General features: G+C 35.3%; 2 protein-coding genes across 2 annotated transcripts; both read right to left on the bottom strand.

The window, feature by feature from the left end:
- Nucleotides 1–22,360: 22,360 nt before the first annotated feature.
- On the bottom strand, nucleotides 22,361–26,951 carry LOC140833946 (E3 SUMO-protein ligase MMS21). The gene is made up of 7 exons (XM_073198485.1): nucleotides 26,810–26,951; nucleotides 26,651–26,722; nucleotides 26,285–26,395; nucleotides 26,080–26,190; nucleotides 23,403–23,542; nucleotides 22,899–22,984; nucleotides 22,361–22,809 (listed from the first exon to the last, which is right to left on the bottom strand). The coding sequence occupies exons 1-7, from the start codon at nucleotides 26,903–26,905 to the stop codon at nucleotides 22,667–22,669; spliced, it is 759 nt and encodes a 252-aa protein (XP_073054586.1). The 5' UTR covers nucleotides 26,906–26,951; the 3' UTR covers nucleotides 22,361–22,666.
- A 37,144-nt stretch (nucleotides 26,952–64,095) lies between these two features.
- Nucleotides 64,096–68,108, bottom strand: LOC140835411 (uncharacterized). Its single transcript, XM_073200903.1, has 4 exons — nucleotides 67,655–68,108; nucleotides 65,075–65,509; nucleotides 64,584–64,738; nucleotides 64,096–64,482 (listed from the first exon to the last, which is right to left on the bottom strand). The coding sequence occupies exons 1-4, from the start codon at nucleotides 68,106–68,108 to the stop codon at nucleotides 64,096–64,098; spliced, it is 1,431 nt and encodes a 476-aa protein (XP_073057004.1).
- Nucleotides 68,109–72,089: the final 3,981 nt, after the last annotated feature.

Here is a 72,089-nt window from a genome sequence, read left to right as displayed (position 1 = left end):
CTAGAAAGAAGTTTAATTCTCCCATCGTGCTCATTTCAAACTGATCCTGCATTAACTTGGTGAATCTCTCACACAATTTAAGATCAGTTGATCCAATTATAATATCATCAACATAGATTTGAACAAAATGAATGATCATATTTTGAAAATCTAAACAGTGCTTGATCAATCGTTCCAATCTAGAAGTCATGATCTAGTAAGAACTTGTTTAACGTATCATGCCATGCCCTTGGTGCTTGTTTTAGTCCACATAATGCTTTATCTAATTTATATACATGATCATTATGAGTGTGACTAACGAAGCCAGATGGTTGTTTTACGTATACTTCCTCATTAAGAAAACCATTTAAGAATGCTGACTTAACATCCTTTTGATATACCTTAAAATCTTTGAATGCCGCAAATAAAATAAATATTCTAATTGCTTCTACTCTGGCAACATGGGCAAATGATTCATCAAAGTCAATACCTTCCTCATGTCTATAACCTTGAACGACTATTCTGGCTTTGTTTCTAACTATTGAACCGTTCTCGTCGATCTTATTTCTAAACACCCACCTAGTACCAATTACATGCAAATTAGCAGGTCGAGGAACTATTTGCCAAACTTTACTTCTTTTGAATTTATTAAGTTCTTCCTGCATGGCTTCTATCTAATTGGTGTCTTTCAATGCATCACCGATTTTCTTAGGTTCTAACCGAGAAACGAAAGAAACACGCATAAATTCATCAATCTTTTGTTTTCTGGTTCTAAGAGGAGCGGTTGGGTTACCGATGACCAGCTCGAGTAGATGATCCTTTTTCCACCAGAGACATGGTCCATATGGATTGGGCTATGTTGGTTGAGCAGTTGCATCTTCTTGTTCTACCATTTCCTCTTCCATCTAATTAGTTTCTTGCGGGTGATTGTTCACCGGTTGATCTGCCTGATGAAGTTGTTCTTGGACGGTTGGGCTTTGTTCAGAAATGTTCTCAACTGTTCTTCTTAAATCTATCTCATTATTACTGCTAAATTCAAGGTTAATATCATCTATTTTATTAATTAAATCATGAATGTTGTTACTATTTTTGTCGTGACAGATGAATGATTCATCAAATACGATATGTATGGATTCTTCAACAGTGAGAGTTCTTTGATTGTATACTCTATATGCTTTACTCACTACTGAATATCCTAAGAAGACACCATTATCAGATTTAATGTCAAATTCAGTTAAATGTGTCTTGCCATTATTATGAATAAAACACTTACAACAGAATATGCAGAAGTATCCAATTTCGGGTTGCTTGCCAATCCATATCTCATATGGAGTCTTTTCATGATTCTTGTTGATCATGGACCGGTTCTGAGTATAACAAGAAGTGTTGACAGCCTCTGCCCAAAATCGCTGAGAGATTCCGATTCTGCTAGCATAGTCCTAGCTGCTTCCTTGAAAGTGCGTTTTTTCTTTTAGCAACTCCATTCTATTGTGGTGATCTGGCAGCTGAGAGCTCATGCTTGATGTCATGATTTTCAAGATAGGATGACTGGAATTGGTTCAGAAATTCAGTTCCTCTATCACTCCTGATCCTTTCCACATCTTCAGTTTTCTCATTCTGAAATCTCTTGAGGAGTTTGATGAGCTGAGCAGCGGTTCGATCTTTGGAACTCAAGAATATTATCCACTTGAATCGGGAGAAGTCATCAATTACCACTAGGGTATATTTATTTCCCCCTAAGCTCATTACTGATATGGGTCCAAATAGATCCATGTGAAGTAGTTCCAGGCACCGAGCTTGTAGGACCGAGCGTTTGTCGCTTTACCAAAAGTTATAGCTAGTGGTAATGGTACAATTCAAATCTTTTAAACCGTACAACATCTCAAGCATCACGATTCGATCACTCTGCCAAGCAATGACAATTATTGCACCCAATAATCTCCCTCCAAACAACTGCACTCATTGCAATCAATGTTATTCGAACCCGTTATCTTGGCTTTGATACCAATTGTAGGACCGAACGCTTGCAGCTTTACCAAAAGTTATAGCTAGTGGTAATGGTGCAACTCAAATCTTTTAAACTGCACATCAACTCAAGCACAACGATTTGATCGCTCTGCCAAGCGAGGACAATTATTGCACCCAACAAAGCTTATGAGTTCCTTCATTTGTTTTCAAATGTTAAGCAAACATGTTTACCTAGTTGACAAACATTGCAAATTCTATATTTTTCAAAATCAATGTTAGGTAACCTAGATACCAACTTAAGCTTGCTAATAGTGGCAATGGATTTGAAATTAAGGTGATTGAGCTGTTTGCGCTATAGCCAATTTTTATTACCATTTAGGGCGATGAAACAAGTAGGTGCATTTAAACTATCATCATTCCGTTTCACCTTCTATGAGTTTTGTTCTCTAAGACTAGTCAATATAGTATTGTCTGCAACAGATTTAAAAATGTACGTGTGCTTGTGAAACTCAACGATATATCCGTTGTCACAAATTTGACTTATGCTAATCAAGTTATAATATAAATTTTCTGAAGCGTCCACTACTCGTTTTGCTTAAAAAGTATTAGATGTTTTTTTAAAACACTTACTATTAAATTGGCAGAATATACACATGCGCATAAAAATATTTTGACACCATTTTAAAATAAAACCAACCAACTAATATTTGAAAAATCAAAGGAATAGTTCAAACCGTAAAATCGTCAAACGTTTTACCAAACACAAAAAACAATAATTTGAAAAGTATAGCCCATACTAAACCTCACAAAAACCTCTCAAAGCATAAATAAAAAGTCATAAAATCTTTAACATAAATCATAAGTGCGGAAAAATAGAAGCGCTGGTCCTCGGGTTATGTGCACCTCCAGTCTAGCTAGATCAAGCATCAATACCTCCACTACCCTTAACATCACACTCACATGTATCGATCACACCTAGTGCGTCTAAATACTCAACACAATATATTCTTGATAACAAATAATACGTATAAAATCACATACAATAGTGAAAATACTTTTACGTAAAATAACGTTTTCATGATATGCATAAACTTAAATATAATCATTTTCATATCAACATATTCATGTTCGTATTCATCATAAACATATTCATGTTCATATTTTTTGAATTCAAATCACTGATTGTGATTTTCGTATTAGTATTGGGGCGATGGATCCATCTCATGTAACCACAGTACTGGGCGGCGAGGACATCATCGAAGCTCTCATCCGTCAACTGAGCCTTGGCCTTACGTATTAACATATCATATTATCACGTGTTCGTATTAGTCACAATCTCTTCCCATCCTTCAACATTTCGTGTTTCCATCACTTTATAAAAACATGCATAATAATATCATTTTTCTTTTAAACCAAGCATGCAACATATCTTTTAAATGGTCATGTTAAATCATAAAAATCCATAAATATTTAAAATAAACATTTTAACATATAAAACAGCATTCATAGCACTGACACGACGTTTACTAATTTTCAGGTGTAAAATTACCGTTTTACCCCTGACGTAAAAATCCTCGAATTTGACTTTTTCTTAATTCCATTGACTATAACATATCCCAAATAATTATTTAAGATTAAAATAATTTTTCCATAATTTTATTTAGCTTAAATACTAGACTTTTTAATAAATCTTTAATTTTTTTAAGGCGTTTTAATCCCGAAAAATTTCAAACTTTAATATAAAATTTCTAAATTAAAAACTTAGACTTTTTATATTAATTTAGCCTTCTTGAACCATGACTCGACCCCCGTGAACCATGTTTCAATTTGTTTTCCAAAAAGAAAACCCTAAACCCTCGTACAACCTACCCTCGAGCCACCTTCATGTTTTCACGAGCCACGCTCGAGCCGTCCTGAGCCATCATCGAGCCAGCCCTTCCCTAGACCCTAATGGACCCTAAGAAAAAAAGGAACCTGAACCTAGCCTCAACTACAAGCCACGGCCGAGACCCCTTCCTAGACAAGGACTCCTCGATCAAGCGCCTAGGACCTAGCCATCGACCCAGACCCTTGTGCATCCTCTAAGGACCCTAGTGAGTCACCCTAGACATGCCCAAACCCCCCTGGCCTAGCTCCATACCCCTGCGCGCTGCTGCAACCCTGCGCACTCCTTGATGGCTCTCGGGTTGCTAGGACTCTTTCCCAGCCCTCGACTCGAGTCCTAGCTACCGAGCCCCTTTGATCACCATGACAAAAGTGGTTCCATCTTGTGTTCTATTCATTTACAGCGTGTTTCGTGTGTTTCTAGGACTCCTTAAGGCGTGTAAACAACCCTTGAACATCTCCTAAACATGGCAGCCCCTTCATGCACATATAAATCATCTTTTGATGCAATAATTCATGAGTTTTGACATATAGATGAATAAAAACGAAAATTATAAGAAGTGTAACTTTTTTTCATGCAAAACAAATTGAAAAATGTATTATGGTGTGATGGATGAGTTAAAGAAAGAACATGGCGTGTCGTTGCGTATTTAACGCACGAATATACGTTGACGATTGCGAAGAATGATGACGAATGACCTTGGCTTGAATTTTCCTAGCAATATCGATGCTTTTCCTTGTTTTTTTCCTTGGTGTCGTGAGTTTTTGGAGAGAAAATAAGAGTTTGTATGAATTAGGGGAGCGAGGCGTGAAAATTGTAGGTTATAGGGGTGAAATTTGTATTTTAAAAACTTAATTAAACCACTAACAAGGCTTAGTCCCACCAAGGTGGTTAATTAGGTCCATTAGTTCTTAATTAAAATATTAAAAATCATTTTGAGTAGAAACGTTTGTGAATTTATTAGCCGGGTTGCCAAAACGTTCGTATTTTTGTTGAAAAACCAACACCGATAAACTTACGTCTCGACGTATAAAATCACCTCAAAACCCCTTATTTAAAAAAAAAATAAGAAAAACATCAATCATATTTTAAATAATTAAAAACAATTATTTAATATATTTTTTTTCATTTTCATCCATCGGTCTCTGTTCCCCGATCGCAACTCGAATAACCCTTAAAAATACATTTTAATGCATGTAAGTAGAAAAACAACTAAAACATCATATAAACATGTCACATAATCAATTTAGCAATTAACATAAATTAAATTAATCATTTTTCATATTTCATAGATTTTCATGCAGTTGAATTACGTCATCTTAATTTTGGACCTAACATTTTCAACTAAGAGTACATCTTTGATAATAATTTTGACGTGGGTAATCTTACTTTTACCCACTGCTTTACCTTTAGGATTATCACCAAATGTGATTTTTGGTCCTTTGTATTCGACGACTTCTGATAGGAAATTTTTATTGCATGTCATATGTCGTGAGCAACCGTTGTCCAAAAACCAGATGGATATTTCCAAGTTCTTCTTTTTCATTACCTGCAATCATTGAAATAAGAAATTGGTACTCATATCTTATTGAATCCTGAACTGATTAGACCCTTAGGGACCCACACTTGGATTATCTTGAGGGTTTTTTCGTTGTGTGTCCCCCGACAAATGCAGTTATATGAAAAACTGATGGTGTGTGCAGTGTTGTTTCTTTTACAGTATATTTTCTTTATCTCTTTTGAACCGGTCGGCTGTTACAGTGTCGGTTAGATCTAATTTTCGAGTAATATCTGGTTGAACTTGGCTTTCTGCGAGACCGATATGAACCGTTGTGAACATTGGATTTGGCATGCGTCTGACCCATGGTCAGTTGGATTTCGCTTTCAAATTGGACATACCCTAGTCCATGTTGCCTTCCATTGTTCTCAAAACGTACATTCTGATTAATTTGAACTTTAGACTCGTTATGTTCATGTATCGTACTAGATCTGACAAATTTAATCTATTTTAAACTGTCTTTCTCTAGTAGCAGTTGAGTTTTTGCTTCAGATGTGCTGCATTCATTGATGTTGTAACCTAGCCCCGTTCGATCTCCAGCCGGTTTTTGCATCTCATGCATTCTTTCAAGAGAAGCAGATGACTTATTCCATGAGTTGACTATGTTCATCAACAGTTTATTTTCTTTTAACTTGGCATGAAATATTCTTCTCAAATCATTATTCTCAGCCATTAGCAGACTTAACTTCACTTTCAAACCATCAACCTCCTTTTGCGGCGAGCAGCTGGAGAGGGTTAACTTGTTTTTCAAGTCTTGTTTTTCTGCATTAGCCTTATCAAATTGCTGCGATAATCCCTTAAACTCATTCACCATGTCATGCAGTGCCGTGACAAGGTCTTCCCCTGTAAATTCCAGAGAGTCAAAGTCAAATAACATTTCTTCGGTGGATTCTGATGCTTCATCATCCATGGATCTTTCTGAATCTGAATCGGCCCACTTGATTTTTCCTTCTTGTCGCGTGTTTTCTTAATTGCTTGCAAGCGCACGACGTCAAGTTATAGTAAAATGTATTTTTGAGCATAAATGTCGATCCCACGAAGAGTGCGTATAAAATATATATCAGTTCTTGTAATTAAAATAGTCAAGACTTTATCTAGAAAAATCAATAACCGGATTGGTTTGTTTGAACGAACTAATTGATGACAAATAATTAATCTAATCACCGAGTTGAAGAAAGAACAATGAGAGAAAATATCTAGAGAAATGATTTCACCAAGTTTCCACGACAATTATTCCCAGTTAAAATTATATTCCTGAATTCCTATTATTTAATGGACAAGAACACTTAATTAATTTATTTTCCCTTTCCCAAGTGACGAATAACTGTATCAATCAAACTTTGATTCAATTATTCTTAATAAAAATCTACGTTTAATTGATAAATGCAAACAATGTTCTTACCTAATCTATAATCCTAGTCCCTCTCGCGAGTTCTAGAATAAATCAGACAACATACAATTTATAGCCAGTAAATTGCAGTGAAATAAACATAGAGAAACACAATTAAATATGAAATGGAATTCAATCATATAAAATAACCACGTCAAATCATCGTGTCCACAAAGCTACATCATTCTCTAGAATGGGAAATTAGTTCATCACGAAATCCAAGCGAAAACAAGACATATCCGTAGTTCTAGACATTGCTACACAGTAGAATATAAAAAACGAAGGAAAAGATAACAAATCCGAAGTGTCGTCTCCGTCATCGGATCCGTTGTTCTTCGTATTTGTGATTGTTCTTCGCACTCTGAATCTTAGTCTCGTGTATGCGCTCCGATTTCTTGTGCTTTACTCCAATGATGGCTGCCTACCCTTTCTGACCTAAGAATCGCGCTTTTATAATAATCTGGATGCACCACGCACGCGGTGGCGCGAGAACTGGCGCGGTGGCGCGTATCATTCTGGCCGTTGGTTCTTTTCTGCGTGCGCGCGGGTGCGCAAGATCTCGCGCGGTCGTGCGTGCCTCTCGGGTTTTCTGCTGCTTCCGGGAGCGGGTGCGCGAGATGTCGCGCGCAGGCTTCTAGTCTCTCGCCTATGTACATGTGCGCGCGGCCGCGCGTGCACTTCTGTCCAATACCTGCTCTTAGCTATTCTTTATGGTGCACGGCTCTGTTTTCTTGCATCTACTTGGCTTCGTTTCCACTATTTTCTCCACTCCTGGAATGACAACAAAAACAAACCAAAAATGCATAATTCTGTTCGAAACAAGCATAATTCAAAATGGATTTTCATGTGCATTAAGTGTAAATGTAACGTCTCACTCAGTTTTAAAATTCTACTGGATATTTTTTTAAAAAAATAAAAGCTCGCATTTTCGAAATAACATTTAAAATGATCTTAAATATTCGACCATAAAAATAGCGTCGTTTAAAAATAATCAAACTCATCTTTTAAAATAATCATATTTATTTTAACATAAAAATAGGCATGCTGTCATACTGAAAATATCATTTAAAAATACTTATAAGCATTTGCTCTTAAAAATTATAATGGGAAATAAGCGAGTAAAAATCCTAACATCCAAATCATAAACGTGGAAAATTTTCATCTCCTCTCAATATCATAAAATCATAAATGCGGTGACATGACCCGAGGGGCCGAAGAGGGCGGGGGGTGAACGCCGGTGCCATCAGTTGCACGGACAATGAGCGGCTCTTGGCAGGCTTCTAGGTGAAGGGAACATGAATGAACCGACCCACACGGGAATGAGAGGGATTCCGAGACTTGGCAATGTAATGGACTGAACAGTTGAAGAGGGCTTAAAAGATTTGATTGGTACTACTCATATGACGAAGGTGCATCTTCTTTTCGGTAGCTCATCACATAAGAACTCCAAAGTTAAGCGTGCTTGACTTGGGGCAATTTTGGGATGGGTGACCTCCTGGGAAGTTTCCTAGGGTGCGTGTGAGTGAGGACATAAGCACGCTGGAAAGACACGTCTTGGTACAGTGAGGACAGTCGTCAAATCTGGGGCGTTACAGTAAATCTTGCACTTATCACTTCTTCTGCAATTAAAACTCGTTCTTTCTTTTTGGTGAACTTTTTATCATCTTTGGACCGTCTCATATCAACCGATCTATTTTCGTCTTTCTTCGGCATGTTGCACTCTGCAATAAAATGCCCTTTTTCCCACAGTTAAAACAAGCTTGACCGTCATCTGTATGGTCCCTTTTGGGATATAGTTTAGCAAACTGAGATTGATTTTTATGCATAAATTTACCAGCTTTATTGACAAATATGGACAATATAGCTTCATTTCTCAGTTGCTCGGCTGATTTATTACTTTTGGTCTCTTCAAATGGAAGAGTCATTGGGGTAATTGTCAGGGCCTTGGTTTGTTGAGAAGTGGATGGTTCTTCTTCAGTTTGTATTCCGAGCTCGAACTTGTACGATTTAAGATCGGCAAAGAGATCGTGAAGATCCAGCTTATTCAGATCTTTTGATTCTCGCATTGCTACTGTCGTGACGTCACATTCTCTGGGCAGAGCCCTCATTAACTTCAAAGCAATTTCATGTTTAGAATATTCTTTACCTAGAGAAATAAGTTCAATAATAATACCACTAAACCGTTCATAAATTTGGAGAGAGTTTCTCCAGGCTTCATCTTTGCATTGTCAAACGATTGCAACTGTTAGTTTATTTTCTTCGGTCTGGTCATTGCCTTCACACAGTTGTGTGAGCTTTTCCCATATCTTCTTTGCTGTGGAGCAAGTTTTAATCTTGGCAAACATATTCTTCTTCAGAGTTTTATAAAATATATCTTTGGTGACATTGTCAAGGTTCGCCTTCTTCTTTTCCTCAGCCGTCCATTCGGATCGATGTTTTTCCACCATTTGGGGAGAACCTTCAGTTATAGCCACAGTTAGATTGAATTTCAAGATCTTCATAGGCCCGTCAGTGAAGACATACCACATGTCATCGTCTTGGGCTGCTAAATGTGCCTGGATACGAATTTTCCATTCATCATAATCATCTTTAGAGAACATAGGAATCTTGTTAAATAATGTCATATTATTGTAGATATCAATGTTCAAGAAAACCCACTCTGATACCTCTTGTTAGGATTGTGAAAGAGTTTAGAGGGGGATGAATAAACTCTTTAAAAATATTTGTTTTCATCTTTAAAAATATTTGTTTTCAAATTTGTTTTCAATCGTTTTTATGCGTTTGAAAGTTTTTCGTGAACAATTATAAATATGAACCACTTGGAAAGTGCAAAAAACGGTTCACGATATCTAATGATAACTTCAACTGGTTGGCTGACTTGTTAACAAGAAACGGTTCGAAATGTAAGTGTTCACGAAAAGTAAAGACACGTGATTTTTATGGATCACTACAAGAAAAACGCCATACAACAACACACATACGACAACAGTTGTGTGAGCTTTTCCCATATCTTCTTTGCTGTGGAGCAAGTTCTTGGCAAACATATTCTTCTTCAGAGTTTTATAAAATATATCTTTGGTGACATTGTCAAGGTTCGCCTTCTTCTTTTCCTCAGCCGTCCATTCGGATCGATGTTTTTCCACCATCTGGGGAGAACCTTCAGTTATAGCCACAGCTAGATTGAATTTCAAGATCTTCATAGGCCCGTCAGTGAAGATTGAGTTGGCGACGGTTTGTTGGCCAAAACCGTTGTCTTTTGGGGATCAAAGACAATGGTTTTTTAAAACCGTTGTCTTTGAGGGGCCAAAGACAACGGTTTTAAACAACTGTTGTCTTTGGAGGGTCAAAGACAACGGTTTTAGGGTCAATGACAACGGTTTATGAACCGTTGTCTATTAGCGTGTTTTTTTGGAAAATAGACAACGGTTTTAAGAAACCGTTGTCAAATAGCGTGGTTTTTGGACAAATAACAACGGTAGGGGAAGACGTTGTCAAATTTAGCGACGGACTTTCAAACTACTGTCGCTAAAATTAGCGACGGTTTGACATTAACCGTCGCTCAATTAAGATCAGCGACGGGTTTGAATAAACAGTCGCTAATTTATATCGACTGTTTTAAATCAAACCGTCGCATGTTTAAAATTAGCAACGGTTTAATGTTATCCGTTGCTAAATTAAGCAACGGTTTTTAAAATACTGTCGCAATATTTCGCGACGATGTGAATTGCAACCGTCGCCAAATTAAAACATGCGACAGTATTTCAAAACCTGTCGCTAAATTTCGCGACGCTAAAATCCAAACCGTCGCTAATTTAAATTTTGGCGACGGTTTAACAACAAACCGTCGCCAACTCACTATAAATACCGCGTTCCACTCCATTTTCTTTCACAACACTTAAACTTTTTCTCACTACTTCACAACACTTAAAAATTTCAACACTTAAAATTTTTCTCACTACTTCACAACACTTAAACTTTTTCTCTCATATACAATTTTATCACTTCACACAACACTTAAATTTTTTTTCTCATACACATTTTTATCAATTCACACAACACTTAAAATTTTTCTCTCATACACATTTTTATCACTTCACACAACACTTAAAATTTTTCTCTCATACACAATTTTATCACTTCACACAACACTTAAAATTTTTCTCACACAATTTTATCCCTTCACAACACTTAAAATTTTTTTCTCTTACATTTAAAACACTTAAAATTTTTCTTTTTTACACGATTATAGTTTTGATTGTTAGTTTCTTTTAGATTTATTAAATTATTAAAAGAATTTTTTTTTTCGAAACAAATTAGCGACGGAATGCATGATTAAAGACCGTCGCTAAATGTTACGAAGACGACGGTTTTTATATGCTGACCATCGCTAAATTTAGCGACGGTTGTTATATGTAGGCCGTCGCTAAATTTAGCGACGGTTATGATTAAAACCGTCGCGAATGGATTTAGCGACGTTTTTATATACCGTCGCAAATGCTACCTACCACAACGGGTAAAAACCGTTGTCGTTGAACGGACTTTTCAACAAAACTCTCAGTTACAACAGTTTTTAAAAGGCTACGACAACGGATAAATTCCGTTGTCGTAGCCCGTTTTTCTTGTAGTGGATGTTCGGAGATAAAAATCTTACATCACGCCTTCTTCCTCTTTAGGAAAGATTCTACTAAAAAAACTTTGGCTTTACAAACTTATTGCAACAACCCACTCCAATCAGGACTTATCACACTGCCTGTTTTGGAACTCTTAGTGATCACTTTAAACTTATGAATTTTAAGAACTATCGGTTCACCAAATAACACTATTAATAAAATAACAAAATGTTACTGATGTAAATAAAACAATATGTTTTTAGTAGCACGAAGATGATCCTTGAATGATTAGATATTTTTCTGTTGAGTGCGTGCTTGGTGATTAATGAAGTATATGATCTTTAGGTGCACTCAAATCTTCACATATGCAAGCTTTAGTAGTGCAGTAATCTGGCGGTTGAAAAACTTAGAATGATCGAATTGTTTGCCTGCATACTTCAACTCTTCTTATATAAGCTATCATCCCAACTGTCGGAAAAGATGTGTAACATAAACATGTCGTGTTGGAATGATATGTCACCATCAGCTGCAATATCGTTAAATGTTCTTCAGCAAAACATTTAATGTTTTCTTTGCTTGTGCAGCTTTGAATCTCGTTCCTTGAAGAATTGTTGTTGAGCATCCTTTTGTGGCAAATGTTATTAACATCAGAACTTGTAGGATGTATAAACAATATTTCTATTATGAGATAGTGACATTAATGAAGATATTTATCGGGACTGGTACATGACATAGTTGACTTGTAGTAGTGCAAAACCATTGATTTTCCTGAGCCGGTTAGAGAATGTCTTTCATCAAGTGAGCAATTGATAGCTCTTTCATGAAGCAGTCAAAATCTTGTCTTGGAGCAACCGGTTGGGGATCTTCTAGCATTTGGAGCTCCTATATTTGCGAGCGGTTGAAATTCACGAGGTTGAATAGTTCCTGTTATACAAGATAAACATCAACAGTTATATGATATATTGATTTTGTCAATTACCACAACTTTAAGTTAATAATAATTTCTTAACAATTTTATTTTTTAAGAAAGATTTTACCTGTGTCTTATCAACTTTTAAGGTAAATTTCTTTTCAAGTAAAAATAACGGTCATTTTTTAAAATCATTTTATACTGCATAAAATTCTTTTTCATTGATATGTCATCGTATGGCTCCTGTATCTGAGAATAGTCTACTGCAATACCTATATGGTTGTTTTTCATCTGGTTTGAGCTTTGTAAGAACCGTTCCACACCAATGATCACTGACATATGTATAATACCAGTTCATCAACCATTTTGGAAGATTTTTGCAAATCTTTTTTAGTTGGCTGTATTTTTGTATATTCTTCTGTCCATATAATTATCTTGCATCTTTTTCAGTAATGGACTAAACATTTTTCTGTGTTTTGCTAAATTCTTAATGAACATTCCAGGAATAACTGATAAGAAACTTTGAAGATGTTTTTTTATAGTTCATCTGGAAAATTTTGCATTTTGCCACTCTGTGTTCAAGCAGAATTATCTATTTCTATTCCAAGAAATTCAACCTCCCTTGTAGCAATGTTTGTCTACTTTTCGGATAGAACTAGTCCTTTTTTACAAAGTTACAGAAAATTTATAAATGTTTATTATGTTTGTCTATATTTTCCGATGCTCTTAAAACATAATCAGTATAAACAAACATAAAATAAAAAAAATCTTTATATGTATTATCAATTTTATTTGAAATATATCGGTTTTATTAGCCAAATTCACTGATAATACTTACCAAATATAATGACCTTGCGGTGTAGAGAAAGCTGTGCATTTCTTGATGCCTTCCTTCATCTGAATCCTATAAATTTCATACTTACAATCAAATTTAGATAATTTTTTTACATTATTTATACAATTGATTAAATTATCTCTACTAGGTATGAAATACCCATTAAACTCTAGATTTTTATTAATCTCTTGAAATTAATAATAATATGGTTTTTTTTAAAAAAAAATCATCATGATTTCTTATGAGAAATCATGCACTTGTATATGGTGATATTTCGGCTTTAAATGTTCTTTGATGATAATTTGCATATCTTTTTAATCATTCATGTTCATCGGGATATGCTTACATATGAAGAACTCATATTCCTTGTCTTTCTTAATTATAATGTTGGTTTGGAATTGGTTTCTGTCCCACTTGTCAAGAGGTCTTCATTGTAATTTCTTTGATAATTTTTTGACATCTTATAGGGATACGTTTTTCGAACACTACATCCTTATGGTATAAAGCTATTTTGAGAAATTCTATTTCTTCTGGTTTGAAGTTTTATTGAAGTATTGTTTCTCCAAATCATCTAAAATCCTTCACTTTTGAGTTCATAAGTTTTCTTTCATCACTACGATTTCCGAGAAATTGGATTGACAATTTTTTGTAAAATGTCTGTCTTAGTCTAGGGACTATGACTTTGTACCAACATGGTTTTGTGAACATTAATCTTCTAGTCTCATTTTCTTGTGTATAAGATCTAAAAATTTGCAAAAAATTATTTCTTAGCAGTATGTTTGCTCTTGTATCATGAAAATAAATCGTTGATGTTTTCACTTTGTACCAAGGTGTTTGTCCGACACCTTCAATTAATATTTTCTTCAACTTAATCCTTTTATATAAAATTAAGATCCTCTGGGAGAATTCTTGTCCAACAATCTGAGGTACTTATTCTTCCAATTTTTTTTGAAACACTTTTTTTTGTATAGATCTCGCTCCGCAATCAATATAAAAAGCAAAATATTATGTTTTATATTGTTCATATAACATTCCTACTGGAATATATATTGATAATGAGCACGTGGTCATTGGATTTTCCAAATTCTATTATCCGTCATGAATTCCATTCAATTACTTAGACATTTATAAGATTTTGTGTTCCTAAAGAAACTCTAGCCCAAGAACCAATTGATCAAGTTCTTTTCCTGGGCTTCCTTGATATGAACTTCCAATTCACCAATATTGATAATTCATTGGTTAGTTCATATAATAAGTTGTTCGGAATAGTATATATATTACAAGGAAATTGATTTCTTTGTCTTGTACTTTAAGGTCCAGGAAATTTAAGTTACGTAACTTGAATGCATGCAATCTAGGATTTTATTTAAATTATGTGTTTATTTATTTTTATGAATTTAATGCGTAATTATTGCATGATAAGGTTCATTTTACAATTATTTTAAAATTTCATGCATTAGGGTTTCTAGATGCATTTCGCGCTCGATCGAGGAACGAAGACTGGGGAATTATCGGAAAAATTATTTTTATTACATGTTTAATTTATTTATTATTAGAAGATGTTTTAAGTGTAATTTTCAAGAAATGGGCTTTGCTGTGTATTTTTATCCGCCAAAGCATATTTTTAATCGGTACCAAATTTTAACGATTCGGGGGACTTTTTGAGGGCTCGGGCGATATTTTCTAGAACTTACCAATACAAAATATATTTCGGGAGTGTGTTTGGGCTTGATGTGCCTATTTTTAAGCTAAATGGGTACAAAACCCTTTTAATCCTTTATAAATCAAAGTTAAGGCTCATTAGTATTTTAATTATCTATTTAACTACTACCCTAAACACTCCCTAAACCTAAACCTATTCATATCAGCCGCCCACCCCTCTTCAGCAGCACATCTCCATGCAAGTTGCAGCTGAAGGTCTCGGTTCTCCCATTAGCTTCAAGATAAATTCGTTCCCCACTCCTCCACCGCTTCCCCAACATGTTCTTCTTCAAATATTCTAGCATAATTCATCAAGGCACGCATGTTCTTCCTTTGTGCATCATACACGCTCATATTATGCTTTAGGTTTGTGTGAAAGCATGTAAAAAGTTTTATCTATGCATGTGTGCATTTCGTTGAAGTTTTACATGAACATTATTGCATCTTTTGTTAGTGGCTCACGTTTTTCTCGACTGTTGTTGCAATGGGGCTGTCGAGTGGTGTTGCGGAAGGTTCTATGGTCAAGAGTAATGCTGTCACTAGGCTGGAATCGATGGAGGGCAAGTATAGGGTGAGGGCCGAGAGTGGTTGTCCTAGGAGGCTAGGGTTTTGAGGAGATCGCGTGCAAGGAGTTGAGGCTGGCAGTTCAAGAACCGATTCAAGTCTTAGACCAGACCCTGATCGGTCTGAGACATGGTTGAGGACGGCTTGAACGCTGCTGGAGCCACCCCTGTAGGCGATCGATCACGGAGTAGAGGGTTGGTCGCGGGTTATGTTTTCTTGGGGACTAGCGATCAAAGGCGAGTTGCGGCTTGCATGGGAGTGTAGGTTTGGGTTCAGAATATCCAGAGGGAGCCTAGGATGGTCTAAGCGATGTTGGTTAGTGGCTGGTCTGCTTGGTTGTGAGCTAGGTGCGAAATTATGGAGCTTACTTGCGTTAGGGTTCAGTCATGGCACTTGCTGGAAATTACAGCAGCCCATGGCCTCGTTTTTGTGGGTTTTGGTGGGCTGGAAAATGTGGTTTAGAGGCTGGTAGGATGTATTTTAGGCATGGTTTGAGTTTGGGAAAATTTGATTATGTTTCGGGTCGATTCGGGTTAAAACCGGGACCCCAGTCCAAGTTTTAAAACGAATCGTTTAAGTTTTGAAACAGGCTCGAGTTTACATCTAAAAACGCTTTTAATATGTTTTGGGATGTTTTAAGGAGTTTGGTAAGCTTCGGGTAAAAATTTAGAGGTCCAGGAGTAAAATAGTCGTTTGGCACTTGCTGGAAATTACAGCAGCCCATGGCCTCGTTTTTGTGGGTTTTGGTGGGCTGGAAAATGTGGTTTAGACGCTGGTATGATGTATTTTAGGCATGGTTTGAGTTTGGGAAAATTTGATTATGTTTCGGGTCAATTCGGGTTAAAACCGGGACCCCAGTCCAAGTTTTAAAACGAATCGTTTAAGTTTTGAAACAGGCTCGAGTTTACATCTAAAAACACTTTTAATATGTTTTGGGATGTTTTAAGGAGTTTGGTAAGCTTCGGGTAAAAATTTAGAGGTCCAGGAGTAAAATAGTCATTTTGGGTTTCCAGGGGCAAAATGGTCATTTTGCACCCGGGGTGAGTTTTTATTCCTGGAACCGCCCTGAGCAAAAATTTATCATGTTTTTAAATGTTTATGCATCATGTATATGATTTTTATGTAATTATGAAATACGGTGCATGCTTGGTTTTAAGAAAATTTATGTATATGCATGTTTTTATTAAGTGATGAATATGATGACACGTTTTGAAGGATGAAAGTTGGTTGTGACTAATACGATTATATGAGATATTATGAGCTGAGGCCAAGACTCAGTGGACGGGTAATGCTATCGCTGATGTCCCCGCCGCAAGTACCTCAGTTTTATAGATGGAACAATCGAATAGAGCTGATACGAAGTCACAATTAATGAACTGAATTCAGTCAAAACAAAATGTTTACATATATGATGATATGATGAGACATGTTTTGACATGTTATGATTTAAACGACACGTTTACGTTCATGTTTTAAATTTCATGAAATGTATGTTGAATACGATATTTTTCACTGCTGTGTGTTATGTATATGTACTTGCTATTAACGGTACAGGTGTGTTGAGTCTTTAGACTCACTAGGCCTGTTTGATGTAGGTGAGTATTTAGATGAGGAGATTGGAGGTGCCGAACTCTGAGTAGGCAGGGCTGGATATGCGAGCACGACCCGAGGACAACACTTTTCCGCACATCACGTTTTTATTAGTTTTGAGCAGACATGATCAGTTTTACACGTTTTTCTTTGTGATACGCTGTTGACTTTCAGGATTTTACTTGTTTTTTTATGCATGATTGAAGGCCGAGTAGGTAATTTTTACATTAAAGTATTTTCTTTGTCGTCGTTTACGATTAATTTTTAAATGGCATATTTCTCAGCAGGGTTGCATGCATGCAAAATAGTTAAAAGTTTATTTTTTGAAAATGTGAGCTTTAAATAAAAAAATATATTCGCATTTTAAATTAGTAGGTGTTTCATGTACTATCAAATATTATTTCGATTTCTCTCCACCCTTTTGGACATCTAAGCTTTAATATTGTTGTAAAAAAAATTTAGTACATGGGTTTCTTGTACATGAGTTTTTCCCCACCAGTGACTTATTTTTTTATCTACCTAAAATATAGTCTTCTTGATTCCAGTTAAGACTTTGAATTTGTTGGAACATTTCATGTTCGCAGTCTTGAATTTTTTGTTACCAAAACTTGCTATTTTGTTTTTAATAATTTACATTAGTGCGCAGGAAGCTGGAACTGATCAGGCTTCGAACTGATCAGTTAAACGAGGTAAAACTGAAGCTATCGAGACGTTAACTGAAAACACCAATTGATCGACCTAACTGAATCAGTTCAACTGACATATTAAAGAACAGTTCAACTGTTTGTCCAGCGGATAGATGGTTCAGTAGAAGACCTTCAGAAGCTCGGCCAGCTGATGAAGAGTTCAAATAATGAAGAACTCAGCTGACCAGTTCAATTGAAAGAGTGAAATCAGTTCAACTGACGAATCAACTGAAAATCAGTTCAGATGACCGGTTAGGAACATCAGTTAGGAATCAATCAGTTGCAGATCTAGACAAGCTTATCTAAGTGGATTCCAGCTACGCACAAAGATACAAAACCATATGTACGATCAAAGGTACAATGATGGACGTTACAGCAAAGATTAAAGCCGAGAGATTCCTAGAGGCATGTCAGAAAAGTCAAGACACGTACACCAAGGAAATCATTCAAGCTGCAACGATCACATATGATGAGTCTTGAAGTACGGTCTCAATCCCTCTATAATACAAGCTCAATACCATCAGCAAGTAGATGAACATATAAGAGTGTGTCAAGATAGAAAGAAAGGGAACGCTTATTTACTTATAAGCTTTCAAGAAGCAATTAGCCCAGAGAGAATACTCAGTCATATCAGCTTAGTTTGGAAGCTTACTTCCCTCAGTGTGTGAGAACAACTTCGTGGTTCATTCCTTGTTCAGCTCTCACACACACGCACACGACCCACCACTCAAATACAGTCTTGGACAAATACAATGCACTTGTGTATGTAGTCTTTGAAACACAGACGTTAAACAAGTGTTGACTGGAAGGTGTTATCTTCAGTCTAGTCTAGGAGTTCAGTTAGGCAGTGGGTAAGTCTTAAGCTGTGTAGGTTATTACACTTGCTGTAATTAATCAAAGTCTTCTAGTAGATCTTATCCGATTTGGTAGAAGGGGTGACGTAGGAGCAGTTAAAGTCTCCGAACATCCATAAAGATATTTTGTGTATTTAATTATTTAACTATTGTTTTAAAACTGATATAATCAGTAATAGCATCCATCGGTTCAGTTCTTCACCATAACTAAACTGATATATGTCACAACTTATTCTTGTTATTTTCAGTTATTCAATTACACATGATATAAAATATATCAGTGTTTCTTAACGAATGATTATTTTCAGTTTTCTCCGATTGGTTTAATATCAAACTCGATCTAATTCATCGGTGTATACATTTCTTAGAATACAAGCTATTGCAGTTGTTGGAGAATATTTTGTTTGAAGCACCTCTAGTTGCTCAGCAAACAATCCTTCAGAATTATTTGTAGAATCAATTTGTCTTAAATCTGAATATTTGTTTCTTGTACTAAAAGAAACTCAATTCTTTCTGGATAAACTGTCTTAGCAATTTTTCCAATATTTCTAGTATTTCAATAAAATCACTTCTAATAAACAATTCCAAGTGATGTGCATTAGATAGAGCATAAGAAATTTGATAGGGAATAAAATATGGTCTATTACCATATTTCTTTATCCTATTTTCTTTGAAGTTTTGATGTAATGTTAAAGCTCGGCGAAATATCGATATGCTAGGTTGTAGGAAATTTTTGGGTAAATTACTCCAACAATTGCGCATAGATTCCCGGAGATTGTTCCAAGTATAGAATATTGAAGATTACTCATTCGTTTATCTCATATAACAATGTCAATATGTGAATCTGTTTCTTTTTTAATAGTAGCTTTTATCATAATCTGGTTTGTTCCGATATGAATCCAGGATACGGTTCGTGCAACTTATATCTTGGGTTTTTGCAATTTATCAATTTATTCAGAAGGAATTAATTGCATCTCCATCTTGTTTCCCTTAAGTTCGATTGAAATTGTCATTTTCCTTCTGTAAATTTTATAGATTAGATGATACTTTCTGTTTCTTAGGCCAAGATTTCTTAAGAACTTTTATACATATTCTGCAGAGAATCCTTGATATCTCTGTAGGCTATGATTTTCTCTCATGATCTTTAGCACCATGTTATGATATATTGTTTTCTGGTTAAAGAAACCAAACGAGTCTTCATGTGTTTCGTGTCGAAACACCTCATCTTCAGTCAGATTCTGATTATGTTCCATAAAATTCTTCATGACTCAAGATTTCTTGTTGTTCGTATATACTCTCGTCTTAAGGAATATCTGCAAACGGGTATACTTGAACCAGATCTTGGTAATAAACCACTTCTTCAATATCCAGAGTTAGATCGAAGTGTTTTATCCATTTTCTGTCATTTTCTGGATAGTTGTTCAAAATATGACCTATTGGTATACATGTCAAGCAATTACAATCTTTAAAACTTTCACTATCTCGGGTTTGAGCTCTTCTGAAAGTTTTCTGTGTTGGTGTACGCCCCGTGCTTCGAGATGAGTTCAATGCTTGGGATGACATCCTATTTTTTGACAGTCCATTTCTTTGTCCAGATTTGTAAGAGCTGACTTTTTTTCTAGACCATACTATTTTTTGTTTCCAAGAACTGCTTTCATTCATTCTGGCATAAGAATGAGATCTAAAACCATTCTTTTTTTGCCTTTGTGGCTTACTTCCAATGATTGTGGAAAATCATTTTTTTACAACAAAAAGGAGTATGTTTATTAATACCCCTCAATCATTTGTTATTCTTTTGTAATGTTGTCATATGATATCATTCTGCCAATTTCTCTTTAAGAAAAGAGGCCCTTTGTGCCAAAGTATCTGGATTACAAGAAATATATTTCCTAATTAGCATTTCTCTCTATGGACTGACATTTTGCGAAGAAAGATTGCATTGATATATTTTTTCGACTCCTGAATTTTATCTATATTTAATGAATAAAATAATATCTCCAGCCATCAAATAGATATCATGTAATTCAAAACTATACAGAGCTTGAATATATTTCTTCTATGTGCCTTGTTTGTTAAACTAGTCTACCCCTATAAATTGTTCTTTAAATAGGATAGGCATTGTCCCAACTATCTCACTAAGAGATTCTCTTTCTAGAACTGACTCTTTGACTTCTGCTGAAGTCATGTTCCAAGAGAGTTTAACTGATCTCATCAGACTCGTTTCTAAAAGTTTAATGAATCTTTTTTTGTTGAGATCAAGTGTGTCGCCTGCGATTCTCATAAGAGATGTCCAGTCATCTATGAGACTTCTATATTTTTGAAATCTAGTATATCAATGTTAAGCATAACTCCATAATGATTTATTGGTTCTAAACATACTTCCCATTAGGTGTTTGCTGCAATGGAATTTGATTTCTCCTTGACTTTGTTCCTACCGAGTTTGCTTCTCCACCTACTTGAAAATCTGTTTGGGGTCATCTAATATTTGTATTATGAGATCCCACACTTTCTCTTAGCGGTTCATGAAAATATGACCAAGTTTTTGAGAGAGGTTCGCTCCCTGTTGGATTCATATCAGATCTACAACCTTGAGATTCACAAAAGTTTCTGCAAGATCTTCAAGATTTTCTAGATAAATCATTTTTATAGTTGTCATCAACTTAATTTTATTTCCAAGACAATTTTTATCAGCTTGATCATTTGTTCTCCGTCAGTTAAAGGTTTTGGCATTACCTCGACCTTCCCTCTTTTATGTAATAAGGGTTCAATACCAAATAATAGTGGTATCCTTCATTCCGAAATCCTTTTACTAGAATTTGGTTGTTGTTCTAGAGTTTGGATTTTTGTTTGAATATTCTTTAACATTCCTAGAATTTCTTATTATTTTTCAAGGATTTTTTCTATTTTATATGGTACATAATGTAGCTTACTGTCATAGTTCTGTACCGTCTTTTGTATCTAACATCTCCGGATAGTTTAGAAGAATCCGAGACAATTTCTAGGAACTTATTATTTGACTCATAAGTTTATGTTCGGATCCATAATTTTTTAGAACATCTCCTCCTCAAGCATTTAATTCCACAATAATAATAACATTGTATGTTTGAAATAATTTACCTCGGCTCTGATATAATTTCAGATCCATTTATAACATCAAGGATATTTTTGATCATTGTATCAAAATTGACGAGCTCAAAGTAAGATTTTAAGTCTTAGAGGGTAAATCCTAAGTTGAAATTTGAAAGGATGATTTTTTTCCCTAATTTACCGTTATTATTATAAATAGGTTTTTTAAATTTTAATTTTAAAAAGAAAAATAATATAATTGTTTTGAACTTTGAAAAATATGTATTCGATTTTGGAGACAAAAATCTTAACAATACGGTGAAAATTAGTATAGATAAATATATCTATTATAAGATTAAAATTATTTGTCAAATGAGTAAATAAGGCAAAAACTTGTGTGAGACGATCTCACGGAACGTAGTTATGAGACTAATCTCTTATTTGGGTCATCCATGAAAAGTAAATTTTTTTATGCTAAGAATATTACTTTTTATTGTGAAGATGATTAAAGTTGACCCGTCTCACAGATTAAGATCCGTGAGACGATCTCACATGAAACCTACTCATTAAACAATTATCAATGATTCATTTAATAATTTGATAATTACCAATAATTTATGAACTAAATCGGTTTTATTTCAATTTAAATAAATATGTATATATCGAATATTTCCAGTACTCGAAGACCGAGCTTATACTGCTATACATAAAACATTATTGCTCGCGACGAATATGTTTTGTTGTACTATTGAAGAGTGTCAAGATGAACAAACTACGCAAAACCATGAGAAATTCTCACAATAAGAGCACCATACACATCAACATTTTTGTGTTCTTTAATCATACATCACCGAATGACGATTTTTCCTGAGAAACTGCGTTTCAGATTTGCCAATAACATTTGACATTAGGGTAAGAGATGAGCACCGTTTCACATTCTTGAATTCAGTCATTAGCCGAAAAATGGGAGTTCCACACTTGCAGCAGCTTACAATGGACTAAAATCTTGATTGACACAGTTAAAATGTTCTCTAGTGATCAGATAATGTAGTCGGAACACCGTCCACGGGCTAATCTTCATCATCAAGGTGAGTAAAATCTTCTATCATATCAGCCCTCATAGATTGTTCGTTCATTGAGCGTAATTCTTCAATTTCTATCAGAAGAAGTGGGTCACATAACACTCTATTCTCCCGCAATGGTTTTGGGCAACCTGAAACAAGAAATCACATTGCACGATACAAACTCGATGAGTTCTCTTTCGCCACAGTTTTACTTTATAAGTAATGATGCACTAAATACCTGTCGCAGGACATCGACCCTGTGCATCATTGGATCTTATATGGCGCAGGATAGCCTCCTTTTCATATATGTGCTTGCAGTCCATGCTGCCGACAAAGCAAAAAATTAAATCAAACAAGTTGGTGTGTATTTTTTCTTAACAAGAAGTAAATTCAGTGTATATAGACTAAGTTTTCAGGTCCCACTGGATGATAAACCAACAATCTAATGGGCCAGTGCGGCAGCATTATAACCAACACAAAAACAGCATGTTTTTTCACATCTTTAAAATAAAAATAGGTAAGCATAAGTGGCACTTTAACTTCTTGTTTGTCAACAAGTAGGTATAGGGTGAACAAAAGTCATACGTCATTTGAGAAGTGTTTCAAAAACCTGATGCAGCTGGATAAAAGCACTTTTTTTCCCAAAAAACATTGTTACTGCTGATGACTAGTCTTTATTCTCTGCTAAAGATTTCCTAAATGGAGAAAACTAATTCATCACAAAGCTAGAGAAAAAGAACACCTTCGAACAGGATTTTTTAGTTCAATGACAGGCTTTCCAGTCAATGGGCAAGTAACATTCAAAAGATTGCACTCTGTGCTTGTCATTACAATGTCCTCCAGTTCGTCACCTGGTAGAGGCTGTCCTGTGTGATGAACATTCTGCATAAAACCACGAAAATCACAAGTAATTTAGAGAGCTATTTTATATTTGACAAAAACTTAAATTATTTACAGTGCAGCCGATGAAATTTTCATGTCTTTTGGAAGCAAGAGAAATTTTGTTGAAGTTGTCATGAATTCAGTTAAAAGATAGCACTAGAGAGAGAGGACACAGTGTGAAGACCGCAAACACCATGACCTCGACTTGGGTTTTGGTGCTTTTACCGACTGCATCTGGCAATAGAGAAATAACAGGATGTATGGAAACAACAAGCACTTTATTATCTTCTCATGTTGATTTCTGAATCCACTGGATGAAAATTGGGATTGTTTGGTAAATCACACCCTTATGTTAAAAATGCATGGGCTACCGTTTGATATTGCCCACAACAAAATACGGTTTTTGGGGGGGCATCTAATGCAGCCTTTTATCATTGGTTACTATGAAACTTCATACGTTGTTTCTTTCTACTAGGTGTCTATGAGTATCAAAATTTCAACTATTAATGGTTTTTATGTTCAAGCTTCTACAACTCATAAAATATTAACCATCTTTCTTTGGGATAACAAGAATTTAAACATGTCTCTCAAAAAACATTTGATTCCACATTGGATAGACCATCATATTATCTTTTGAGCTTCATGTGACCATAATTCAAAATTTATCAAGTGGAGAAGGCCATCATGTAATGACCCGAATATTTGTTTTGAATGAAGTATTAATTAAGAGATAATTAATGAGTTGTTAATTAAGTATTATTAAGGAATTGATAAATCGGGATCAAGCTATTGGTATCCACCGGATTTTAAATGGATAACCCGACCTACTTCGGATTGCATTATCTCGAGAAATCCAACTAGACCAATGAAATTCTGACACGTGGCAGATAAGATTGGTTCGAATTTTCTGAAATAGTCCGGATGCTGCCTATAAATGGAAGCCGATTCTTTTGTTTCCTTCACCGCATTTTCAGAGAGAGCTCTAGTTGTACCTTAGGTTTTCTAGCCAGTTTCTAGGGCACTTGGGTGTCGGGAAGTTTCGGAGCTAGTGTCGACTCGAGGAGGGTCGGTGAACTGAGATCAAGACATCATCAGCGGGCTGACGACGGACGCAGGTATAATTCTAAATCCTTAGTTAGTGATTTAAGGATCATTAGGGAGATCTTTGTAGCATGTTTGATCTGGTTTGATAGTGATTTCATTATGTTGGTATTGTCTAGGTTCAGAGCTTTCTGTCAGATTGTTTTAGTGAGGTACGTGAAGTACTGACTGAGATATCCAAGCGTAGTATACACACTTATATGCTGCATATTTATCTGTTGCATGATACATGTTTTACTGCTTTGGCATATTATGCATGAAATATCATGTTGAGCCTGATATCTTTTGAGATATACGTCGTTTGTTGGGGCCGCTCAGCCCTATTCTGTATTGTGGACGATGGGGCATCGAGAGCTACAGTGTCCGACGGGACCCGCGGGCTCTGATGACCTGGACATTGCAGGTCCACGTCTTGATGATGAGTGTGGGAGCCTAAACATGCCTAGGGCAGATCAGAGACTACACACTCAGGCGCCTCTAGACTGAGCATGAGATTCTTGACTTGATCCTTGATATCCGAGTATATTGCATTTCGCATGCATCATATCAGTTTGTATACTCGTACATTCTCGTATTGGGCGATTGTCGCTCACGTCCTTGTTTTCATCTTGGGCACCCCATTCAACGGGACAGATCTTAGGTTGGACGGTTCGGACGACCAGGGCAGTGGCTAGAGCAGTTGGGTTTTCGGTGGTGATCCAGTGGAGGTTTTCTGTGGTTTATCGTTTTCTCGTTCAGAATCATGTATTTGTTATGGTTGTATTAATGTTTAAGACTGCTGTTATTGTTTTGTTTTCGTTTGGGTTGTAAGATGGTTAAATATTTGGTTTCCGCTGTTTAATTGTTGGTATTAAATTTAATGTTGCATGTTTATTAGTCTGTTTAGTAGTGGCTCGGGTAAGGTCGCTACACATCATATCTATGATCACTTTTGAGTGTGTGCCTATACATGTCTAGGGTTGCAGGCAGATGTGGAAGAGACAAAACCTAACTAAACCATTGAGCTCAATGCCTAATACAGAGGAAGCGATATATATATATATACACTGTTGTCTTTCACCAAATTTATGTACAAAGCCGGTTTTCTAGTTGTTAGTCCTTGATCCAAAATCCAAATAAAGTAGAGAAACAGGATTGACAAAAAGTTCCGGACTATGCACATAGGCCCAGTAAATAAAGTAGAGAAACAGGATTGACAAAAAGTTCCGGACTATGCACATAGGCCCAGTACTATACACAAGCTTTTAATATTCTATGAGGCATATACGATAATTCTACAGGCTAAAAGTTAAAATTTAGATAGGAACAAAATACCATCACTCGAGGAAAGAAAACAGAGAGTATAGAAAAGGATCAATAAGATTAAACAAAAAAAGGTGATTACTTATCCAGATTATGATCGAAAAGAAAACCGAAGACCGTGATTATAAGGATACCCAGATAGCTTCACGGAACTGCCGCAAAATTGGATGGTTCTTTGAGGCAGATGCAGAAGCAGCCTTTAGTCTCTCGACTTTATCATCCAACAACTTACTAAAATTGCTTGCCTGCAATCCCAATTAACAGGTGATATAAAGACAAATCATCAGCTATAACAAAACCAAATTTGAAAACAGACGACAATTTTGGTTAAACTATTACCTCCACCCCTGGCTGGAATTCATTTCCAACAGATTGGATAGCATTGGAAAGATGAGTACAGTTATCTGAGGCTTCCAACAATTCTAGGACACCATCCTCGAGCTTCTTAACCTACAATATCATTAGATTAAGGATACCCTACATTTAAACCCAATATCTTGTGAATTCCAATAATCCGAAACAAAGGTTATCAACAAGACAAAATGAAAGAAGCAAATTGGCCAACACAAACCCAAAATTAAAAGTTATTTATAACAAAGCAATATACAAAGCTACGGAACTTTCTAAGCGCCTAGAATTAAAAAATAAATCCAAAATCTCCCAACAGCTACAAAATTGTGTTAGGGTTTAAGCATTGGATGATACCATTTCGGATTCATGGTCTCTCTCCAGATCGACAGCGATTTCTTTCATCATAATCAACGCCTTCCTAATGTCCTGAATCCACAGACAAAATTGAAAAGGAAATAATTTTACAAAATTACAAAGAAGCAGGGGTTGATAAATCTGAGCAGTTATGCTTACCGCTAATATAGTTTGATTGTCTGAAAAAAGTGTTGAAGCCGCTGATTTGATTCTTCCATGAGCGGCGTTACTCCGAGGAGCAGAGGTCGACGCCATCGTAGATTTCACTATTTGGAGTTTCGAATCTAATTTTATTTTTAAAAAAAAATCCACGTTTAAAAATCTTTAAATTAAATATAATAATACAAAATAAAAAAAAAAGTGTCAAATTTGTTGCATACTTGTTATATATTTCAAATTTTCAAATCAAATTTTACTCATAGCACAATTTAAAATTTTAAAAAGTGATGTAATAATTTTAAATTTTATTATTTTATTAGGGTTAATTTTTTTTAATTTTACGATATATAATGTGACATCATAAAAAGTCACATACTACTGTCCAAATAATTGTATTTAAATATTAAATCAAAATAAATTATAATTACACGATGTCACGCTTCAAATTAGTAAAAAAAAAATCATGCAGTTCTCTTAACATTTCGGTTAGAGGAATTTGTCAAAAAATCCACATTCTCATTCTCAACCTTCTCTTTACTCCCTACCCCACTAAAACTTTGTTTCAACTCCCCATATCTCTCAAATTTCCAAATTTGCCCTTATATCTTCATTTTAAATAATTGATTTTTTCTTTTAAATAATGGCCCATCATTCTTCCGTAAAATAAATTAAACCTTATACTTTTTTGACCGGAGTGCCACCGAGTTATATCCACCGTATTTTACGAACTGCTCCTCACAGTCCAACCACACGATCGCAACCGATGGTTACTGATGCAGATTCCTTCAGCAGCACTTGGCACAACCTTAATTCGTTTCCTACCTTAAGGTGTACAGTATATGATAAAATTTTGAAAATAATACATGAGAGGGGCTGAGAGCAAGATCTCTTTATTCAAACACAGAATATTTATTAATACATAGTAACCTCCGGTAGAGGAGGAGAAACTTGTTTAGCTACTAATAGTAGCTGAACTTACTACACACATAAACTTGAAAGGAAATATTACAAATGATTTTGAAGAAAAATGAAGAGGTTGATCGATGCCTTCATCTTCCTTCTGCTTCTTTATTTATAGAAGGTTCCTTCGGATTTGAAATTCGGACTTCAAATCTTGATAAGCCTTTACAGCTTGCATATGGACCCTTCGGTGGTTGAGTGGTCCCTTCTTGTTCTGTCTTTTTCTAGATTATTAATCTAGAAATTAACTTCACATCCTCCTTTATCTCCCTGGGATACCATTGACGATGAGTAAATAGGATATCTGCGGTAATTTCGTCTCCTTTTTCCTGGAAACAGTTTACTAGCCATTTCAGAGCATCCACTTGCTTCCTCTTGTAACTGATTCTCTTTTTCAAAACTTTTAGATATAGTCGATACATCTTTTCAAGTTTTGATCTTGGTTTCTTTAACTGGTTCCATTATATCCTTATTTATAGATAAAATTTCGGGACCAGTTATTTTGCTTTTTCTTCATTGGATTCTTTTTAGTTTTGGTATCCAATGTTCTCTTGTCTTTTCCACTTTATTATTAGTGGTTAACGAGTCACCTACCACCTATTATTGGTGGTCCTTGTTTTTCCACTCACATGAATTTTCACATGGTGGTCCTTCTTTTGTTTAGTGGGTGAGTCATATGTCCACTATTAATTTTGTCGAGGAATCTTTGGCTTTCGCTGTCCTCGAGGAAAACGTGATTGTGGTCCATCCCCACTTGTGCTTGTGTCGGTAAAGTATTTCCGACCAGATCTCGGCTTGAATCCTTTATCGAATTCAGGTTCCTTCTGGTTTTGGCATTCAAGGCAGATGTTTTCTGACCATCTTCCTATATGTGTCATGTTACAGAATTTTCGGCGAGTTTCTTTACTGGCCGGCAGCTTGATGTTCCACAAAAGATTTCTCTTTTTCTCGAATAAATCTTTTGCAAAACTTGTTGTTTTTCCTGTCATGGTATTTAACAGGAATGATCCGTTCACTGAATGGTTATAAAATTTGAACGGAAACTTAACTTTGTCCATCTCAGTAAGACAGACCCATAAACCCCAAGCTCTTCTGGTAGACATATCATCTTTAGAAATTGAAGCGACCAGGGGTGTTTCTTCTGTCGGAGGGTCCTTGATAAATTTTTGAACATTTGTATCCGGCCTCCTTAACTTAATGAAATGAAAGGCTTCATGGGAGCCTTTTCCTGCAGGTTCTGGTGCTGCACTAAAGAAGTATAGCTCCAAAACATCTCCTCTGGACAAATAATCATTGTTTGCCCAAGTCTCGTGAACAGCTTCCTGGATCCATTTTGGTAGACCTGATATTTCCGGAAAGCTGGGTGATGCCGTATAAACTGAGGCAAGAGCCCCGAATTCATACCAGGCCTTGACCTCCTTTGGATATGAATTTTGTTTCATCCATACCCTTGGATATTTTCCTGAAACATCAACCCTGTTGGTAGCTGGGTTAATGCCAATTCTTGTTTTCAATTTCTCCCAATTTTGTTGATAATCCTGAAATGGAGAAATTACACCTTCATTAGTACTAACCTTAGCTTTGCCTTTGTCAATACGAGGCCTAAGGTTGATCTCTCCCTCTTCAATCCCCGAGGTGAAGGGTTGACTTGAGGACTCAAGATAAGGATCAGGAGTCTCAATCTTTGTTTCAGCCGACTCATCTCGTGATGATCCCGATTTAACACTTGTGCAAGGGGTATTTGAATCCCCCACTACAGGTATAGAGTCCTGTACTCGGAAACTCTCCATTTGGGAAACCAGTGGTTTCTCAATGCCTTGGAGGATAGGTCTTTGCATTACAGACCATAACTGAGTATATGCCTGTAAACACCCTGTAATTCGATCAGAGACAATTATCTTATCAGCTTGTTGTAGCCTTCCCGCAACTTCTGCATTTACAGCTAACTTGTTGAACTCGGTTTGAAGCATTTCAAGGTGTTTCCTCAAATGCCTCTGCATCTTGATAATAGCATTTATTTCAATGCTGTCCATCTCTTGTTAAAAAATCTGCAAGAATATTTTCATGAGATTTTATTATCACAATATCAAAATATAATTCTGACATAGTGCCTGCCATCGTAATAATCTAGCCTTCTCAGGTTTAGACTCAATTCTATTCCTTAGAAAAGCTTTAACTTGTGTGTTATCAACTTTCAAAGTGAATTTCTTTGCAAGTAGAAATAATGGCCATTTTTCAAAAGCCCTTTTCACTGCATAAAATTCCTTCTCGTTGATTTGTCATCTAATGGCTTCTGCATCTGAGAATAACCCACTGCAATATCTACATGGTTGTTCTCCATTTGGTGTGAGCTTAGTAAGAACTGCTGCCCACCAATGATCACTGGCATCGGTATATAACACCAGATCATCTTCGTCTTGAGGAATAGCCATTTTTGGAAGATTTTTACAAACCTTCTTTAAATAGATAAGTCCTTCTGTGTGTTCTTTTGTCCATATAAATCTGGCATCCTTTTTCAATAATGGACTGAACACTTTCCTGTGTTTTGCTAGGTTTTTTATAAACATCCCAGCAAAATTAACAACTCCTAAGAAACTTTGAAGTTGCTTCTTGTCTTTGAGATTTTCTGGAAAATTATGCACCTTTTCCACTATGTGTTCTTGCAGAATTATACCTGACTCATCGATTTCAATTTCGAGGAATTCAATCTTCTTTTTAGCAATGACTGGTTTCTTTTTAGATAAAACCAGTCCTTCTTTCTTGCAAACCTTAGAGAAAATCTCCAAATGCTTGACATGTTCATTCATATCTTTAGATGCTATTAAAACATCATCAATATAAACAAACATAAACTTAAAATAATCTTTGAAAAGATTATCCATTTTCCTTTGAAATATCTGGGGTGAATTATCCAATCACATTGGTAACACTTCCCAAATATAATGTCCTTGAGGTGTGGAGAAAGCTGTGAATTTCTTGCTTCCTTCCTCCATCCGAATCTGATAAAATCCGGACTTGCAATCAAATTTAGAGAATATCTTTGCATTGCGTGTGCAACTGATTAGATGTTCTCTGCTTGGTATAAAATACCCATCAAACTCCAGAATTTTATTAATTTCTTGATAATTAATAACCAATCTGGGTTTACCTCGTTTTATCTCACCATGATTTCTTACCAGAAAACCTGGACTACTATATGGTAACATACCTGCTTTGATTAAACCAATGTCCAAATGTTCCTTGATTATAATCTGCATATCCCTTTGATCAATGATGTTCATTGGGATGGGTTTGCAACGGACAAATTCATACTCTTTGCCTTCTTTGATCTTATGGCAAGCTCTGAGTTGATTTCTGTCCCACCATGCCAAGGGATCTTCATTGTAATTCTCTTTGATCCTTTTCTTGACATCTTCCAATGATACCTTAGATTCGAACTCTACTTCATTTGTTTATAGGGTTATCTTAAGGCATTCTATATCTTCTGGTTTGAGTACTTGATCTGTTCTTAACTGGAGCATTGTTTCTCCAAACCGTCTAGAATCCTTCATTTTTGGGTTCAGAAGTTGTCCTGAATCACCACGCTTGCTGCGAAACTGGATCGGCAATTTTCTGTAAAACGCCTCTCGTAGTCTCTGGACTATGATTTTGTGATCACAGGGTGTTGTGAACACTAATCTTCTAGTCTCATTTACTTGGGTATAGGACTTGAACATTTGTAGGAAATTATTTCCTAACAATATATCAGCTCTTGTATCATGAAAATAAATTGGTGGTGTCTTTACCTTATACCAAGGTGTTTGTCCCGCACCGCCAATCATAATTTCAGTCATCTTAATCCCTTTACATAAGATTAAGATTCTTCTGGAAAAATCTCTGCCAGCAATATTTGGTAACTCTTTTTCCAAATTATTTGGAAAAATTCCTCTTTTTGCTGTGCAGATTCCAGCCCCTGAATCAATATAAGCAGCAAAATATTCTGCCTTATATTGTTCATATAACATTCCTATCGGAATGTATATAGAGAATGGACTTGTGGTCATTGGATTTTCCACATTTTATCATTTGCCATAAACTCCATTCCATGCTCTAGACGTTTCCAAGGTTTGTGTTCCTCGAGAAACTCTAATCCAAGAATCAATCGATCTGATTCTTTTCCCGGAATTCCTTGAATATGGACTTCCAATTCTCCGATATTAATCAGTCCTTGATAAGTTCCTATCATAAGTTGTTCCAAATAGTATATTGAATTACAAGGAAATTGATTCCTCTGCTTTGTAATATCAAATACTATTTCAACCTCCTTCCACCCTTCTGGGCATCTAAGCTTTCCTATTGTAGAAAAACTTTTCAACTCCTGTTTGGTTTCTATGATAGGCTTTTTATCCCATCTATAGCTTGTAATTCTATCTCCTTGAAAAGATAGCATTCTTGATTCCAATTTAAGACTTTGATTTCTTTGTAGAATCGGTTTGTCTTGGATCTGGATATTTGTTTCCTGTATTAAAGGAAACTCGACTCGTTCTGGATAAATTGCCTGAGCAACTTTTCCGAATATTTCTGGTATTTCAATAAACTCGTTTCTAATAAACAATTCATAATGATGTGCATTAGATAGAGCATATGAAATTTGATAAGTAATAGAATAAGGTCTATTACCTTCTTTCATCAGCCTTTTTTCCTTGAAATTCTGATGCCATGTCAAGGCTCGGCTGAAATCTCGATCTGCCAGGTTGTAGGATATCCTTGGATAGATTACTCCTACAATATTTCCTGCATAGAGGTTTCCTGAGATTGTTCCCAGTACTGAATCTTGTAGATTCCCCATTCTTTTATCGCATATAGCAATATCGATAGGTGAATCTATCCCTTCTTTGAAAGTAGCCTTTATCATAATTTGGATTGCTCCGATATGAATCCAGGACATAGTCCTTGCTACTTCTATCTTGAGTTTTTGTAATTCCTCCTTAATTTCTTTGGAAGGAATTAACTGCATCTCCATTCTATTTCTTGTAAGTTCCACCGGGATCGCCATTTCCCTTCTAGAAACTTTATAGATTATATGATGCTTTCTGTTTCTTAGGCCAAGACTTCCTAGGAACTTTTCTACCTGTCCTGCAGAGAAACCTTGATATCTCTGTAGGCTCGGATTTTCTCTCATGATTCTTTGAACCATGTTATGAGATATTGTTGTCTGGCTGAAATATCCAGACAGATCTTCATGTGTTTCGTGTCGAAACACCTCGTCTTCATTCAGATTCAGATTCTGTTCCATCAGATTCTTCCTGACTTAAGACTTCTTCTTCTTCATATATACTTTCATCTGAGGCAATGTCCTCAAATCGGTATACTTGAATAAGATCTTGGTAATAAACAGCTTCTTCGATATCCGGGGTTGGGTCGAAGCGTTTAATACCTCTTTTTTCATTTTCTGGACAGTTGGTCGAGATATGACCTCTTGCTCCACATGTCCAGCAATTACAGTCCTTGAAACTTTCATTAGCTCAAGTATGAGCTCTTCTGAAAGTTTTCTTGGTAGGTGTTCTTCCTGTGTTTCGAGATGTACTCGATGCCTGGGATGATATCCTACTCCTCGATGGTCCGCTTCTTTGTCCAGATTTATAAGATCTGGCTTTCTGTCTAGACCATACAGTTCTTGGTTTCCAAGAACTTTTCCCACTTCGAGCATAAGGATGAGTTCTGAAACTTTTCCTTTTATGCTTCTGTGGTTAACTTCCAATAATTGTTGGAAGATCATTTTCCTTACAACACAAAGGAGTTCTTTTGTTGATACCCCTTAAGTGTTTGTAATTCTTTTGTAATGCTGTCATATGGCACCATTCTGCCAATTTTCCTTTGAGGAAAGAGGCTCTTCGTGCCAATGTATCTGGATTTCCAGGTACATATTCCCTAATGAGCATTTCTCTCCAAGGGCTTGGCATTTTTGCGAAGAAAAGCTGCATAGCTATATCTTCTTCGAGTCCTGAATTCCATCTATATTTGGTAAATAACATAATGTATTCATCTACCAAATATATATCATGTAATTCCAGACTATACAGAGCTTGAGTATTTTTTTTCTTCTTCTCTGTATCTTGACTGTTGAAATAGTCCATCCCTATAAAATGTGCTTTAAATAGGGTAGCCATTTTTCCAGCAATCTCACTAAGAGATTCACTAGTTAGGACTGATTCCTTCATGTCTAATGAAGTCATGTCCCAAGCAATTTTTACTGATCCCGTAAGACTCATTTCCAAAAGTTTAATGAATCCTTCTTTGTTGAGATCGAGTGTTCCTGCTGCAATTCTCATAGCAGATGTCCAATCATCTATGAGATCTTCTCTGTTTTTGAAGTCTAATACATCAAGGTTAAGCATAACCCCATAAGGATGTATAGGATCCAAAACAGTTTTCCCATAGAGTGTTTGGTGCAAAGGAATTTGATTTCTCCTTGCCCTTGTCCCTGCTGGGTGTGATCCTCCACCAGTATGGAAATCAGATTGAGATTCTCTCATGTTCACATTCTGAGATCCCACACTTTCCCTTGGTGGTTCTTGTGAAGATGTCCAGGTTATAGCAGGTGGTGTTTCACCTACTGCTGTGTTCATCTTTAGATCTACTACTTTGAGATTTGCGAAAGATTCCGCAAGCTCTTGTAGATCCTCTAAACCAATCATTTCTAAAGTTGTCATCAGATAAATTTCTTTTCTGAGACAGACTTGATTAGATTGATCATCTTTTCTTCTTCAGTCAAAGGTTTTGACACCAGTCCGGCCTTCCCTTGTTGATGTAACAAAGGTTCAGTACCAAAGGATGGTGGTAACCAACCTCCTGAAATTCGTCTACTGGAACTGGGTTGTTGTTCCAGTTTCTGAATTCTTGTTTGAATATACTTTAATATTCCAAGAATTTCTTCCTGGGTTTCAAGGATTTTCTCAACTCGTTGCGGTACAAAATATAGCATATTGCCATAATTTTGGACTGTCTTCTGAATTTCTCTAAGATCTAAAGAGAGCTTAGAGGAATCTGGAACTATCTCCAGAAACATATTATTTTGAATCATAAGTTTACCTGATATTTTACCTGAGGGTGCAGTAGCTTCCCTTGCTGTTTCTGATATCTAACAATAGTTAGATGCACTTGTTTATATTCCAAAATATTGGAATATTCCTTGTAAATTAATTTTCTCGAACCGATGTTCGAATTCATAAATTTTTCGAAATTCTCCTTCTCATACAATTAGTTACTAGTAATAATAAAATCTGTGTTAGAAATAAATCAACCTTACGCTCTGATACCATTTGGAAAGCGCGGAGGATCAATTAAAATCAAAATAAGAATAAGGGTATTTTTGTCCAATTTAAAGTGTTAGGGAGTTAAAAGAGAGTTTTTGAGGTGTAGGGAGTTAGGGGCAAGTTGAGTTTGGGTTTAGGGATTTATGAGCAATTTACCCTTTCGGTTAAGTCGCCTACGTATTTTCTCAAGGTACAGAGGAATGAAAGCTCGCGTAGTTCCCATACTTTTTAACCTTTCTTACCTTTAGAAGTGGTGTGACTCAATCACTTCCATTACCTGTTCCTGTAGTAGTTCTTTCGGGATCGAAATCTTGTTGTTAATCCTTGATCATTCTTCTTGTACTCTTTTTGCAGCTCATGTCCATCCAACCACCTAGCAATGCTTGTGCTTTTAAGGAATTTGGATTTAATTTTGACCATGTTACACCTAAAATATTACCATGTGTGCTAAATTTTTGCTTCACAACAACAATTGACATCGGACATGCTAAGATCTCATTTGTTATGATTGATAAAATCGGAAAACTTTGTGTCTTTTGTAACCACCATTTCACAATATATAATTCTTATTCACCATCTGTTTCGCTAAAATCAAAAGAAGTTGTACAATGATTCTCAAGTTCATGTCTGGAACTCGATAATCTTTTCGAGCATTTAATATGTTCTTTTGACAGAAGTTGTACTTTTGTTAGTTTAAACTGCTAAAAGAACTAGTTTTAGTGTTTTGTGATCTTGATTCATTTTCTTTTACATCATATTTTATATTATATTATTTATAAATTCCATACAAATTATTTTTAACTCGACTTACTATCAACGAAAGATCGAGTAAAGAATAATATTTAATAGGAATTGTCACGTCACAATAAATTATCAACATTCCAAGTAAAACATCTAATTTGCATATAGGATATAAAACGAAAACGACTAAGCAGAAACTTCATGACTTGAATTTTTCAAGTTGCATACATATCCTTTTATAGTGTAGAGGAATCAAAGTTTGCATACTTCTCTTACCTTTTAATCTATCTTACTTTTGGAAGTTGCGGGACTCAATCACTTCCTATAACGACAAAAAAGCCAACTCACGTAAATCACATGTGTAAGGCCCAAAATATAAAACGACGTAATCCAACTGCATGCAAATCTAGGAAAAATGGAAAATGATTAATTAAATGATTTTAATTACTTAAATTAAATATTTTTTATATGCTTATATGATTATGAAGTAGTTTTCTACTCGAATGCATAAAAAAGTATTTTTAAAAGTTATTCGAAATAGGATCGAGGAACGGAGACCTAGAGCTGGAGAATGAAAAACATTTCTTACCTTTAGAAGTGGCGTGACTCAATCACTTCCATTACCTGTTCCAGTAGTAGTAGTTCTTTCGGTATCGAAATCTTGTTGTTAATCCTTGATCCTTCTTCTTGTACTCTTTTTGCAGCTCATGTCCGTCCAACCACCTAGCAATGCTTGTGTTTTTAAGGAATTTGGATTTAATTTTGACCATGTTACACCTAAAATATTACCATGTGTGCTAAATTTTTGCTTCACAACAACAATTGACATCGGACATGCTAAGATCTCATTTGTTATGATTGATAAAATCGGAAAACTTTGTGTCTTTTGTAACCACCATTTCACAATATATAATTCTTATTCACTATCTGTTTCGCTAAAATCAAAAGAAGTTGTACAATGATTCTCAAGTTCATGTCTGGAACTCGATAATCTTTTCGAGCATTTAATATGTTCTTTTGACAGAAGTTGTACTTTTGTTAGTTTAAACTACTAAAAGAACTAGTTTTAGTGTTTTGTGATCTTGATTCATTTTCTTTTACATCATATTTTATATTATATTATTTATAAATTCCATACAAATTATTTTTAACTCGACTTACTATCAACGAAAGATCGAGTAAAGAATAATATTTAATAGGAATTGTCACGTCACAATAAATTATCAACATTCCAAGTAAAACATCTAATTTGCATATAGGATATAAAACGAAAACGACTAAGCCGAAACTTCATGACTTGAATTTTTCAAGTTGCATACATATCCTTTTATAGTGTAGAGGAATCAAAGTTTACATACTTCTCTTACCTTTTAATCTTTCTTACTTTTGGAAGTTGCGGGACTCCATCACTTCCTGTAACGACAAAAAAGCCAACTCACCTAAATCACATGTGTAAGGTCCAAAATATAAAACGACGTAATCCAACTGCATGCAAATCTAGGAAAAATGGAAAATGATTAATTAAATGATTTTAATTACTTAAATTAAATATTTTTTATATGCTTATATGATTATGAAGTAGTTTTCTACTCGAATGCATACAAAAGTATTTTTAAAAGTTATTCGAAATAGGATCAAGGAACGGAGACCAAGAGCTGGAGAATGAAAAATAGAACTGGCGTGACTCAATCACTTCCATTACCTGTTCCAGTAGTAGTAGTTCTTTCGGTATCGAAATCTTGTTGTTAATCCTTGATCCTTCTTCTTGTACTCTTTTTGCAGCTCATGTCCGTCCAACCACCTAGCAATGCTTGGGCTTCTAAGAAATTTGAATTTAATTTTGACCATCTTACACCTAAAATATTACCATGTGCGCTAAATTCTTGCTTCACAACAACAATTGACATCGGACATGCTAAGATTTCATTTGTTATGACTGATAAAATCAAAAAACTTTGTGTCTTTTGTAACCACCACTTCAAAATATTTAGTTTTTGTTCACTATCTGTTTCACTAAAATCAAAAAAAGTCGTACAATAATTCTCAAGTTCTGGAACTTGACAATCTTACGGAGCATTTAAGATGTTCTTTTGACAGAAGTTGTACTTTTGTGAGTTTAAACTGCTAAAAGAACCTGTTTTAGTGTTTTGTGATCTTGATTTATTTTCTTTTACATCATATTTTATATTATATTCTTCATAAATTTCATAAAAATTATTTCTAACTCGACCTACTATCAATGAAAGATCAAGTAAAGAATAATCTTTAATAGGAATTGTCACATCATAGTACATTGTCAACATTTCAAATAAAACATCTAATTCGCATCTAGGATATAAAACGAAACAACTAAGCCAAAACTTCAGGGCTTACTTTTTAAGTTGCATACATATCCTCTTATAGTGCAGAGGAATCAAAGACTAGATACTTCTCTGACCTTTTAATCTCTCTTACTTTTGGAAGTGGCGGGACTCAATCACTTCTTCTAACGTCTTAAAAGTCAACCCACGTAAACCACATGCATGCAAATGATTTAAATTGCTTAACTATTTTATTTAATTGATTTTAAATTCTTACTTGAAGTATATTATATGATTAAAGATCTAATTGCAATATTAAGTGATTAGATTGCATGATTTCATGAGAATTGAATATTTTATCGGAATATTCAATAATAGGCAAGATAAAATATATTTTTCATTTAATATTTTAAAGGCTTATTAATATGATTAAATATTGTTAAATTTTTCTAAAAATAGTAGAGTCCAAATTATTTTACGGATGAGCTCAATTTTATCCGGGAAGCCGGTTTTGATCAAGCGAAGGACTTTTAAAGGCCCAAAATTTATTATTTTTAAAAACAAATTTTGTAAAATTTTATTTTTCAATTAAATAGGTATTATTGGGCCTAATTAACCTAAGATTAGAAGGCTAAATTACTCCTATACTAAAAAACCCAAAACTCTAGCCCATTAACACATGAATTTTCGAAAAAAAATAAATAGAATACTAGGGTTCTTTGGACTCCATCCAGCCTTCCACTTGCACACACGACACCCACAAATTTTCGAAAACTAGGATAGGAAAATTTCAAGGATTCTCGTCGTCTGTTCATCCCCCTTCGCTGCCCACGCCAACGATTGTATATTCGAGATTTTTAAACGTAAATGCACGCTTTTAAACTCTTTTGATGCACCATTCAAATCATATTATGCATGTCTTATGTCTTTTAGCATGAAAAATATATGAGTTCAAATATTTTATCATTTGGATGATTATTTCCAAGGTTTTGATGATTTTACGATTCGTTTCTGAACGTTATGAATTCTAAGGAACATGCTGCCAATATAGGATGATTAAGCGATGGAAAAAATGTCATTTATGGACGATATGAAGGCTGGACATGAAAAAGAAAGGGATCCGTGCATGGTTAGGGGTTAAAGGCTATGGTTTCATGGAGTTTTTGGTTTTAAAGGCTCGGCTAAGGGGGGGCAGCCGCATCAGGGCTCGGGCAGAGACATGTGCTGGCTACGACTCGAGGCTAGGAGGAGTCCAGGGGGGCTGGAATTGTGGCTGGGTGAGAGGAGTCCATACGCAAACCCTAGGAGTACCTTGGGCTCGCACGCGGCTTGTTCATGGAAGAGGGTACGTGGCTCAGGTAGGACTGGTTAGGTTGGTCCAGTATGATTGCTAGGGGTCGGGACGGGGCCTGGTGCAGCCATGGTCCATGGTGGCTCGAGTAGCTTGGGGCCGCGACTTTGGAGAAGGGATGATATGTGTCGCAGGTTGGCAGAATCTTGGGCTGGTTTGAGGCTAGTCTAGGCTAGGTCGGTTAGGGTCCAGGAGGGTCTGGGAATGGTTTGGTCCAATGTGGCTCGAGTCACGTGAGGTGAGGGCTTGTCTTAGCGTTTAGGGCTCAGTTTTGAGGCTAGGAGAAGAAGAGGTTAGAATCATGGTATACGTGGGTCGGTTCATGGTTCACGGGGGTAGTTTAAGTATGAAAAGTCTACATTTAAAGTTTGGGAAGAAAATATTGAGTTTTGAATTAATTCGAGATTAAAACGTTCCATGGTTTAGTAATTAAGGAAATAAATCGAAAGGCTCGAGTTTATGTCTAAGAAAAATATAATAAATTAATTTTAAGCTTATATGATGGTTTGGATAGGCTCGAGTCGATAAAAGTAAGAAAACGTCAAAAATCGAGAATTTTAGGGCCTTAAGGCAAAATGATCATTTTACGTATCTGGTAATACGGAAGGCTTGGCAGTGCCCCGATGAATTGTAATGCATGCTAAATGATATTTTAAAACGTTTATGATGAAAATATGGGATTTTATGATTTATGATAAAACTGCGCAATTTTTACTGTTAAAATGCTATTTCTTAGCAGTCCTGGCAGCACCCTGATCACAAATTGACATTTTTTAATATATATGTTATCACGAACATGAATTTTTTATGGAAATACGAAAAATATGTTGTATTCTTGACTTTAAGGAGATTTACGTATATGCATGATTTTTATAAGTGATGACTACGATGACATGTTTTTGAAGGAAGGGATTTGGTTGTGACTAATACGAATACGAACATGTAAAGCCAAGGCTCAGTGGATGGGTAATACTGTCGCCGATGTCCCCGCCGTTGAGTACCGTGGTTATACGTAGATGAATCCATTGACTAGAGCTGATACGAAAGTCACAACTAGTGAACGAAATTCAAATAAAAAAAAATTGAACACGTATATTGACATGATTAGATATGTTATGGACACGTTATGCTTTGACACGTTATGTTTAAGCTCATACTTTTAAGATCATGAAAGGTATTTTATTACAGCCGTTGAGTACCGCGGTTAATTAGATAGATCCATTGACTAGAGCTGATACGAAAGTCATTACTAGTGAACGAAATTCAAATAAAAAAATTGAACACGTATATTTTGACATGATTAGATATGTTATGGACACGTTATGCTTTGACACGTTATGTTTAAGCTCATACTTTTAAGATCATGAAAGCTATTTTATTACAGTATTTTTCATGATTGCATGTTATGTATATGTACTTGCTATCACGGTTCACTTGTGTTGAGTATTTAGACTCACTAGGTGAATGATGCAGGTGAGCATATTGATGAGGAGACTGAAGGCGCCGAAAACTGAGTTGACGGAGCTGGGGGTGCACGTGAAAATCCGATGGCCTTGCATTTCTTCCGCATAATATGATTATCAGAAATAAGCAACATTTTAAATGATTTTGAATCTTGTTTTACGTTGTTGAGTTGTCAAGTTTTTTGCATTACGCTCAATTTTGACTTTTAAAACAGAATAATAAGAGATTGATTATATTTTAAAATTTTGTGTAACTGCAGTTAGTTTTATTAAGTGATTGGATGAATTTAAAAACACCTGATTAAATTATTTAAATGTTTATGAGTGAGTTTATTTTTTGTCATAACATTTAAAAAAAATATTTCAGCAGTTATTTTAAGCAGTAACTGTTTCAATCACGCAGCCCCCTAAGGTCCCTTGGTCGTGCCCTATCAGCAGCTAAGAGTCGTGCCCTCAAGGACACATTAGCCGAAACCCTAGCCTACCTTCAACCCATATTTTCGTTCATCTTGGTTCCCTCCTTGTCAAGCCTTCTTACATGCACCTTAGGTTCTTTAAACATATTGAAAAACATCCCTTCCCATAGCCATACCATTGCAGCTCCTTTGTGCATCAATAACATAAGTTTTAAATCATAAAAAACATGAGTTTTGGAATAACATGGGATAACAACGAAAATAAACCAACAACTTTTTCATGCAGGCATGCATCAAACATATAATATGATGTTATAGATTAGAAAACGAGATTATGTGGGACCATCGACTCTCAACGGTAATTATCATTCATTAGTTAATTTAATTACTGTTTTAAGTCTACACCGAAAATGTTTGTTTGTTTTTTTTTTAAATACACGACGACGCGAGCTCAAATAAAATTTCGTTTCCAAAGATACTCAGTATTATATTATAAAATATAATTATTAGTCGAGACATCACAATTAACACATTGTTTACTAACTTTACACACACACACACACACACACACACACACATATATATATATATATATATATATATATATATATATATATATATATTGTAAATTTCTGTCATAGCAAAATACATTATCATATATTAGTTTAGATGCATATCATATTACAGAATAGTGCTCGAATAATATTACATAACAAAATACTTCGAGCCTATCTATAGTTCGACGATAATATTCTTAGTTCAATATATATCTCCTCCCAAAAGGCAGATGGGAACATATGCAGTCCAGGTGACTCTCACTGCGATGGACGGTATCACAGGCTCTGTCCCCAACTCCACTAGTAAACCATGACAGTCATAAAATACTTCCTCTACCAATGTCAATAATCCATCTACGAGCATCACTCCATACGAGCTCTCCTGAGACCAGTCATCTCCCAATAGAACTATGTATGCCTTCTTTCCCTGATTACCAACCACACATAGAAGATAACCGCCCCCGAGGGGGTGAGTAATAACCCACTATATTAAAACCGAAATAAAAACAACATGCACTGTAATAAATGATATGTGGATGCAATGCATGATCAGGGGAAATCCACATGCAGGGTAAACAGAATAACGGAAACTGCACAATCGGTAAATGCAGCGTAACAATGGCTCGAGCAACAGGCAAGGCTCGGCTACACTGCCGTAGTGACCACTCCTCCGCCAGTCTACTACCGTGTGCCGGTCAGCTCGCCAGGGACTACAGACATACTGCACCTTATCAGCCTACAACATCTCTCGGGCTAGTTGCAGCTCCGTATCATCCCAAATATATCACCTCGATCATACACACAAAATATCAAAAAGGTCATCAATAGGATCGAGGTTCAAAATGAAATGCAATGTCGTGTCATGCATCGATGCTATATATATACATAAAATACATGTGTGTAAAATATATTTTAATTTCGCGCATCGATGTTTATGTAATACACAAATAATTCATCTAGACAAATAATCGAAATTCAACAAATATCAAATTTTACGGGTACCTGTTGTATATTACTCGGTAGTAACATACCTTGTTATGAATTTATTTCAACGAGTGAAATTTAGCTCCGTAAAATCCTTGATCTATTATATAGAAAATAATAGATAAATTTTTAACTCCATCTACTTGGTTAACTCTAGACATGTTAAATAATTTGATACAATTTCAATTCAAACAACTTTAACCATAACTCGTTTGATTCATCTAATTAATCTTGAGATTCAGTAAATTTTTCTAATTCATAATTCCAAATTGTATTTACTATATACTGTTATAGCCTTGCAAAATAGTCATGAAATTCAATTTATTAAATCACATAAATTAAATAAATTTTCATGATTATTATGATTCATTCTCAATTCAATTGAAATCTATTCGTATTTATTATAGACTTACTATTTTCAATCCTCAATATAGAGATCTATTTAACATGTTATATTATATCTATTTTACAATTGTACTTTTTGGGATTTCTTACTTACGGCATATATATAAGTAACATTCTAAACTTTAATGGAATGAAAACAATACTAATATATTTGCAACGTAGAGTTTAGAAATAATTTTTTTCTTAATTACTTCATATAAAAAAATTGATCTTGTAAACATTAAGACTCCATATTTTAGTAGTAAATATTCTTAAAATCTTCAAATCATCTTTTTATATATATTACATATTAGATTGTACTTTTGGCTCATTCACGCAATATCTAGATATATTATATCTTTAAAGTAGATAAAATACTAGTAATGAAATAAGTCATACCTTCTCCGAAAGCTTCCAATAATGTTGGAGAGTTGTTTCACTTTGTTATTATTTTATTATTATTATGATTATTTTGAAGGGTTCGATTCTATGTTAGAAAATCCTTTCTTCCCTTCTTTTTATAGAGGCTTCTTCCTTCCTTAGTAAGGTTATCCGTATAATGATTGAAATGGCAAGTTGTTTTCATTTCACATCTAGAGGGAAATTTTTTCACTATTTCACCTCTCTTAATATAATATTATATATATCATTTGTCCCCTTGAGTTTTGTAGGGACGTCTATCATAATAATAATTATTATTAATTTAAATTTTTTATTATAAAAATTCATTTTTTTTTAGTTATTGGCTATGTGTATCCACTTCATCCATACATAATATGCCATATATGTGTATGCACGTATAGCAAATATATATATATATATATATATATATATATATATATATATATATATATATATGTATGTATGTATGTATGTATGTATATATATTCTAGTTTCCTTAATCTATATTTATTGATTTTCTTGATGTGATTAATAATAAATTTTAGGGCCTTACAGATTAAGACATGCCTTCGCGTTTAATACGCACGAAAAACGAGTTGAGATGCGAAGAATGTCGACGTAGGGAGGACCTTGCCCATCAACTTCATGTGATTTTCCCTTTAAAACGTGTGGTGTGTGCCGTGTTGTGTGGTTGATGTAGAGTCCTCGTGTTTAGAGGGGTTGGGGCGTGAGTTGTAGTGTTTAGGTTTAGGGTTTTAGGGCTTAATATTTGATATATAACACAAGGTGCAAGTTTGGGCACATTAACCTAGTATAATAGGCCCTTAAGTTCACTAGTAAATATCTAAAATATTTTGTTAAGGGAAGTTTGTGAAAATAATATCCGAGTTCTCGAAAAGTTCATATTTTCGACGAAAATAGAATATCGTTTAAAATTACGACTCGGCGTGTAAAAACACCTCATTTTCGAAAATTTCATTTAAAATATACCACACATTAAACAATTAAAAATAATTATTTAATAAAAATATTTTCTCTCATATGCTTCTCGGTCTCCGTTCCTCGATTGCTTCTCGAATAACCTTTAAAACACTGTTTTATGTATTCTAACAGAAAACCCTAATTTAAATATGTAATGTACATCATAATTAATATTAAAACCATTTAATTAATCATTTTTTATTTTCCTTAGATTTGCATGCAGTTGGATTACGTCATCGTATTTTGGACATTACAATTTGAGTGTTTTTTGGTCCAATAGTATTATAAAAAATATCAAGAGACACCATTTGGAATGCATTGATCCATGAAAATTCATATAATTTGCTAAATTTCTTTTCGCTTGGGTAGAAGCCCACTCCACACCTACAGGAGCCTCAGTGCCTTGCCAATGTAGAATGGGCGAGGGGGTGTCCGAAACACCTTGAATAGAGGACATGGAACTTTCCAAGCTGCAAAGGGGCACCCCAACGCCTCCCTGCTGCTTGAGAAATTCCCAGGTAGCTTTAACACGCATGTTTCATTTCTGGTTTTTTCAATCAATTTTTTTTTTCGTCTTTTTATTTGTTTAATTTCTATTCATTAAGCTAAAATATTCCAACATCATTTATACTCGTATGGTTAGACTATTTATCCATTCCAAAATATTTTATTTTATTTTATTTTTTGAAAGGAAAACAATACATAGAATTAAGTCAAGCAATCTCAAAATACAACTGTTTGAAGCCAAATAGGAACAACTCCATCCAACCAATTCTACTAGTGACAGAAAAGACAATGATTTATGAGCTAAAATATGAGCCGCACTATTTGCCAATCTTTTCATATGCTGAAACAAAATAAAAGAAGAATGCTCTAAGAGATATTGAATTTCTAAAGCCAAAAATCCTTCATGTCCCATCCCATCTTCTGGATTACGCACTGCATGGACGACATCAGTAGAACCTAAAAATATGCATACCTTGGAGAAGCCAAGCTACAAACAAAAGTCCATACCATATCGAATAGCAATTAATTCTTCACCTTTGATCGATCCCGTGTGACAATATATTTAACTGTGTAATTTTCGAAAATGGTGTCTTTTGAGATGTTTTTACATGTCGAGTCGTATTTTAAACCAGTAATTGATTTTTGACGAAAACAAGAACTTTTTGGAGACTCGACTAATATTATCGAAATTTTTTCTAAACAAAATATTTGTCCTACATTCTAATAGGCCTATTATAGTAAAGTTATTGGGCCTAATTGTCTACCTTATTATTTATAACCAAAACCTTATCTTTCCAAGACCTATACTACTCGAAACCCACGCCTCAAGCAATAAAGAATGCTAGGATTTTCTCCCTAGCAGCCACAACACACAAACACTCACAATTAACGCCTTTTCACATCGGTTTTGAAGGAATAAAAATGCATCAAGGCTTCCCCATCTCTCCGGCAATGTTCCTTCGCGTCAAGGCTTGAATATTCGTGCGTAAATCACGCAAAAGCACGTTTTATTCCTTCTTTCCTCATTGTTCACACCTTATTATATATATATATATATATATATATATTTGCATGAAAAATCAGATATCCTTCTTTATATTTTTGTTTTTATGCTATACACATGGAAAAACTTGGATTTCCTTGCCATATAATTAATGATATCGATGTGTACAAGGGGTTGCCAAGTTAAGGCTGTTATAGGATCAATTTGAGGTGTGTTAGGAGTCCTAGATGGTGTTGGGAAGGGCTGGAAAAGAAGGGAAGGAGGTTGCATGATTTATGGGGTTCAAGAGGGCCAAGGCACGGTTTTGGAAAAATTAAAGGAGGCCACGTGGTTTGCTTTCCAGGTGAGTGGCTGGAATCGTGAGGGTCCTATCCATGAGCCATGGTTGTCCAAGGATGTCTGGATGAGAGAGGATGGGTAGGCGCACGGCTAGGGCCCATCCTAGCCATTCGTGTGAGAAGTTAGGAACGAACCATGCACATCCTCATGCATGGCTCACTAGGCTTGGTCCATAAGGCTCCTAAAGGGTCGTTCTTGGTCCTAGGAAGTCTGGTCGGGGTCTGGTCTCATCGGTTAGGGGCGAGGATCGAAGAAGAGTAAGCTTGGTTGAGGTTAGGGTTAGCAAGGGGCTTGAGTTTACATATAAGAAATGTTCATGGGTGTGTTTTAAGGTGTTATGGTAAGTTTGGATGGACCGGGTCAAAGTTTTAAGGTCCAGGGGTAAAATGGGAAAACTAGTATTACGAGACAAAACAGTCATTTTACACCTAAAAAATGTTAGGGGTCCTGACATTATCCCGATAACTGTAATGAAAGATAAAATGTTTATTTGAAAGGTTATGGCATTTTATGATGGAAAATGATAAATGCTAAAAGACATGTTGCGTGTTTGCTTTTAAAAAAATGATATTTATGCATGTATTTTATAAAGTGGTGGAAATACTGAAAATGTTTTGAATGAAGTGACTTAATTGTGATGGTAAGGAAATGAGGATTCTTGAGGGACAAAGCCCCAATGGGACTAAGCTCTATGTGAACCCAACATCGAATTTCCATAGGCCAAAGCCCAGTAACGGAAAAGTGGTTGTTGGTGTCCCCGCCAACTATAGGCCAAGACACATAACGGAAAAGTGGTTATTGTAGCGTCTCCGCCTTGTACCATGGTTATAGCTGAGATTGATCAATAGACTGAATGGTGAAAAGATGATCACAATTAATGAACGGATTTCAACCCAAAGCATATGTATATGTATACGATGAAAGGAAAAGTATATGATGAATGAAAAAATATAAGTTTATGCATGTCCATGTTAAAGCTATTTTATTAAAAGTATTTTCATTGTTGTATGTGGATGTATATGTATGACTAACTTCTATGGTTGAGGCTTGCTGAGTCAATAGACTCATTAAGTGTGAATGATGTAAATGAGGATTTACCTGTTGAGACAGGAGGGTTGGATTATTGAACTGGATGGACTGATGGTGCACTAACCCGAGGACCTTTGCTAGTTTTTTCGCAAAGTTATGCTTTTACAGTATTTTAAATATTTTCATGACTTTTGAAACTAAGAGTGGTTTTTGAGAGGATTTATAATGTTTATGCTAATTTTGAAAATTGTAACTTTTAGGTTTGGTTTGACGTTTACAAATTTATTACTGTAATTGCAGTTACTGAGTTTTGAGTAAAATAGATGGTGAGTTTATTTTACTGGTGCCAAATAGGCCGAGAGTTATTTTAAAAAAAAGTTCTACATCGGTCAGAACATGGTGATTTGATAAGTTGACCGCTATAGGAATGAAATTCCCTGAGGCACACCATAAGAGTATTTGGATTTTTGGTGCGATGTTTAACTTCCATAAAGTTTTCCCCCAAGAATGATTTGTTATTATCGATTGAAATGGTTGAGGATCCAAACTTTTCGTTTCCATTAGATAGCCAAGTTTGGCATAATATTTCCCTACTGTTCCAATATCTCAAATCAACACATCTCCTCCTATTTAATGAAATGTCCAAGATTTCTTCTGATTCATGAAGTGGGAAGATCTGGCGCACCCTCCCCTCATGCAAAACTCCTGACCTCAATAGGAAGCCCTCCACCTTCATATCATCATCAAGTAGATTGTTCGAGCAACATATGTGAGAAGGTGGTAAGGGTATTCAAGGATCCGATTTAGCCAAGATAGTCTAACCATTACCCAACTGCCAACAAAAACCTTTCTTGATAAGATCCCGACTCCATAACAATGCCCGCCATATATAATAAGGATTGTTTCCCGAATTGTTCTCCATGATATCCAAATCTTTAAAATATCGAACCTTGAGTTCCCTCGCCGTCAAGGAATTAGGTGATTGATTAATTTTCCATATTTATTTTGCTAGTAAGTCTTTATTAAAAGTACTTAGGCTATGAAATCCTTGTCCCCCAACACTTTTAATTTTACACAGATTCTCCCATTTTGACCAGGTAATGCTGTAACGCACCGAAAATTTAAAGTTCACGTAAACCTCATGCGCGCAATTATTTGCTTTTGTATTTTAATTAATTGATGGGATTGCGTTAATTAATTATGATGTGCATAATTGCATGTTTAAAATTATATTTTCTACATGATTGCATTAAAATGTATTTTTTTAAAGGATATTCAAGTTGCGATCGAGGAACGGGGACGAGGGCAGAAAATTGTAAAATGATTTTATTAAATATTTGTTTTTAATTATTTAAAGGGCGGTCGATGCTTTTTAATAATTTTTGAAAATATAGGATTTTGAGGTGATTTTATACGTTGGGACGTATATTTTATCGGTATTGGATTTTTAAATAAAATTCGAGCTTTCGGGCATCCCGGCTAATATATTCACATTTTTATTTAAAAGAAAACTTTGTTTTTATTTTATTTAAAATCTAGTTAATTTAAATGGGCTTTAATTTATGGCTTAATAGGCCTAAGCCTATTTAGATAATTAATTTAGTATATAATATACAAAAAAACTCATAAACCTATTCTAGTTTAAAAATATCAATCGGCCACCTTGTTTGTCTTTTTAAAAAACTCTCCCACTCTCTCAAGACACACACCCACACACGGCACTTCAATTATTTCTGGAAAGGGAAAGCAGCAGCCGTGAGGGGAGGTTTTCTCGTGAAGTGCAAAGCCCCGTCGTTCATCCGTTCTTCGTCGTCGTCGATTATCCGAGCGTTAATAACGCAAAGGCACCCTCTAATCTCCTTTTCTCATCCATTATATCATATAATCCTTTTAAATACTAGATGCATGAAAATTGATTAAAAGTTTTATAAGTTTTCGGTTTTATGCATTGTGGAGGTTGAACCCATGATTTTGAATCTCATAACTTTAAACCATTGTGGAGGTTGAACCCATGATTTTGAATCTCATAACTTGTTTCATACATGAAAGGGCTGCCATGATGTTAGGCTATGATCTAGAGTTGTTTTTACATGAGTCTAAGGGGTTATAGAACTACACAACACGCCACAAACAATCCTAGAGACAAGTCGGGACCGTTCGGAACGTATTGATCTTGGGGTTCGGTTTTAGGGAACATCGATGCATAGGCTGGCTTGGGTCACTGCTTGGTTTCGGTTAGGGGCTGGGAAGGAGTCCTAGCCATGCTAGGACTCGAGATCTAGGGCTGGGGAGGAGTCCTAGAAGGCTAGGACTCCACCCGAGAAATAAGGAACTCACGCGCAGGGTTCAGGGTGATCGGCCGAGAATTTCAGGGGGGTGGCTCGTTAAGGGGCTGGCTAGGTGGTCTGGGTGACGGCTTGGGATAGTCCAGAGAGGGGTAGCAAGGTTAAGGGCTCGGGGTATCTCGAGCCAGAACCATGCGAGGAAACACACGCACGCACACAGGGAGGGGAAAGCATGCAGCTGTGCTCGCGTGAGGTTGCTGTCATGGGCAGTGCTTCGGGCGCGAGTTCAAGGACTGGGGCTGGCCTGGGCTGGGTCGGGGTGTGGTCCAGGGAGGGTTAGGTTCGTAAGGGGGCGAGTGGTTCACAGCTAGTTGAGTCCTAGTCCAATTAGGAGTTCTAGAGGTGCTAGGAAGACACACTCAAAACATGCAGATTTTGGGCCAAGTTCTAGGAGGTTTTTGAGCGGGCCAGGGCCGGGTTTTTGGGCTGGGCTTGTACAGTAAGGTGCCTAGGTAGGTTAGCTAGGTTTCTGCTCGAAGTGGCTCGGGCGTGGCTCGAGTAAATCGAGAGATGGCTCGGCGGGTTCACTAGGGTGTCAATATTTCGAATTTAAGAACAAAAAATAGATCCAAGGGTCCACGGGTGTGGCTCATGACTTGGATAGGTAGAATAAATCATAAAAAGGTTATGTTAAAAATTTGGGATCAAAATAACGAGTTTTGGATTTATTAGGAATTTAATCGCCGCACGAAACGTCAACTATCGAGTTAATTGAAAAGTCTAGTTTTAAGCTTCATAAAATCATGGAAAATTAGATTTAAGCTTAAATAATTATTATAAGTCTAAGTTTCTGATTTGGGAATTTTATGTTGAGGTTTGGAATTTTTCGGGATTAAAACGCATTAGTACGTCTCATTTAAGGGGTAAATTAAAAGTCATTGATTTAGGCCAAATAAAAATATGAGAAAATTCATGTAAGCTTAAATAATTATTTGGGACATTTTAGAGTCATGAAATCAAGAAAAAAGTCGAATTCGTAAAAAGTCGAGTCCAGGGGTAAAACAGTCTTTTTACACCTAGAAATTAGTAAAGGTCATGGCAGTGCCCGAAATGTTGTTTTCATGTTAAAAATGATATTTTTAAATGTTTATGAATTTCTCATGATTCAATTATGATTTTTAAATGTCTATTTGATTTTTATTATTTAAGAAGACATTTAAAATACATGTTGCATGCTTGGTTTCAAAAATGGAAAATGTAAATGTATTCATGATTTTTCTAAAGTGATGTGAAGGAAAAATGTTGAAGGATGTGAAGTGATTGTGACTAATTCGTTAATGGTGGCGACGTCGTGAGGGTTATGGTCCCAGTGGGAGCCCGACGATCGTGTTTCCATCATTGCGAATATGTGGTAACGGATATGTGGTAACGGTTTTGTGGTAACGGAAAAATGTGAATATCGTGAGGGGAGAAGGCCCCAGAGGGAGCCCATTTATGGGAAAAGGCCCCAGAGGGAGCCCCGACGATCGTATTTCTATTCGATCATGTTAGGCCAAGGCTCAGTTGACCGGTGAGAGTGTCGCTGATGTCCCCGCCGCCCAGTACTGTGGTTTTATGTAGATGGATCCATCGTCATGTCATGTCATGTTGAGGAAAGTCACAATTAACGATCTGAATTCAACAGAGGAAAATGAAAAGGAAAATGTTTATGATCATGAAAAATGATTTATGTCATGTCATGTTGAGGAAAAAGGAAATTCATGTTTGCATGTCATGAAAATGTTTATATTTAAAGTTTTATGCATCATGAAAATGTTTACGAAAATGTTAATGTTTATGCATCTTCATGAAAACGATATTTTAAGTACAAGTATTTTTCACCGTTATATGTTGACTGTATTACGTATTACTCGTTATAAAGATTATGGTGTGTTGAGTCTTTAGACTCACTAGGTGTGATGGATGCAGGTTATCATGATAATGCTAATGGAGGTCTTGATGGTTGATCCGACTGGACTGAAGGTGCACATGACCCGAGGACCGACGCTAGTTTCCGCATATATGTTATGATTTATGTTAAAAGATTTTCATGACTTTTATCATGAGTTTGAGTGGTTTTTGAGAGGTTATAGTATGTGCTATACTTTTCAAATGTTATTTTTAGATTTAGAAAAATGTCAGTTGGTTGTTTATTTTGAAACGATGTCAAAAATATTTTATGAAATTTTATGGTTCGGCCGAATGCTATGTGAGGTTTTTTTTTTAAAAAAAATTTCTAGTACTTTTAAAGCAATAAAAAGGGCAAGCGTTTCAGTTGGTATCAGAGCAATGGTTCCTGTAAAGGGTTGTGTCACCATCAGCGCCGGGAAGATCAGTCGTCAAGCCTCAAAGTTGTAAGTTTTAAATGCTTTATATGATTTTATGATGTTACCTGCATAAGTACATGAATTAAATGTTTACGTCACATGTTTAGTAGCTTTATGATAATATATGTTTTATATGCTTTGAATTTTTACGCGTTACGATATGAAATGAAAATTATTTTATTTTAACGCATGTTGGTTTGTGATGGAATTGGACGATATTGATTTTTGGGTTTTAGAATTGACGTTCTATTTTTTTGGGCTATAAGTTAATCAAGAATTTTATGAATACTTTTGAGACTTGTAGATTTTCTAAAAAAATATTTATGATTCATGGTTATTAGTCGAATAAATTTTTGGGAATTAGTCATAAGGAATAATTATACGAGGATTGCAATGACTTTGGGAATAATAAAATAGATAAATTGGGATTTTAAGTTGATGAAAAGTAAGATTGGTTATAGAAGTTTACTTTTGGGTAAATAAGTTTAAGTTTATTGAAATTATGTCATGGGAAAACGGTAGAAGAAAATTAAGAATACCGAGAACTTATGGGTTAACTGTAGGATTTTTGAAATTAAGGACCAATTAAGATAATTTTTGAGGAAATTAAGAATTAATTTTGTTAATATTAAGAAATTGGGGACTAAGTTAGCAATAAGCGATAATTTGATGTTTTAAATGATAAGAATTTTGAGGATTTAAACTTTTAGGAATATTTGGAACCTTGAGATATTTCGGTTATAGTGTTATAAGGAATGTCGATCATGGGTTTTTAAGAATGAATCAATATTTAGCTTGAAAATCTAAGCGTTAGCGGTTACGTTTGGGATTTTAAGATTTAAATTTGTTAAGTGATGAATATTTTGGGTATAAAATAAGGAAGGAAAAATACGATAAGCGTGGGCAGCCATATTTTTATTGGGAATTTTAAGAAAAGTTGAAATTCGAGGCCAAAATAATATAGCACTAAGAAATTATGGGTCTTTTTAAGTTACGATTTGAAAATAATGATTTAAGAAGGAAAATTTAATTGGGATTCTAGAACTGAATCTAAACTTTGGGTTATTAAGGATAAGCGAATTTCGTGGACGAAATTCAATTAAGGGGGGGAGATTGTAACGCACCGAAAATTTAAAGTTCACGTAAACCTCATGCGCGCAATTATTTGCTTTTGTATTTTAATTAATTGATGGGATTGCGTTAATTAATTATGATGTGCATAATTGCATGTTTAAAATTATATTTTCTACATGATTGCATTAAAATGTATTTTTTTAAAGGATATTCAAGTTGCGATCGAGGAACGGGGACGAGGGCAGAAAATTGTAAAATGATTTTATTAAATATTTGTTTTTAATTATTTAAAGGGCGGTCGATGCTTTTTAATAATTTTTGAAAATATAGGATTTTGAGGTGATTTTATACGTCGGGACGTATATTTTATCGGTATTGGATTTTTAAATAAAATTCGAGCTTTCGGGCATCCCGGCTAATATATTCACATTTTTATTTAAAAGAAAACTTTGTTTTTATTTTATTTAAAATCTAGTTAATTTAAATGGGCTTTAATTTATGGCTTAATAGGCCTAAGCCTATTTAGATAATTAATTTAGTATATAATATACAAAAAAACTCATAAACCTATTCTAGTTTAAAAATATCAATCGGCCACCTTGTTTGTCTTTTTAAAAAACTCTCCCACTCTCTCAAGACACACACCCACACACGGCACTTCAATTATTTCTGGAAAGGGAAAGCAGCAGCCGTGAGGGGAGGTTTTCTCGTGAAGTGCAAAGCCCCGTCGTTCATCCGTTCTTCGTCGTCGTCGATTATCCGAGCGTTAATAACGCAAAGGCACCCTCTAATCTCCTTTTCTCATCCATTATATCATATAATCCTTTTAAATACTAGATGCATGAAAATTGATTAAAAGTTTTATAAGTTTTCGGTTTTATGCATTGTGGAGGTTGAACCCATGATTTTGAATCTCATAACTTTAAACCATTGTGGAGGTTGAACCCATGATTTTGAATCTCATAACTTGTTTCATACATGAAAGGGCTGCCATGATGTTAGGCTATGATCTAGAGTTGTTTTTACATGAGTCTAAGGGGTTATAGAACTACACAACACGCCACAAACAATCCTAGAGACAAGTCGGGACCGTTCGGAACGTATTGATCTTGGGGTTCGGTTTTAGGGAACATCGATGCATAGGCTGGCTTGGGTCACTGCTGGGTTTCGGTTAGGGGCTGGGAAGGAGTCCTAGCCATGCTAGGACTCGAGATCTAGGGCTGGGGAGGAGTCCTAGAAGGCTAGGACTCCACCCGAGAAATAAGGAACTCACGCGCAGGGTTCAGGGTGATCGGCCGAGAATTTCAGGGGGGTGGCTCGTTAAGGGGCTGGCTAGGTGGTCTGGGTGACGGCTTGGGATAGTCCAGAGAGGGGTAGCAAGGTTAAGGGCTCGGGGTATCTCGAGCCAGAACCATGCGAGGAAACACACGCACGCACACAGGGAGGGGAAAGCATGCAGCTGTGCTCGCGTGAGGTTGCTGTCATGGGCAGTGCTTCGGGCGCGAGTTCAAGGACTGGGGCTGGCCTGGGCTGGGTCGGGGTGTGGTCCAGGGAGGGTTAGGTTCGTAAGGGGGCGAGTGGTTCACAGCTAGTTGAGTCCTAGTCCAATTAGGAGTTCTAGAGGTGCTAGGAAGACACACTCAAAACATGCAGATTTTGGGCCAAGTTCTAGGAGGTTTTTGAGCGGGCCAGGGCCGGGTTTTTGGGCTGGGCTTGTACAGTAAGGTGCCTAGGTAGGTTAGCTAGGTTTTGGCTCGAAGTGGCTCGGGCGTGGCTCGAGTAAATCGAGAGATGGCTCGGCGGGTTCACTAGGGTGTCAATATTTCGAATTTAAGAACAAAAAATAGATCCAAGGGTCCACGGGTGTGGCTCATGACTTGGATAGGTAGAATAAATCATAAAAAGGTTATGTTAAAAATTTGGGATCAAAATAACGAGTTTTGGATTTATTAGGAATTTAATCGCCGCACGAAACGTCAACTATCGAGTTAATTGAAAAGTCTAGTTTTAAGCTTCATAAAATCATGGAAAATTAGATTTAAGCTTAAATAATTATTATAAGTCTAAGTTTCTGATTTGGGAATTTTATGTTGAGGTTTGGAATTTTTCGGGATTAAAACGCATTAGTACGTCTCATTTAAGGGGTAAATTAAAAGTCATTGATTTAGGCCAAATAAAAATATGATAAAATTCATGTAAGCTTAAATAATTATTTGGGACATTTTAGAGTCATGAAATCAAGAAAAAAGTCGAATTCGTAAAAAGTCGAGTCCATGGGTAAAACGGTCTTTTTACACCTAGAAATTAGTAAAGGTCATGGCAGTGCCCGAAATGTTGTTTTCATGTTAAAAATGATATTTTTAAATGTTTATGAATTTCTCATGATTCAATTATGATTTTTAAATGTCTATTTGATTTTTATTATTTAAGAAGACATTTAAAATACATGTTGCATGCTTGGTTTCAAAAATGGAAAATGTAAATGTATTCATGATTTTTCTAAAGTGATGTGAAGGAAAAATGTTGAAGGATGTGAAGTGATTGTGACTAATTCGTTAATGGTGGCGACGTCGTGAGGGTTATGGTCCCAGTGGGAGCCCGACGATCGTGTTTCCATCATTGCGAATATGTGGTAACGGATATGTGGTAACGGTTTTGTGGTAACGGAAGAATGTGAATATCGTGAGGGGAGAAGGCCCCAGAGGGAGCCCATTTATGGGAAAAGGCCCCAGAGGGAGCCCCGACGATCGTATTTCTATTCGATCATGTTAGGCCAAGGCTCAGTTGACCGGTGAGAGTGTCGCTGATGTCCCCGCCGCCCAGTACTGTGGTTTTATGTAGATGGATCCATCGTCATGTCATGTCATGTTGAGGAAAGTCACAATTAACGATCTGAATTCAACAGAGGAAAATGAAAAGGAAAATGTTTATGATCATGAAAAATGATTTATGTCATGTCATGTTGAGGAAAAAGGAAATTCATGTTTGCATGTCATGAAAATGTTTATATTTAAAGTTTTATGCATCATGAAAATGTTTACGAAAATGTTAATGTTTATGCATCTTCATGAAAACGATATTTTAAGTACAAGTATTTTTCACCGTTATATGTTGACTGTATTACGTATTACTCGTTATAAAGATTATGGTGTGTTGAGTCTTTAGACTCACTAGGTGTGATGGATGCAGGTTATCATGATAATGCTAATGGAGGTCTTGATGGTTGATCCGACTGGACTGAAGGTGCACATGACCCGAGGACCGACGCTAGTTTCCGCATATATGTTATGATTTATGTTAAAAGATTTTCATGACTTTTATCATGAGTTTGAGTGGTTTTTGAGAGGTTATAGTATGTGCTATACTTTTCAAATGTTATTTTTAGATTTAGAAAAATGTCAGTTGGTTGTTTATTTTGAAACGATGTCAAAAATATTTTATGAAATTTTATGGTTCGCCCGAATGCTATGTGAGGTTTTTTTTAAAAAAAAAAAATTTCTAGTACTTTTAAAGCAATAAAAAGGGCAAGCGTTTCAAATGCCCTCTTGCCTTGAGTATCATTCCACCAGAAATTTGCACAAGCTTGTTCCATACTCTGACAAAGAGAAACTGGGAGTTTAAAGCACAACATTGAACAAAAAGAAAATGTTTTTAAAAATTCTTTAATAAGAATTTCACGACCAACAATAGAGACAAATCCAGAATTCCAACCCTTAATCTTTTGTTCAACCTTTTCATATAGATATATAAACTATAGCCTTTTGTTACAGAAAGAAAATTTATGCAATCCGAGATAAATATTGTCACGCCCCGAGCCCGGGCCCGCGCCTACGTGACTGCACAATGGGCCCCTATAGCAACTACTTCGTATTCGTCCTCGCTTTACGAAAATGATTAACCCAAGTTGTTATAGAAATCCATTGTAAGCCATTATAAACTCATTTTAAATCTTTGACTTTTTCGATGTGGGACAAGGGTATCACAATCACCCCTCCTTCAGAACGCGACGTCCTCGTCGCGGCCTGACCCCTCGATCAACCAGCACCGAGAATCTAGAGGTGGCTCTTACATATTCAAGAGGTGGCTCCCGTCATGTAGCACTTTGCCCCGCAGGTTCAAGAGGTGGCTCCCATGCACGTAGCACTTTGCCCCGCATAGCACTTATTTCCCGGTGTTCCATGCCGGTGACCGGCTCTGATACCATTCTGTCACGCCCCGAGCCCGGGCCCGCGCCTACGTGACTGCACAATGGGCCCCTATAGCAACTACTTCGTATTCGTCCTCGCTTTACGAAAATGATTAACCCAAGTTGTTATAGAAGTCCATTGTAAGTCATTATAAACTCATTTTAAATCTTTGATTTTTTCGATGTGGGACAAGGGTATCACAAATATCATGGCCATTGACCACCGAAACTGATAGTAGTTCCGCAATATCTACCTTATTCTGTGGTGATGTGTTTGGGCTAAACGTAAGTGCTGATTTATTGAAATTGATCAGTTTTCCCGACGTTTTATCATAAAGTTTAGTTCAATGTCGCACTTGTAGACAGTCCTCCCTTGTCGCCCTAAAAAGAATTGGACTATCATCCGCAAAAAAACAAATGGGATATGATGGGCTAGAATTTGCTATTTTAATTCTTTGATTAATTTCCTTTCCACTGCTTTAGACAATAAGTGTTAAACACCTTGGGCACAAAGAACGTATAAATACAGAGAAAGGGTCTCCTTGCCTTAAACCCCTCGAAGGGATACCATAAATAGAATGATTGATCCGAAAAGAGTAAGGAACATTCGTTACGCACCTATGATCAAGTTTACCCAAGCCTCTGCAAAGCCCGACTTCAACATAATTTCCTTCAAAAAGTTCCATTCCACTCTATCGTAGGCTTTACTCATATCCGTTTTAAGTGCTTCATATCCTGCCTTGGCCTTTATATTGTTCCATATCCAATGCATACATTCAAAACCCACAATAACATTATTGATAATTAATCTGTTGGGAATGAAGGGGCTTTGAAAAGAGTCGATAATACGATTGAGAATAGGTCTTAATCTATTAGTAATCGTTTGAGAAACTATTTTATAGCAGGTATTGCAAAGGCTAAATGGGTCTGAAATCTTTCAAATTAAACGGCTCTTTAACTTTCGGAATAAGGGTAATGACAATAGCATTCCAATCTGATGGATCTTGCAGGTCATCAGAATCGCTAGTACCCCCGCCATTATATTGTTGCCAATAACCGGCCATAGTTTTTGATAGAAAATAGCTGTGAAGCCATCTGGCCCTGGTGATTTGGATCTATGAATAAAAAAAACATCCTATGGACTCTTTATCTGAGAAAGGATCACAAAGTGTTGATTAGAGGATGAAAAGAGGTTACAAAATATTGTCTAGTTATATCAACCAAGATTTTAGTATCAGTGTAGCAAACTTCACTGTCATCCAAAAGTCCCTTAGGGCATCTCCAACCCTATTCTCCATTTTTTTCATTCTCTATACTCCAAAATGGAGTATTTCATTCTCTATTTAAAAAATCTTCTCCAACCCATATTCTCTAAATTTTATAAATTCTTTATTTTTTATATTTTTTATTCCAAATTATTTAATATAAAAATAGTAATTATGTAATATGATATTAAACAAATTAAATTAAATGTGACTCATTTTTTTAAAACATAATTCATTTATTTTGACATCAAATTTTTTTAAAACATAATTCATCATTGCAGTGGAATAAAAATATGTCAATGTGTATTGCTTGTGAGTGTTTGTTTTAAGTTGTTGATTTGTTTTATGATCGTCTATTTTATATGTTTTAATGTGAACTGTTTTTTATGTTTTAATGTGTATGCATGTTTAATTTATCTCAAGTTACTAATTCGATTTGTGTTGAAAAAAACATGTAATGTATCATTTCACAATCTTATTTAATTATTATTTTCATTTGTTTTTTTCATCAAAATAATTCAATTACAATAAATAAATAAATAATAAAAAATGAGAAAACTTATTAAATAATACCAAAAAATCATTAAAATTTAGTAAAAGTATTGAAATAAACATTTAAATATTTGAAATTAATAAAAAAAAATTAAAGAGTGTATTTGCAATTTTGGAGAATGGCATTTTCGTAAATAATGCCATTCTCCAAAATATATGGAGTTGGAGTTGAGATTCTCCATTTTTGGAGAATCACTATTCATCACTTCAAATTGGAGTAGGTATATGGAGAATGGTTGGAGCAAGATTGATACTCCATTTTGGAGATTTTCTCCAAAATGGAGAATGGTTGGAGTTGCTTGAAGTTCAGTATTCTTCGAGAAGAAGCGTAGGCAGGAAAAAATTTGGTGTTCCAGTCCCCTTCTTTTAACCAATTAATACGAGATCTCTTATTTTTCCGATGTTTTCTGCAATTCTGTAATACGAGACATATTTTCTTGATCACATTGGAGCTCGAGATTTTATTTAAATCCTTTCGATGATTTTTTATTTGGTGACCCAATTGATCAAAATGATTCCCCACCCATACCTTTAAATCCCCACTGCATTGAGAAATTCTAGCTGGAACACATACCTGATATCTTGCATCAACCCAACTCCTTTGGATGTATTCAGATAAATCCTCCTCCATTATCCATTTTTGTTCGAAAGTAAACTGTTTTGGATGCTTCATTATTTTTTGGAAAAAATTGATTTCAAAACCACCAAAATAGGCTTATGATCAGAACCAAAGTAGGCTAAGTTCTCAACCTCCACAGACAGAAATTCCATATGCCAATAGAAGTTACAAACAAATCTATCCAACATTGCTAGAATCAGATCGTCACCTTGACGTTTGTTACAAAAAATGAATTGATCCCCTTTAAATGAAAGATCTTGTAACCCACATTCATTTAACGTTTCGAAAATTCTGTCATTTGGGATAAATTCTTTGACTGCTGTCTAAATTTTTCCGACTCTAATAAAATCTCATTAAAATCCCCACCCACTAACCAAGGACGTAGTTTAAATTCAGGAATACCTGCTAATATTTTAAGAATTTCTCAAGAGCGATTGTGTTGTGCTGCAACAGAATTCCCATAAAAAAACAGTGAAATGCCACTTAGCGGTACCATTGAAGACAATGCAATAGATATGTCCGATTGAATTGTAGGAAATTTATAGAGTCTTCGAAACTATTCCGGCTATAAAATTATTTTGATCACATCAGAAGCACAGCGGAAGCGATTACATAATTTCATAAATTATAATCAAACATATGAATATAAATTAATGATGAATTTAAATAAAATTGGTTTCTAGAAAAACTAACCTTTTTGAAGTTTTTTTTTCTTTTTGTGAATCCGAGATATGTAGAAACCACAGCCTTCCAGTACAATCTTTTCTATCGATACGGTAGTGTGTGGACACTCAGAAATATACAAACTTAGAAATCAGATTTTATTATTCTCTCAGAGAATATATCATGCTCGATATATTTTCATCAAATGAAAATATATATATATATATATATATATATATATATATATATATATATATAAAGAAAAGTCAAATTTATATATATAGAACAATACATGCAATGTAAAAGAGAAAGAAAAAATTGAAAAAAAGTCATTTATATATATATATATATATATATATATATATATATATATATATTTAAATCAATTGTCTCTCGTTTTTGAAAAAAATTGTATATGTCCATTTATAATATTATCACGATTTAAATTTATAATTATCTCATAATTATAATTTAAATATAATTAATAACTCATATTAAATTATATTTATATCTAAGCCTTTGATGATATGGAAACAAATTTCCATTATCTCGATTGATTTCTAAATTGTATTTCTTATCCGTCATTAATTTGAAAAACGTACTGGGGACCATGGACTCATAATTAGAATCTCCAATAAATTAGATAAATAATTAAACTCTTTAAATAATTTACCCAACTTATTAATTCCATAATTATTCCACTAAAAATATGAAATTGCACTCTTCTTCATTATGAAATATTTACTCTACAAAACGAGTAGTCTATTGATATAATAATTACATATGAATTAATCCTCCATAGACAATTCATAATTGAATCTAGGAATTTTCCGTTTACCTCTTCAATTACTTCTTATCCTCATTTATCATTAATTCACTAGTGAGTGGTTCAACTTATAATTCAATTATAAATTAATTGGGCCCACACTCAGTTCTAGAATTAACAAATGAGAGAATTATCTTTCTGTTTCTCGCAAGAAGGAATGGATTCCATGTCTGTGAATTCATATTCTCAGCCATTAATTTCAAATGTAAATCTAAAATGCAAGTATTGAGAATGCATAATTGCAAACTTTAAACAAGCAAATCAAGAATCACATTGAAATGAACAGGAGTCTATAATCACTTCAGGATTCAGATTTATTCATATATGATCATCTTTTTGATTTAATTTAAATTTCATAGTAACGGAATTAATTATGAAATGTTTAAATAAACCGGTCCAAGTCCTACATAATCTCATTATATATAAATGTCCCCATCTAGATGTCTCTACATCGACAGTCCGGATAAGACGGTCACATTCTTAATGTTCATGGGTTGCATTAGTGACGCTTTAATTAAAGATCCCATAATTTAATTAATTTAATCACGAACTTAATTTAAGTTTATTATCCATAATTTTAATCCTCTTGTATATATAGCTTTTATATATACTAAAATCATGGTTACATACAATAAACTAGGGATTTTTCTATGATATTTAAGACAATAAATTTCATGTAAATATGTTCAATAATAAATGTCATTTTTATTAATAATATAAAAACATATTCTAATAACAATGCTTTTAGGGCACTATTCCAACAATCTCCCACTTGCCCTAAAGCATATGAGACATGTCTTTAAGTCCCATATTCATCATATGCTTCTCAAACACTTTTGCATGCAGTGTCTTAGTGAATGGATCAACGAGGTTGTCACCAGACGCAATCTTGAGAATGGAAACGTCACCTCTTTGTACTATCTCTCGGATCAAATGGTATTTTCTTTCTATATGCTTCGATCTCTTGTGACTGCGAGGTTCCTTTAATTAGCCACCGCACCACTGTTTTCACACCACAAAGTTAGTGGATTATCCATATTTGGAACAACTTCCAAATCATATAGAAACTTCTTAAGCCATACAGCCTCTTTAGCAGCTTCAGAAGCAGCTATGTATTCGGCCTCCATGGTCGAGTCGGCTGTGCTGGTTTGTTTTATGCTTCTCCAGACTATGACACTGTCACCAAGAGTAAACACTGATCCAGATATCGACTTTCGAGAATCTCTGTCTGATTGAAAATCAGAATCAGTGTAAACCGTCTATTTTAAGGTCTCTACCCGAATAAACAAGCATGTAATTTCTCGTTCTCCAAATATACTTGAGAATGTTCTTTACCGCTATCCAATGATCCATACCAAGATTTGACTGAAATCGACTGACTATCCCCACAGCATAACATATGTCTGGTCTAGTGCACATCATTGCGTACATAAGGCTGCCTACTGCAGAGGCATAGGGAATGCGTCTCATGTCCTCAACTTCTTGCGGTGTCTTAGGACACTGCTCCTTGGAGAGGATGATTCCATGTCGGGTTGGTAGATAACCTTTCTTGGAATCTTGCATTCTATAACGCAATAACATCTTATCAATATAAGAAGCTTGAGACAATGCCAACAATTTGTTCTTATGATCTCGAACAATTCGAGTTCCAAGAACATAATTTGCTTCTCCCAAATCTTTCATTTGGAATTGCTTGGCTAGCCAATCCTTTACTTTAGACAATTTTTCTACATCATTCCCAATGAGCATAATATCATCTACGTAAAGCACTATGAATACCACATTTCCATCTTTGATGTGCTTGTATACACAAGGCTCATCAACACTTTGATCAAAACCATAAGATTTAATTGTTGCATCAAATTTATGGTTCCAAGATCTTGAGGCTTGCTTTAGTCCATAAATGGATTTAAGTAATTTGCAAACTTTTTGCTCTTTACCTTGTGCTATAAAACCTTCTGGTTGCCTCATGCAGATTTCCTCATCTAGATGACCATTTAGTAAGGCTGTCTTGACATCCATCTGCCATATCTCATAATCAAAATGAACAGCAATTGAAAGTAAGATGCGGACAGATTTAAGCATGGCTACAGGAGAGAAAGTCTCTTCATAATCGACTCCTTCTCTTTGGGTATAACCCTTTGCAACCAATCTTGCTTTAAAAGTCTCTACTTTCCCATCTGCACCTCTCTTTCTCTTATAGATCCATTTACACCCAATAGGTCTAACCTCTTTAGGTAGTATCTACAAGAACCCATACAGAATTAGAGTACATCGACTCCATTTCTTGGTTCATAGCTTCAAGCTACTTTTCTTGTGCAGGATCTTCCATTGCATGATGAAACAATGGATCATCTTCCACCCCATCAGTGACTGCAACATTTGCCTCTTCGTCTTGACGATAGCGGAGGGGTAGTCTCACTACTCTCCCACTGCGTCGAGGTGAGATTATATCTTGACTTGGTTTAGTGGTATCGTTAGTGGTTTCCTTAACAACATTTGTTGTATGTGGAATGATCTCATCATTTAGTAACTCCTCGAGTACAATCTTACTTCGAGGTTTGAAATCGGTCATACAATCATTTTCAAGAAAAATGGCATTTGTCGATACAATTACCTTTTTTTTCTTGAGGATCATAAAACCAACCTCCTCTCGTTCCCTTGGCGTATCCCACGAACAAACACACTTTTGAACGTGGATGCAATTTCCCAGTCTTCTTCAGCATGTGCTGGCACCCTCATATGCGAAAATGAGATAAACTAGGTTTTCTCTCGTTCCACAACTCTAGAGGTGTCTTATGGATTGACTTAGATGGCACTGCATTCAAAATGTAAGCGGCCGTCTCTATTGCATAACCCCAAAACGAGATTGGCAGTGAAGAGTAGCTCATCATAGATGTCACCATATCAAGCAAAGTGCGATTTCTCCTTTCATCAACATCATTTTGCTGAGAGGTACCAGGTGCTGTGAGTTGGTATAAAATACCATGCTCTAGCAAATAGTCTTTGAACTCAGTATCAAGATACTCTCCGCCTCGATCGGATCGAAGACATTTCAAAGATTTTCCTAGTTGCCTTTCGGCTTCCACATGAAATTCTTTGAACTTTCCAAAAGTCTCAATTTTCTATGCATGAGATAAATATATCCATACCTTGAGTAATCATCAATAAAAATAACAAAGCACTCATAACCACCTCTAGCTTGTGTAGTCATAGGACCACATACATCACTATGTATAAGCTCTAGTGGTTCTTTGGCCCTATTGCCCTTTGCAGAGAAATGTCTCTTCATTTTTCCTTCTAGACAAGATTCACAAACAGGAAGAGTGTGAACATTTAACTCTCTTAAAGGACCATCCTTTACAATTCTGTTTAATCTTTCTAAGGAAATATGTCATAACCTTAGGTGCCATAAATATGTTTTATCTTCATGAGAAACCTTTTGCTTTTTAGTTTTAGGATGTTCTACTTTAAATATTTCGACATTAAGCAGTGGTTGTTCATTTGGTCTTAGAATATATAATCCATTTTCCATTAATGCAGTACAAATCATACGTCCATTTCTTAAAATAACAATCTCATTATTATTAAAAGAAAGCGAATAAAATTGTTCATGCAATTTTGATACAGAAATCAAATTTCTCCGAAAACTAGGTATAAAATAAACATTATCCAAACCAAATATTTATTATTAAATCTGAGTTTAATAACTCCCACTGCTCTTGCTGAAAACCACTGCACCATTGCCTACTCTCATCGTGAATGACCCATCGACAAGCTCTTCATAAGAACTAAGTATCTGCAAAGAAGAACAAACGTGATTAGTAGCACCCGAATCAACTATCCATATAGAAGAATCAATGGTTACTAAACAAGATTCTAGAACAAGTAAATCATATTTAACTTTCTTCTTTTCTTTTAGGTCAGCGAGATACTTGGGACAGTTTCTCTTCCAGTGACCATCAATCCCACAGTGAAAACATTTTCCTTTGGGCTTTGCAGTGTTGCCTTTCTTTCTGTCATTGGAACTCTTCCAATTCTTTTGCTTTTTCTGAATTCCCTTTCCTTTCCATTTATTCTTATTTTTCAAACTAGATTTGGAGGAAGATGGCTTATTCTCGACAACATTTGTCTCACCTTCTTGAACTTTTCCTGTGGAGACCCGGGCTCTAAATCAAATTCTATCTGGGATTAAATGGATCTGTGAGAAAATGTGGGTCAAATTTTTTTGCTTTTTAACATTAAATCAAATGTTATTACTAAGCATAATCTTTCTTTATTAATTTACATCATACATAATGTACAAGCATAATAAACGAGTCTTGTTATAACATATCACTCCAAACTAGTGTTTAATATACAATACCAAAATACACGTAGTCCAGGTCTAATACAAGCCACTAGTCATCTTCTGCGCCCGTAGTCACCACGCTATCTCGAACTCATCTCTGTCGTGACCTAGATCCTGCCCTACCTGTTGTTATGCACACATACAGACATAACAACAGCCGGAAACTCTGGTGAGAACAAATCCCAGTATAAAACATGTATACATGCTAACATAAAATCATGAATCATGCATGAAAACAATAATAAAGGGGTTCCATAGTCTATGAAACCAATCCATATTAGCATGCAATGCAAATCAAATCATGTCTTGACTCAACTTGACTCTACTCTAGGGATCCAGGGGTGAATAAGATGTCACTGTCTGTTACCTACCCTCCCAATCGGGGTAACTGTACGTCTTATTCCTAGACTTCGGTCGTGTCTGTATCGAATGTCTACAATCGGAGGAAATCTGCTCCTATGCGTCGATACACCGAACGTCTAGTTTTGACAAATCTGTCAATGACTCTCCTATCTCAATGCTTGAATATAAATCTATAAACACAATATTATCATATCAGGAGATTTGAATATAATCTATAAACAAATCGAAACATATCAAAAGATATAAACATTAATAAATCTAGTATGTGATTTTGTTGGGAAACTCAAATCAAATATGATTCGAGTCGTATCTTCCCTATAATCACATGAATTATACCTTTCGTCGTACAATCTCTCGTAGCCGAAATCTCGCTATCCAAGTTGCCAATAAAATCTGCAATGGCATGATCAAAGTGTAATTCTATCATTTTCTAGTCCACAACTATACATGTAGGACTCAATATTCAATCTGAATACAATTCGACGGCATATCGGCGTAATTTCTCGATACCGGTACTCCACCAATAATCAATACATGATTCACAAGTCATAACATCAATAACCACAATCATAATTTCCCAAAATCTGCGTGTATACAACTCAAAACATGCTGGAAATTACTAGCAACCGCATATCACATCATTTCTTCGATCCGGTTTCGAATATACATTCATAAGAATCATAAGAACACATAATAGAAACCAAATCTGATTTCCCCCAACATGTACATTTCGAACCATACTGAAATGAATCATACTTACATCCTTTCGAAGCCGGTGATGAGAGAAACACGAATCTTAACTCGGAATATAATTCGGATGGCTAAATCTTGCACAATCTATCTTCAAAATGCAAGAATCCTTTCTTGTCTCTTGGAATAGCTCTCGGTTCTCTCTTGCAATTCTGAAGAAAGAGTGATTCAGCTCAATTCTATATATATCCATGCCATGTGTCAACTTAAGAAGCAAAGGTATCTTTCTCGCATGCAGCACCGCGGGTGCGGTAGATTCAGGAGCGCAGGTGCGCTGTGCTCTCGGCACCAATTTCATTTTCTGAAATTCGACGACCGCGGGTGCGCTACATATAAGACCGCGGGTGCGGTGACATTACCGCGGGTGCGGTTACTTTGGGACCGCGGGTGCGCTCAAGCTTCGGCAGCCCTATCCATTTTCAAGAATTGTCGACCGCAGGGTGCGGTCATGTTAGCACCGCGGGTGCGGTCTTGCTTCGGTAAAAATTGCCAACTTTCTGCCTATCCACCGCGGGTGCGGTGCTTCTCTAGGCGCAGGTGCGGTCTTGCATTCTACTCAAACTCTAATTTTTCATGCCTTTGCCATGTCTTTCCTACTCTCATCTCAGATAGTGCTCTTGATTACATGTCATGCATTCTCATATCTTCCGAGTTTCACATCAATGAAGATTAATAAATCTCGAGCCTTACATTTCCAATGGAAATAGCCTCAAAGGTTTGCAACTCGTTGAGCAATTGTGTCATGTTATAATTGAGTTTGTTCATGACATAGTTGCTCTTGAATTGCAGGAAAGTAGGAGGCAATGATTCTAAAATCATACTCACTTGTGTACCATCATCTATGGTCGCACCATGAGTTTCAGCTTCAGTGAAGTAATTAACCATATTCAAAACATGCACACCAACTGATTGTCCTTTTTTCATTTTAGCATTCATAGCATTATTAACGGCTTCATGCTTAGATTGACTAGATCGCTGGCCAAACATTGCTTGTAAAGAATCAATTATCTGATAAGCATTATCTACATGCTCGTGCTTTAACCTAAGCACGTCATTCATTCCGGCTAACAGGTAGCCTTTTTCTTTATTGTTTGTCGCGATCCATCGATCATAAATTTCTCGTACACTACGAGAAGCATTCAAAGAGGGCTCAGGAGGACATTCCTCCGTTAAGACAAACTTGAGGTTCTTACAGACGAGAGCAATGTTAATGTTACTTTTCCATTTTAAAAAATTTTCACCAGCCAACTTTTCATTAAGTAAAGCAAGAACGGGACCGGAAGTCATGATTGCTGAAATATAAAAGCGATATTTAATAAATTGAACAAATATCATATATAAATAAATTTAGGAATAATAAATATGATGTACGATACAATATATTTATTTCACCAATTCCGAGGAAATTTAATCTCGCATTTAACAAGTAGCCTTAGGGTCATACAAATTCAATGATGATTAAATTGAGACTATCTCTATTAATAAATAAAACACTAAGATATCTCATATCTTCACTTTTATTTATTAATTACCATTTAATTTAGCATAGATACATTTAAACAATTTAATTGCATCTTTATGAGTGTAATCCACAATTTCAGATTTTAAAACTCAATTCATAATTGCCACCTTAGGGTAGGTAAAGTATGAATTTAATTAAAAATCTTATATTTTCGAAAACTAAGCCTTGAATTTTGATTTAAATGAAAACCTTCCTTAGGGAGGACGTCTTATGCGTTACTAGGCGCCATTTAAATCTCACGTTGCTTTTGTTAATAGTGGAGGCCGTAGAATTTATTGTCATATATTCTTCTCCCGCTCATTATAATAATTAAAGTTTCTCAAACTTTTAATTATTTAATTAATTAAATCATCTAATGATTTAATTAAAAATTACAATCTTCTTGTTTTTTTTATTTAAATATAACATGTGTACATTATCACATAATGAATATATAAAATTTAAATCTTATTTAAACATGATACAAGATACAAAATTAGATATTGTTGAAACTCATAATTTTCCTTATTATCATTAATCGAAAATAAAATTAACAAATTAAATAAACCGTTTATTTAATTTCAAATTAACTTTATAATCAATTAATTGTAAAATATTTTAAAAAAATAATAATGATGTAAGTTAATTGGGCCCAAAAAAGTTGCATCAAATTAACTTCTTGACCCACAAGTTAATGATGTAAGTTTATAAATCAAATTAACTTCTTGACCCACATTTTTTTTAAACAAAAAAACGTTGCATCAATCTTTTTCTTCTTCCTCAAACAGCTATGCTGCCATAAAAAATTGCAGCAACTCATCTTGCAATATGGAACATAGGTTCCATCTTTCTCAAGAACTCCATCGAATTTTATGGTTCGAACAAATCAAGCTTTTTACAAAGAAGAACTATTGGTGTGCTGTCGTTGTGCCACCAAACTTAAATTCCTACTCTCTAAATAAAATTAGCGTAATGATGAGCAGGGTCGAATCCACAGGGAACGGGGGATGATTTCTTTCGAGCAAAATGCAAATAAAGGGGGGATTTGTTTAATAAAAACTAATAAAATACTATAACTAATTTAACATGCAAGAAGAAATAATTAATTAAGAAGAAAACTAATGAAATGTAGATTAATATTACCCAACTCGATTCAAGGGATTTCTACTATTCAATTGTATCACTGTTCATCGGCTAACATATATTTATTCATGCAGATACAAGCAATTAACCTTAGAATTATAGGGATAGCCGCTAAAATTCTTGCGTTTTCCTAATTTAATTGACCAAACCCAGCATCCAGTCAAAACTTATTAATAATTAACTGACCACGATAGCGTTCCATATTAATTAAAAATAGCATTTTCGTTTTGTGAAAACAGTTAATCCTAAAATCTAACAACCGAGATAGCTGCAATTGGAAGATTTAGTTCCGTCGATTTATTTAGATTAAATATATTATGATAGCACAATACATCTAATATATGCTACTCATGTTCCAATCGTTCATGACAATTACGGATCACTGAATTCATGGATAGCAGTAGAAAATTATATATCGAATTAAATTGTCAGATTAACCGAGATACAACTTTCGTATAAATAAATCATAAATCAACAAATACTTGAACAAAACACGAATATTAAATTAAATCACAAAAGCCTCACAGTGATAAATTGAAATAGTAAAAATATCCCCTGAATAGAAATAAAACTTAGCCTAAGTTGTGGAGAGGACTGGGGAGGAAATCTTTGCCCTTTCTTTTCTTCTCTTCACGTGAGATTAGTGGAAGGAATTGTGTATTGTGTGAAAAATCTGCCGCCTCCCCTCTTTCACGTTAGTTTTGTAGGTTTAAAAGACAAATTGGGCCCAAAATTATAAAAGTCTAATAATCTAAATTTAAACCTAATCACTAAAAAATAAAAGATCTTAGGAGATATCCTATTAAGAATATAGAGTTTTGTTATGGAAAAAACTCTATCTTCTATTTATTCCTTGTTATTAATATTCCTCAACTCTCACTAGGCAGCCGAGAAGTAGTCACAAGGCGTGGTCACGCCTTATGTAAAAACATCTTCTGAATTTTTCTGCTCCACGTCTTCCACTAAGATTATATCGGCAACTTTAATTGTGATATAAAATCACTCTTTTTAGCCCGAATTTATCGCAAGAGCAGAAAACTTCCTCCTACAATAAAATCACACAAAAATGTGTCAATTAAGCACGCTGGTAGTGGTAACAATGAGAGATATGACAACAAAAATGCAAACTATTACGAGCCTATCAAATCTCCCACACCTAAACCATGCTTGTCCTCAAGCATAAAAGAGTTCAATTCATTGTCTCAACTCATTATCCTCTTTCTGCTTCATTTACTTGTCCGTAAAATATTTTTTTCATGCACCAAAGAAATTTAATTGTTGTGCATCTGACTACCAACATCATGAGCAATTGCTTCCATCCGAATGTGTAGAAATAAAATGCATAGGGTCCAAACACTCCTCACAGGATTCGCTCATTTCACTCGTAAGTGTCTAGGTATGTATCAAGGAGCTCTCATGTCAAAACACTGAAAATTTTTACCATAAGCTTGCAAATATATCACATCCTCCACCAAATGAATGAATTAAAATGCATAAACAAGGGCTGTAAATGGGTTGTACCGTGGCTAGAGGTCAGGTAGGAAAGAAGTACAACAGTTTATGGAACTGAAAAACACATACACACATTCCACAGAAACAATTGCATCCTGCTAACAATAACATCTTCAATCTCATTATAACATCTAAGAACAATTTTTTTTTTCGTTGATCTTATTTTCCTTCTCACCCCTTTTTTTCTTCATTTTTTTTCAATATAAATATATATATTTTTTCTTTTTTATTTTTGTTTTTTTCATAAGGAGTTTTTGAGACAACGATTTCGAGCATTAATCCTCGATCTCAACAATTTGCACTTTCTTGGCTCAAAGCGTTGTTAAATGCGAAAAGTTTGTATGATTCTCCAATTCAAGGTTCAAATAGAGGAATAACCAAAAAAAAGATTTTATCATGGCTTGTAACGTGGTTATTTTCCAACAAATAGGCTCAGGCTCGAACTTGGCTCACTAGGGGTAAATGAATCAGGGTAGGCTCAAAAAGAACGGCACTGATGATGCGAAAAAAAAAGGTCTGAACCTAATGCCCTTTACTTTGTTTATGGACCTAATCCATCACAAGGTATCAACAAAGACATGTATAACAATGCAAGTTCTAGAAAAATCAACAATGTATGACTAACACACAATCAAGAAAAAATTGGAGCATGATATGATGATTGCTCATATGCCCAAAGCTCACAAAAAAATTGTATGTGTGTTAGACCCCATACACTTGTCATTTCAATACATCATCAAGAGCAATTTCCCATAAATATAGCAGGAAGAATGCAAAATCAGTTGCACACAGAGAATACATCAGTTTTTTTTTTCATAGACTCGCATCAGAGGCATTCAAGATTCAAATGAGAGAGATAACGAATATACACTAGATGCTTTATGGATCAAACAAATTCATTTTGCCGGACTCTCTCCTCTCTTTCTTCTTTATTTTTTTTCTCGAATAAACATGCAAATTTTTTTTGAAAAAAATAGAAATTGAAACGAGAAATAAGGCTATATACCCCCTCCCACACCTATATGTGGCAATGTCCTCAATTACACAAAAATTAGATGCACAACGTAGACAGTAAAAACGCAAAAGAAGTTAGAAAACTCCCCTGAAAATTG

The sequence above is a fragment of the Primulina eburnea genome, chromosome 6 (assembly GCF_022965805.1).
Source record: "Primulina eburnea isolate SZY01 chromosome 6, ASM2296580v1, whole genome shotgun sequence".
Classification (NCBI taxonomy): Eukaryota; Viridiplantae; Streptophyta; class Magnoliopsida; order Lamiales; family Gesneriaceae; genus Primulina; species Primulina eburnea.
Note: the sequence above shows the minus strand (reverse complement) of the source record. Positions and strands in the feature narration are given on the sequence as shown.

What these genes read in the sequence shown, in the direction of transcription:
- LOC140833946 (XM_073198485.1), bottom strand. Translation starts at nt 26,905, where the DNA reads ATGGCGTCGACCTCTGCTCCTCGGAGTAACGCCGCTCATGGAAGAATC. An exon ending in GAGACCATGAATCCGAAATG is followed by an intron (nt 26,396 to 26,650) that starts GTATCATCCAAT and finishes ATGATATTGTAG; the next exon opens with GTTAAGAAGCTCGAGGATGG. An exon ending in AATTCCAGCCAGGGGTGGAG is followed by an intron (nt 26,191 to 26,284) that starts GTAATAGTTTAA and finishes TTGGGATTGCAG; the next exon opens with GCAAGCAATTTTAGTAAGTT.
- LOC140835411 (XM_073200903.1), bottom strand. Translation starts at nt 68,108, where the DNA reads ATGACTTCCGGTCCCGTTCTTGCTTTACTTAATGAAAAGTTGGCTGGT. An exon ending in AGTGGTTTTCAGCAAGAGCA is followed by an intron (nt 64,739 to 65,074) that starts GTGGGAGTTATT and finishes ATATTTCCTTAG; the next exon opens with AAAGATTAAACAGAATTGTA. An exon ending in TAGAGCTTATACATAGTGAT is followed by an intron (nt 64,483 to 64,583) that starts GTATGTGGTCCT and finishes TCTCATGCATAG; the next exon opens with AAAATTGAGACTTTTGGAAA.